At 39.4% G+C, this 72089-nt stretch overlaps 5 protein-coding genes and 1 pseudogene across 6 annotated transcripts; 1 reads left to right on the top strand and 5 right to left on the bottom strand.

Annotated features, from left to right (window-relative positions):
- LOC115515002 overlaps positions 1 to 6266 on the bottom strand; it is a 6342-nt pseudogene extending 76 nt beyond the window's left edge.
- A 2010-nt stretch (positions 6267 to 8276) lies between these two features.
- On the top strand, positions 8277 to 17177 carry LOC115513433 (trace amine-associated receptor 6-like). Of its 2 annotated transcripts, XM_030314617.1 has the most exons (2): positions 8277 to 9260; positions 17133 to 17177. In XM_030314617.1, the coding sequence occupies exons 1-2, from the start codon at positions 8277 to 8279 to the stop codon at positions 17175 to 17177; spliced, it is 1029 nt and encodes a 342-aa protein (XP_030170477.1). The 2 variants fall into 2 exon arrangements, with proteins under 2 accessions (XP_030170477.1, XP_030170478.1); XM_030314618.1 differs by lacking the exon at positions 17133 to 17177 and having other exon boundaries at positions 8277 to 9302.
- Positions 17178 to 32290: 15113 nt separating this feature from the next.
- Positions 32291 to 33328, bottom strand: LOC115513431 (trace amine-associated receptor 6). Its single transcript, XM_030314616.1, has one exon. The coding sequence runs from the start codon at positions 33326 to 33328 to the stop codon at positions 32291 to 32293; it is 1038 nt and encodes a 345-aa protein (XP_030170476.1).
- A 9664-nt stretch (positions 33329 to 42992) lies between these two features.
- LOC115513429 (trace amine-associated receptor 6-like) lies at positions 42993 to 44296 on the bottom strand. The gene has a single exon (XM_032593329.1). The coding sequence runs from the start codon at positions 44091 to 44093 to the stop codon at positions 43056 to 43058; it is 1038 nt and encodes a 345-aa protein (XP_032449220.1). The 5' UTR covers positions 44094 to 44296; the 3' UTR covers positions 42993 to 43055.
- Positions 44297 to 53345: 9049 nt separating this feature from the next.
- On the bottom strand, positions 53346 to 54602 carry TAAR8 (trace amine associated receptor 8). The gene has a single exon (XM_032593328.1). It carries the CDS (start codon positions 54377 to 54379, stop codon positions 53348 to 53350), a length of 1032 nt encoding a protein of 343 aa, XP_032449219.1. The 5' UTR covers positions 54380 to 54602; the 3' UTR covers positions 53346 to 53347.
- A 6965-nt stretch (positions 54603 to 61567) lies between these two features.
- Positions 61568 to 63052, bottom strand: TAAR9 (trace amine associated receptor 9). Its single transcript, XM_030314613.1, has one exon. The coding sequence runs from the start codon at positions 62766 to 62768 to the stop codon at positions 61722 to 61724; it is 1047 nt and encodes a 348-aa protein (XP_030170473.1). The 5' UTR covers positions 62769 to 63052; the 3' UTR covers positions 61568 to 61721.
- Positions 63053 to 72089: the final 9037 nt, after the last annotated feature.

Here is a 72089-nt window from a genome sequence, read left to right as displayed (position 1 = left end):
GCTTTCCAAAACCATGGGTAAAATAAAACATAAATCAAAGGGTTCATGTCTGAGTTATAACAAGTGCACCAATAGCAAATCTCATAAGTTTTGGGAGGGGTTATGAGGCCTATAAAAGAATCAATCAATGAGTCAATACTATACAGTGACCATGAAGTCATAAATGCTACCACAGTGATACCCAGGGTTTTCACTGCTTTTCACTCTCTCTTGGCCACTCTGGATATAAATCAACTAGCTGATGAAAATTCTATTTTGCCCCCAGTATCTTCAACCTTTTTATCCTGTTGTCTACCCATAAGAAAAATATTGCTATAAAGAGTTATTATAACAAGAATAGGTATGAAGCAAGATAGAAAACCTATCAACACCCAGTTTTGATTTACAACGGTCTGACAACCTCCTACACAGTTGAGGGCACTAGATAATTCCTCCAGCCCATCATCATAAGCACCTGTGAAGAACACGGCACCACTGTATACAAGGGGCAGGATCCAGGAGATGCCGATGCATGTCCCCGACACGGACACCGTGAACTTGGTAGGATAGACCAGAGGCTCAGTAACAGCGATGTACCTGTCGATGGAGATGAAGCACAGGTGGAAGAGGGAAGAGTAACAAAATGCCACATCACAGCACGTGTGGAAGGTACAGAAACTCGGCCCAAAGTACCAGCAGCCCTCCACAGACCTGACCGTGCTGAAGGGCATGACGGTCACCCCCACCAGAAAGTCAGCACAGGCCAGAGAGGCGATGAGAAAATTGGTTGGCGAGTGCAGCTGCTTGAAATGCAGGATGGAAATCACCACCAGAGGGTTTCCAAAAACAGCCAGCACAGCCCCCAAGCTGAACAGTGTGTGGAGAATGAGCCGGGGTCCGGGCGAGTAGGGGGCTTTCGCGCAGGATCTGGTCAGAGTCATGTTCTGGTAGCAGAGCTCTGGGCTGCAGGTAAGGACAGGTGCTGCTCCTGATGCTGCTGTTTACATGTGGAGAATTCTGTGTTTCTTCATTTTCACAGAGGAAGTGGGATTTTACTTCTCAACACATCTGGGAAAAAATCCACAAGGATGTCTAAAGGAATGATCAGATAGGATGTTTATTATATTTTTCAATCTACCATTTTTATGATAAATCTATTGATTTCTATAATAAAATTAAAATTATATAATAAAAGATTACTGAGGGGTTGATGTCAATTAAAAAACATTTGGTTGCCTTAATTTGATAAAATTTCCTTTTAGTCATAAATATCTTTATTTTCTACCTTTAGCATTTCTCTTTGCAACAGTCATTGATACGGTATGTAACTCTGGGACTGAAGGATCACCTCTTCTTATCCTTATCTCAGCATTGCTTTACTAGGACATGTAGTCCTTCCAGATAAATAAATGCCATCAACGGGAAAATCCCTGCATGGAATCCCTATAGCATAAGGTGTGTGAACTGGTAGGTTATTTTCGACAGTGATTTTTAGGAATGTTTTTCTTTTATTTTTTCATGTTTTCTTTATTAATTTGAGTGTGTGTGTGTGCATGAGAGGGAGAGGGGCAGCGAGAGAGGGAGAGGGAGAGAATCCCAAGCAGGCTCCACGCTGTCAGCACAGAGCCCAACGCTGGGCTCCGTCTCAGGAACCGAACCCTGAGATCATGACCTGAGCCTAAATCAAGAGTTGGACCCTTAACCGACTTACACACCCAGGTGCCCTGATCATTAAAGCCTTTATAACAAATAACTGACAACCTTGAATTCTGAAATTAGCATAAATACCTTTCAAAATTGAATGCAAAATAAAAATATTTTTAGATAAACAAAACCCAAGAATCTTCATTGCCAGCATACCCACACAAAAGGAAAAAACTAAAGGAGTTTTCAAGGCAGAAAAAAACTAATCCCAGAGGAAACACTGTAGTGTGGGAAGTAACAAAGTGTGCCACAGAGTGTCAATATCAGAAAAATAAAATGAATGCTAAAAGTAAAAATAAATATCTCTTTGACTTAAATTATACGCAGAATTAAAATAAATGACCACAGTATCAATAAAATGGACTAGACAAACGGAGTTAAAGTGTATATTGAAATTCCTGGCAATCTTTTGCATTGCTCTGAATTAGCAAAATTATGAACTTATTGGAGAATTTAATTAATCAGGGATACATATTAAAACTCCAGGACTCCAACAGAATAATATGTTAGTCCAATTTATAATTTCATAGGAGAAAGAGTGAATAATAAAAAAAGTAATTTATTTAAAAAAATTTTTTTTCAACGTTTATTTATTTATTTGGGACAGAGAGAGACAGAGCATGAACGGGGGAGGGGCAGAGAGAGAGGGAGACACAGAATCAGAAACAGGCTCCAGGCTCTGAGCCATCAGCCCAGAGCCTGATGCGGGGCTCGAACTCACGGACCGCGAGATCGTGACCTGGCTGAAGTCGGACGCTTAACCGACTGTGCCACCCAGGCGCCCCTAAAAAAAGTAATTTAAAATGAGTCCAAAATGATAAAAGAACAAAAACAAAATGTGAAGAATGAAGAAAAATACTAAGATAGTTGACTTAAACCCAAATGCATCAATGATTATAATAAAATAGGAGAAGACTCATTCAAATTGGTAACAAACTTTTAGGCCTGGATTTCAAACTTCAGGACCAAATCTTTGGTTTTATTTACCCTGAGATTTGGAGAGAAGTCAAACAACCTAACTGCTCAGGAACTACAGGGTAGCTTCTCCGCCACAAATGTGTTTTCAAGATCAGCCTAAACTTAAAATTGAGGTATTTGTGAGATGTTGGGAATTTTCCGTGTTTTATGACATGGGATACGGTGTGTGAATATGACATCAAATTTGAAAAAAGTCTTCCTCAGATTTAACCAAACATTGCTTAAAGTGAGCTTTTCCAAGAATCTGCCACAGACAGATTTACTGACGTGGTGAGCAGACTTACTTCCTACTGCTGATTCTGCCGACTTCTTGTCCTGTCACTTTTCCACTTCCCAGCCTTCTGGGGGTGTGATTTCTTGGTATTTTCACCTTTCACGGTTACTTCCCTGTTACTTTCAATGCTCATTTTCTTCTTCCTCTTCTCTATTAATGTCATGTGCTCTTGGCCTTCCCCTAGACTCTTGTGTTTTTCGACCAACTTTCATTCCAACATTTTGTTTTGCTGGAGTTCTTGTCTTAAATCTCCTCAGCTCCCTCTGTTTCATGCTCTAGCGAGGAGTTGAGTTCCTCTTGTTCACCAGTGCTCTTCCAACAGCAAGGGAATCAGACATCCAGTTCAGATCTGACTCAAGCTTGAGATTTGATGTTTAAGGGACATTCTCCTTAGGACATCTCTCCATTGTGAAATTGACAAAATGATGTATTTATAACAATAACTATCTTTCCAACATGTTTATTTCACTTCACTTCTTCAACATCATGTGGGAATAGTTGCCTTTCATAATGTATTATAAATATTGTCACTGTTGGTTATAATGCAAACTTACAATGTCATATATTTATAGAAGATGATATATTCAACAAATTATGTTTGGACATTTACCTTGGAGGAAAAAAGTTATATCCTTCCTCTACAAACACTTGAATATCTATATCTATATATCTATATCTATATCTATATCTATATCTATATTTATATCTGTATCTAAATAGATAGATGTTCCCCTGGGACAGATCTGAGTATAAAATACAAAACCATAGGGGTGCCTGGGTGGCTCAGTTGGTTAAGCATTCAACTTTAGCTCAGGTCATGATCTCACAGCTTGTGGGTTTGAGCCCCGTGTTGGGCTCTGTGCTGACAGCTCAGAGCCTGGAGCCTGCTTCAGATTCTGTGTCTCTTTCTCTCTCTGCCCCCCCCACCTCGTATTCTGTCTCTCTCTCTCTCTGTCTCAAAAATAAACATTAAAAAAATTTTTTTTTAATTCAAAACCATAAAAATTTAGAAAAAATACTGAATACTTTCATAGTTTCAAATGGTAAATTTTGGAAGATTTAACATAAACTTAAAATTTCCATATAATAAAGTTTAGAAAAGATAAACTTGGAAAAAACTCTTTGGAACATCTATTGTGCTCTAATTGATTTAGTTGAAATGAGCAAGACAGATTTTTTTTTTTTCCAAGCACTTTAACCTTAAAAGCCAAAGCCCTGTTCAGAAAAGAAAGAGCTGATAGTCACTGGATTTGAGGAAGTTATGCACACTATCAAAAATTTCCCTGTATTCCAGAATAAGAGTAGGAAAGATAATTGGATGGCCAAAATAAGGGAGAAAGTAGTGGGGATCTCTGAGACAGGAGTGCCCCATCTCTCCCTCTCTGGAACAGGGTTTAGAAAGGGCAAAAATTGACATGCCAGTGCAGTTCGTTTAATAATATCCCCTTGAAAGAGATCCATATCCTAATACTTGGAACCTACCACTGTTAATCCTGTTCGGAAAAAAATATTTTTGCAGATGTGACTAAATTAAAAATCTTGACGTGGAGGAATCATCCTGGGTTAACTGGGAGAGCCCTAAATGCTATCTCAAGTGTCCTTATAAGAAAGAAGCACAGGGAGCTGACACACAGCAAGAAGGCAGTGTGACCACACAGGTAGAGATTGGAGTGTTGGGGCCAGAAGCAACGGAGTGCCAGCAGCCAGCGGAAGCCGGAAGAGGCCAGGATGGATTCTCCCCCACATCCTCCAGAGGGCGTGAGGCTATGTAGGCACATTGATTTTGGTTCAATACAACTGATTCCATGTTTCTGCCCTCCAGAATTCTAAGAGAATAAATTTGTGCTGTGTTAAACCAACAGGGGCGGTGGTAATTTGTTACAGTAACCACAGGAAACTAACATAGTCAGGTAGGTTTAAGGGGAAAAGATCCAAGTGCAAGGGCAACTCATTCTCCTTCCTTGTGCAGAATTCACGGGGCAGAAATGGCTACATAGGCTGTCTGAGCATACAGCTTGAGACAGCACCACAGAGCACCCCACTGCTCTGCATGGTACAAGGACAGTAAAAATTCCTGAGCCCCTGAGGGTGCCATGGAGTCATGACAGGTCCTCGAAACCCCACCAAATGTTTGACTGCCTGTGATGCCACAAGCGTAGGGGAATTCTTCTGAGAAAGGCACTGGAATTGGCCGATAAAAGTAAGAATTAAAGGAGCCTTGCTGTCAGATATGAGGAATGACTACTCTGTGACAGAAGAGGACCAAAGTCCAGAGACCAGGAAGGACATCTTATTGGACATCATTGTAGGTAGATGGTCACCCAGATCAGATCTCTAATCCACAGAATCACTGTTGATGGGTGACTGACACAGTAGGGAAGGTAGAGAAAACCCAGATTGACAGAGAGGAAGTTTCTATCACCTGGAGGTTAGGGAGCTTGGCCCAGAAATGAGGTAAATTTATAATTGTAGAGCATAGAGAACACAAAATCTGGAGCTAAATTGCTTGGATGCAAATCCCCAGCTCACCATTTACTAGACGTTTACCCTGGGCAAGTGATTAACTTGTAATGTTTCAGTAAAATAGTCACGATGACTTCATGTGTTCTTCTTGCTGTGACGATTTAATGATTTAATACGTATAAAACACTTAGATATAGCAAGTGTTCAAAAGCTGTTTGCTACTGTTATAGTGATAGTTGCTTTAACAATACGGTAGCATGTTTTGTATACCTGAATCTGTGCCCTGTGATTCACGAAGACACTTGTGGGTTTTTCCGGCATTTCTGTAATGTTTTAGGAAGGATTTCTGTAAAACGGATTGTTAAAAGCCATAACAATCTGATAATGAGCTATTATCCAAATTGTAAGAATATTCATACAAAGATGTTAGGTAGGTGCTCTGCAGTTATAGTAGGCTGAGAAATACCTGATTGCTATGATGAGACAGAGTTGAAAGAGAACTTCAGCATGTTTTCAATATCCTGAAAGTAATTAGCAGAGGCTGAGGGGTGGGGAGAGATGATGGAAGGAGGGAAGGAAAACTAGAGAGAAAATGACAGACTACTCTGACGTAACTCAAATCTCCAAGTCTTAGCTGAGGACGCCGAGAAGGAAGGCCTTGAAGGCAGATAAGTAAGAATTAATATCTCAATTTCAACAAAAGTGGCATTTTTCTTGGAGCTAGAGGAAAGACTGATGAGGGTACAGTGGCTGTGAAACCTGAAAAAGCTAAGGCAGCATGCCCCTCACCGTGCCACACGTGGGTGGTCTGGAACACGCGTAAGAGACATCGGATTCGTAGTCTAGAGGCGGCTATTGTTAAGCACATTATGCAGAGTTTCGGGTTGTGTGTACATCCATTTTTCCATTTTGGAGATACATGGCCATTTCATCCTAGAAGACACCTACAGACACAATCCTAATCGATTCGTGTGGAAATGAGGCAGACTACATAGCTACTCTGGGAGAAGTGAGCGGGAAACCCAAATTGACTGAACTTAAGTCTATTGCATCCCATGACATGGGGGCTTATAAGAGAGGTAAAGATAAGTTACAGAAAAATCAAGAAAATTGCCTTCTGTGGTAGTTGAGATCTTCACCTGCTAATCAATATGTTTTCTCTACCTGCCTGTACTAGTCATAGGATAAAATCTAAAATGATCATTGGGGTGTTCAAAGCTGTGCAGAGTTTTGAAACTTTCCCTGTTCTTTACATTAATACCTTCCTGGAAGGTATTAAGAGCCTTCTAGACCTGGCTCTCAATTTATACCCTCAGTGAATTCTATGTATTCACCTAATTCTATTAGTTGCTGTTGTCATTTTTCACTTTACCCTTTTTACATGTGTCAACTTTAACTCAGAGCACAGTGAACTGTTATTGTTATACGTCTGTCTCTCATATTAACATGGATACCCCCCTGAAGTGCAGGACACATTCCTTGCTTATTCTTGTATCTTCAAGACTCTGATACAAATAGATGCTAAATAAATAAGCATGAACAATGCATGCATGAATGACTGGACTGCACATGAATTTATGGGTATTGTGGGAGGACTTACCCTCTGAATCTTGTGATTACTGAAGCATCTTTGCCTTGTCACTCAAAGAGAATGCTCTCAAATCGCACTTTGGAGTAAATTATATGTAATAGGCATTTTCAGTAGAGACCTTTAAACCTACAAAGATTTCTTGTATTTTTATTTTGCTAAAATTTTTTAAATGTTTATTTATTTATTTTTGACAGAGACAGAAGCACAAATAGGGGAGGGGCAGAAAGAGAGAGAGGGAGACACAGAATCTAAAGCAGGCTCCAGGCTCCAAGCTGTCAGCACAGAGCCTGACGCAGGGCTTGAACCCGTGAACCATGAAATCACGACCTGAGCCGAAGTCGGATGCTTAAGCAATTGAGCCACCCTGGCTCCCCGCTAAGAATTTTTTCAGTAATGAATCAGTGTTGAACTTTATATAATTTGCTTTCCTCCTTCAGATATGTTAAAATGGTGAATTGTATTATTTTACTTTCTAATGTTAAGGCAAACTTCCCTTCTTTGTATCGACTCCAATCATGATGCATTATCATTTCGTATATTTCTAGGTTTGGTTTGTTAAACTTCTGTTCAGGATTTTTGCATTTATTTATATGAGTGAGGTGTCCTTTCGTTTATGTTTTTCACATAGTCTCTGTTGGGTTTTAGTATGGAGGCTATTCTATGTCAAAATATGAGTTTTAAGTGGAGAATAGTAAGTTTCTGCTCTCTATTCACACCTTGCACTACAGGGACTCCAGTTGATTTGCGATGACTTGAGACATGGGATTTGGTGGTGCTTCTTGGGATCTTTTTTGTCATTAACGTCACAGACAGTTTTGTGGGGGGTGGCAGTAAAAGGTAACTAATAAAACACAAGTCACACAATTATCGCTAACTGGCAAAAAGGAATATCCCCTATATCAAGAGCAGGTAATAAAAGACGTTCGATAAGTTGCAAGATAAACAAATCTTTTGTGGCAAAAGCAAATTTGCCACAGTCTTACGTGAAGTAAAATTCTTATTGGATTAAAAAAAATGGCTCAACTACATGCCAAAGAGTAAAAATAAAAATGATACTAATAGCTAAGATTTACTGAGCATTTAAATTGAACATAGTACTATTTTATATGTTGTGAGCTTAAAATAAAATGCATATGACAGGGCACAGTGATGATATCTGATAACTACAACAGGGGTATCAGTTAAAAAGATCTTTTCTCCGCCTTAGGAAATAAGAAACCCCTCTGCTTGGTGCGACTGGCCAAGGGCAGAACTTCTCCACGTTTGCAAGCTGTTTGCAGCAGCACCATGAGCACCAACCCATCCCCTGCTGCATCCGAGTGGCTCTGCTACCAGAACGTGACCGGATCCTGCGTGAAAGCCCCCTACTCGCCCGGACCCCGGCTCATTCTCTACACACTGTTCAGCTTGGGGGCTGTGCTGGCCGTTTTTGGAAACCTTCTGGTGGTGATTTCAATCCTGCATTTCAAGCAGCTGCACTCGCCAACCAATTTTCTCATCGCCTCTCTGGCCTGTGCTGACTTTCTGGTGGGGGTGACCGTCATGCCCTTCAGCACGGTCAGGTCTGTGGAGGGCTGCTGGTACTTTGGGCCGAGTTTCTGTACCTTCCACACGTGCTGTGATGTGGCATTTTGTTACTGTTCTGTCTTCCACTTGTGCTTCATCTCCATCGACAGGTACATCGCTGTTACTGAGCCTCTGGTCTATCCTACCAAGTTCACGGTGTCCGTGTCGGGGACATGCATCGGCATCTCCTGGATCCTGCCCCTTGTATACAGTGGTGCCGTGTTCTTCACAGGTGTTCATGATGACGGGCTGGAGGAATTAGTAAGTGCCCTCAGCTGCGTAGGCGGTTGTCGGCCACTTATAAATCAATTTTGGATTTTGATAGATTTGCTATTATTTGTCACACCTACTTTTGTAATGATGATGCTGTACAGTAATATTTTTCTTGTGGCTAGAAAACAGGCTATAAAGATTGAAAACATCAGTAGCAAAACAGAAGCATCAGGGACATACGAAACCAGGGTGAGTAAGAGAGAGAGAAAAGCAGCTAAAACCCTGGGTATCACGGTGGTAGCATTTTTGATCTCCTGGTTACCGTACATGATTGATTCATTCATTGATTCTTTTGGGGGGTTTATAACACCTTCTTATGTCTATGAGATACTTTGCTGGTTCGCTTATTACAACTCTGCTGTAAACCCTTTGATCTATGCTTTATTTTACCCTTGGTTTAGGAGAGCAGTAAAACTCATTATAAGTGGTCAAGTATTAAAAGACAGTTCCTCAACCATAAGCCTGTTTTCTTAATGATCCTAAATTTCAAATCAAGGAATCTGTTGCTCGAGTGCGAATTTCCCCAGAACTGTGGCATGAATCACGCTATATGAAGATGACCCATCTAACTGCAGAGGAGAAATAATGCCACAGTTTCAGTAGCATAATTTTATGTTTTTACTTTCTCAGTGAACACCTTTAAGCATTTGAAAGAAATATGTTTACTAAAAAATGGATGACGTAAGTTCATATTTTCTAGTGTCTTCAAATCTGTGCATTCCCTGCTTTGCCAATTGTTAATTATTTTCCTTTTCAAGGCCTCTCGTTAGGCTTCCCCTTGTGTCACCTTCAAAGGTTGCCTGGTTCCATGTTCCCTGTGAAAGTCTCGCTGTCCCTGTCATCCCTGGACTCTGAGCACTTGACTTCCATTTTAAGCAGCTTGTTTCTTGGGTCTGGTCTTTTTCTGTAGCTCCTATAGTTCTCTGAGGCTTATTTCAGACTCCGAAATGGACTCGTGTTTTATATTTTGGGGCATATTTTATGGAATAATTCTGAACAGATGATGCAATTTCCACACTGGTGATTGTTCTTTCATGGGACTGTTTTCTCACCCTACGCGGTGAGCTATTTTACCTTTCTGCTGTTGTGGAGGGTATATTTCTGGCATTTTTTTTCTATAAAAAATATCCAAAGTAGTACATTGTTGATGACAAAAATAACAATGCATTGCAAGTTATGGAGAAAGAATGGGTTATTTAGGAAGTGATGGTGTGGCATACAGCTTTTTGGAAAAGAATGTTAAGCATCTTGCCTCATATCATGAACAAAATCAAAACTAGTATTTCCAGATGTTAAAAAAAAAAAAAAACTAGTGTTTTTAGAATTTTTTGTGGTAGAAATCATGACTGGACATCTGTATAGATTCAAGCACTCAATTTAATTTTTTTTTAATTCAAGGGAAACGAAGCCTAGTTCGGGAAAAATTAAAAAGTTACACTTGGAAAAGTCTGGGCAGCACACATGGTGAAGGTTAATAGATTTAAACATGTAAAGGCTTTAACAAACCAGTAAGACAAGGTTAACACCTGACTGGGCATATGACTGGTGATTCCACAGAGAAAAAATATACGAATGTTTAATAAACACATTAAAGTGCAAATCTAAAAATAACTTTTAAATGCTAATGAATGTGTGATATGGTATAATATACCAAATTGGCAAATATTTGAAGTTTCTATAATACCCGATATTAGAGTATGGGAAATTGGATACTTTCATGCAAGTAGATTATAATTACATACATCTTGGGAGACTATAACTTAGTATCTCCTTTGTGAGAGGAATTAAAAATTTAAGGGGCACCTGGGTGGCTCAGTCAGTTGAGCATCCAACTTCAGCTCAGGTCATGATCTCACGGCTCATGAGTTCCAGCCCCACGGCTGGGCTCTGTGCTGACCCCTCAGAGCCTGGAGCCTGCTTCAGATTCTGTGTCTCCCTCTCTCTCTGCCCCTCCCCTGCTTGCACTCCCTCTCTCTCTCTCTTTTTCTCTCTCTCTCTGTCTCAAAAGAAACATTAAAAAAATTTTAAAAAAAATTAAAACATACGTGTCACTTGACTCTATAGCTCCATTTCTAGAAAGTAATCTTAAGAAAAGAGCCAGCCAAGAAAGCAAACATGACAATAACATTCATTGTATAACTTTTAATTATTAACTGGGAAAAGCCAAGGTCAATATGGGATAAATTAAATAAATTATGCTCCACCTATGTAATGGAACATTATGAAACTGTTAAAAAGTGCTAATGAGTTCTGTATAAATTGACATGGAAAAACAACCACAATATATTTTTTGACTAAAATCAAAATAAAACAGGGGTGCCTGGGTGGCTCAGTTGGTTAAGAGGCCGACTTTGGCTCAGGTCATGATCTCGCTGTCCGTGAGTTCGAGCCCCGCGTCGGGCTCTGTGCTGACAGCTCAGAGCCTGGAGCCTGTTTCAGATTCTGTGTCTCCCTCTCTCTGACCCTCCCCCGTTCATGCTCTCTCTCTGTCTCAAAAATAAAAAAAAACAAAAAAACAAAAAAACAAACATTAAAAAAAAATAAAATAAAATAAAAATAAAAATAAAACAAAACCCAAACACCCTGATTGTAAAACCCCAGATTACATAACAGTATAAGTAATATGGCCCCTACATATGTATATTTCCATATGCTCTTTTAAAGTCTAACTTTATGTATAATGGACAATGTGTGTATATATGGAGGGGTTACTGTGTCATTTATCTTTATCATTGTGGTGTTTGTGATGAAAAATTAATGTATCAAAATTGACATTACTATTTCACAATATCTGTTTTACTTGAGTACTGTTTGCTTGTTTTAATCAAATGAGGATTTTCTTCGAGTATATATCCCTAGCATATTTTGTCTTACGTAAGGAAACTAAATTGTAGCTGCATTGGTATATTTTAGGAAGTACCTCTTAAAAGTGGTTAAAGTATCTTAAGAGTTACATCTTGGGGCGCCTGGGTGGCGCAGTCGGTTAAGCGTCCGACTTCAGCCAGGTCACGATCTCGCGGTCCGTGAGTTCGAGCCCCGCGTCAGGCTCTGGGCTGATGGCTCAGAGCCTGGAGCCTGTTTCCGATTCTGTGTCTCCCTCTCTCTCTGCTCCTCCCCCGTTCATGCTCTGTCTCTCTCTGTCCCAAAAATAAATAAACGTTGAAAAAAAAAAAATTAAAAAAAAAAAAAAAGAGTTACATCTTAATGTTATCAAAATATTTTTAATATTGTTTTGAGTTGCACATTTTCATGGATCACACTTTGTACTTCTCTCTTTGGGGCTGCTGGAATTGAGTGTAATTACAGTTCTGGAGGCAAGAAAAGGTGTTAGGGGAAGTCCTGAGGAGGGTCAGTGGTGCACCGTAAGGCAATTTCCCCAGGGAAGGCCATTATAGCTTTTTGAAACAAAGGAGGGTGACCTCCTCAGGCAGAAGTGGACCAGCTGCCTCTTCCAGCAGAGAAAGGCTTGTGAGAATTAGAGGGCAGGGGTAATCAGTTTTATCAGGACCTGCCATAGGTCAACATTCTAATATTTAGAATCTTTATTTCCTAACCAATGCCAGAATTTTAGCAAAAGATGCTCTGGGAGTTTGAGAATTCAGCTTGCATGGTAATTCAGCCAGCTATAGAATTGGGCCTGGGGCTTGGTTCTCAGAAACTCAGTCCTATGGCTATGGCAGAGAGGGGATTCTTTCAAAGTATTCAGGGAACAATCCTTCATATGGGCCTTGAGCAAAGAATTCAAAGACTCTCAAGCTCATCATTTTCTTTCCCCAGGTTCTCCAGAGCAGTTAAAAGAAACTAACCAATGTATTACACTTCTATTTTAACTAAAATGTGGTATGGCAGCAAATCCTTGGTCACCAGAGTCTCGTCTTCTGTAGGCACTTGATTACAGGTATCTACAATAATAATTTGAGTAAATGTTTTGCCACTGTAGGCTACGGGCTAAAAATTCTCTTTCTACCTTTGGAAATGGGGTCATGAATGCATCAAAGAACCAATTCCAGGAAACCCAGAACCTATTCAGAGAACTCATCTTAAGATTCAATTCCTCTGGAGTATAGTTCTTTTATCATTTTATGGAATCGGTCTTTATTTCTGAAGGTATGATCTGTCAGGATTTTTATATTGTCCAGTATTTATATAGCCATAACAGCATTCTTATGCTCATTATGTGAATAGCATATATTTTTTAATTCTTTTTTCCTTTAAACAGTGTGTCTCTTCTAGACAGCAATAGTGGAGATTTACTATTTTTATGCATCCTGACAATTTTTGTCTATTAATTGGAGAGTTTAATCCACTTACATCTGATATAAATTTTACATATTTAAGTTAATTCTATTATCTGATATTTGTTTCTCATTTGTTACTTTTGTATTTTGTTTCCCTGTTGCTCCTTTCTTGCCTTAGTTTTTGTTAAAAAAAAAAAAACACTTTTAGTTACCATTATTTTCTTCTTTGGGCTTCTTATACATGGAGAAATATAATATGGAGACTTAGTAGATTCAGTATTATTAGGACGTCCAATCCTTAAATGTTACCAGGAAAATATAACAATCTTAAGTATGTATACAGTTAGTGGTAGAATATCTACACTCGTAAACCATAAATGACAAAACTAGAAGGAGAAATGAGCAAATTCACTGTCCTGATCAAATATTTCAGTATGTCTTTCTGTAACTTTTATAGATGAAATTTTACACCAATAACAAAACCACAGGTTTTGTTTTTTTCCTAAAAATTGACAAGGTGATTCTAAAAGTTGTGCGAAACATAAAGACAACAGAATAGCCAAAACAATTTTGGAAAGAACAGCAGGGTGGAAAGCTTACATAACTTGACTTTAATACTTACTATCATGTTTCGGTTAAGACAATCAGGTATGAACCTAAACACAGAAACAAGATCAACAGACTAGAATAGAGAGTCCAGAAACAGGTTCACATGTACATGGTTGACTGGTTTTTGACAAAAGAACAAACATCATTCACTGGAAAAAGAATAGTCATTTCAAGAAATGCTGCTGAAAGTGCTAAATACCCATATCTTACTACTGCTAATGCTACTAAACCTCAAATAATAATAATAATAATAATAATAATAAAATTCCTCACAATATATTTAAAATTAATATGACATGAATCACAAAAGTAAACATTAGGAGTAGAATTACAAGAATTTCAGAAGGAACATAGAAGAAAATCGTTGTGACAATGAGGCAAAGGCTTCTCAGGTAAGAAACAAAGTCGCTAACCAAAAAAAAGTTGAACTTCATTAAAATTAAAACCTTTACTCATCAAAAAAACACTCTCAAGAAATCGAAAAGTCCAACATTCGTAACATATATTTAGAAAGGACTTGTACCCAGTCCACTCAGTAGTAATAAGAACTCTTAAAACCCAATTACAAGGGGCGCCTGGGTGGCGCAGTCGGTTAAGCGTCCGACTTCAGCCAGGTCACGATCTCGCGGTCCGTGAGTTCGAGCCCCGCGTCAGGCTCTGGGCTGATGGCTCAGAGCCTGGAGCCTGCTTCCGATTCTGTGTCTCCCTCTCTCTCTGCCCCTCCCCCGTTCATGCTCTGTCTCTCTCTGTCCCAAAAATAAATAAACGTTGAAAAAAAAAATTTAAAAAAAAAACCCAATTACAAGTGGGCAAAAATGTTAATGAATAGTTCACCAAAGTGGATACATCAATGGCCAATAATAACATGAACAGATTCTTAATATCACCATTCATTTCACTAAAAGCATCGCGAGATACTGCTAACATCACCTGGACTGTTTAAAACGAAAAGAAATGGGAATACTGATATTGAAGACAACTTGGAGCAGGTGGAATGCTCACAGATTGTTTTGGGGCACGTAAAATGGTGCAATTACTTTCCAAAACAGTTTGTAGTTTCTTGTACAGTTAAACATAAGGTTCCGATATGATCTAGCAATTCTACTCCTAGGTATTTCCCAGAAACACATGAAAACATTATGTCTACGCAAAGAATTGCACATGAATGTTGATAGCGAGTCTGTTACTAATAACCCCAAAGTAAACACAATAAATGTCTATCAACAGGTACAGGGATAAAGTAATTGTGATTTATTCATATAATTGATTGCTATTTAGCAATAACAACGAACCACTAAATATCGCCAATAAACGGATGAATCTCCCAGACATTAAGCTGAGAGAAAGAAGGTCACAGAAGAGTACATATTGTGTGATTCATTCCCCGAGTGATTTTTAGACCTCACAAACTAATCTGTAGTAGTAGAATGAAGATCACTGGTTGCCTAGGGCAGGAGAAGAGAAATGGGTGAGATCTACTACAAAAGGCTCAGGAAGTTGCTGCGGCATTGAAAATGTTCTATATTTTGATGGCAAAGATGGATCTATTTATTGTAAGTCATCAGCCTGAACACTGTGAAAGTGTAAATTTTCCACACACAAATTATCCCTCACAATGAAAAAGCTGGTTTTTAAAAATGACCAGAACTCATTTATTTAAAAACAAAAATCTTTTTCAAAGCCTAAAGCTGAGCTCTGTTCTAGAAAGCTAAGAGGAAAAAGAACTTTGTCAATGGTAAAATCTAAAGTATACTGTAGGAATATCCACATTCCAAAGATTTTTCTTCTTTAATATCTTCCCAGCAGTTCCCATTTAGAAACAAACTACCAAATAAACAAAAACAAAAAGCCTTAGCAGAAACCTGCTTTTTAGGTGGACATATACTTCCTTTACGTATTTCCATGAAGAAAACGCTATATTTCCATACCCCCATTTTTCCAAATCAGAATTATTAAAACTCAACCTTAGACATTCCAGATTTTAATAAATGATTATGCATTTAATTTCTTTAACACAAACCAACAATGAAAAGGAGAAAGAGTTTATTTGAAGGTTTTAGTGACAAACACGAATCATAAATAAATGGTTCTTACAAAAATGATAATGCGGTCTCCAGTAATTGGTAAGAATGAACAATATGGCTTTCAAGTTCTATACAAAGGTTTTGAAGGAGAGGCACTATTTCTATTTCTCTTTCATGAAAAAGTCAGATGTCATCTGGAAATTAGAAGAGTATAAACTTATTTTTAGCCTAAAGATAATCATTATTTAGATTTTTCTTTTCTTTCCACACCTTGCACTATGGGGATTCAATCTTCAGGGCTCTGGGTATTTGGAATTATTTGGCTACTTTCCTGAGGGAACAGAGTGATTTGGGCATTGATAAAGCTCTGATAAATTAGGGGGGAAATGCTAATAAAAAGTGGCATTATGCATGCATCACATAACAGCTCTTTGATGACCAATGCTTCTCAGATATGAACTAGTAGGCGATACGGGGAAAATATTTTTTAATTGAAATAAACAGCATCTTATGTAAAGATGAAAACTAACTGCTTATTCATTGCAAAGTGAAATATTTTATAAGGTGAGGATATGAACCAATCACTTTTTAAACATGAAAATAGGGAATTTTACTCACAAAAAAATAGGGAAAGAATGTACTGGCAATTACTGGTATGTTGCATATATCTCTTTTTTTTCCCTAAGGATTTTTGAAAACTGGAATGCCACCCTTAGCCATAGAAGACAGTTTCCCGGGTATCGAAACGAAGAATCATGAGCAGTGATTTGCTCCCCCCTGCAGCTGGGCAAAAGTGCTTTGAGAACCTGCATAGATCCTGTGTCAAAACTGCCTACTCACCAGGCCCCCGCATGATTCTCTATGCAGTGTTTGACTTTGGGGTCATGCTGACCATATTTGGAAACCTCTTGGTGATGATTTCGATTCTTCATTTCAAGCAGCTGCACACACCTACAAACTTTCTGATCGTGCCCCTGGGCTGCACGCACTGACTTCTTGGTGGGGGTGACTGTCATGCCCTTAAGCACAGTGAGGTCCATGGAGAGCTGCTGGTACTTTGGGGAGAGTTACTGTAAATTTCACTCTTGTTTCGAAGAGTCTTTCTGCTACGCTTCTATCTACCATTTGGGTTCTATTTCTCTCGATAGATACATGGCTGTCACTGACCCTCTGGTCTACCCTGGGAATCGCCTTCCTGTGATAGCTTTCACTATCACTGATAGGCTACCAGTGATAGCTTTCCTGATTTCATGAGTGCCATGCTTCATTGATCCAATAATCAATGCCTTCTTGGGTTTCATCACACCCACATATATTTATGAAATATTGGTTTGGATTGCTTACTATAACTCAGCAATGGACCCCTTAATTTATGCTTTCTTTTATCCTTGGTTTCAAAAAGCCATCAAACTGATGGTCACTTGGCAGAGAAGATCTTGAGAGAGAATTCCTCAACAATAAATATATTTTCTGAGTAAGTGTAAGTGATAGAGAATAGATTCACAATGAACATGGCATTGGGAAGAAGAAAAATGAATCATAACTGTGCAAGATCTTCTCATGTGACATAATCGCAGTATGCTTCAGTTTTGACCCAAACACTTAAATTCAAGCTCACAGTTCAAGTTCATAGTTCTTTGGTAAATGCAACATCAAAACCCATTTGTGGAAGGAAACGGCACGGCCTTGGAGCCAGAAATGCCTGGACTGCAATGCCAACTTTGCCATTTAGCACCATGACCTTGGGCTGCTTCATTTCCTCTGAGCTTAACTGTACTTCTCTGCTTACTAATCACTCCCTGGTAGGGTTTTTCAGAAAGATTAAGACAAGAATATAAAGGACCTAGTATATTTTTGTTATTCTAACCCTGCCTTTGATTACTTTACATTAGTTCTGCTCAAGCTATATCTTCTCTTTGTTTCCTTGTAATATTTTTTTAATAAACTGTAAATACAACTAAGAGACACTTAAGGAGGCAGTGGCTCTTTGCTCTGACAGGGTAAAGGAATGGGTCTGCACTGCCTGGTGTTCGGATTGATGGGTCCAAATGTGTGATTTCAGAGTCAGAAAAAAATCAGTCAAGAGACATATCTCTTAACAGTAATATCAATGCAGGCATTTACAATGGGAAAGATAAATGGCATCATAAAAAACATTTATTCAGTAAGCTTCCTCCTGGTAAGTCTCCGCATAGAATTACAGTAGGCTTCAGAAATTTTGCCAGTTAACATATGGTTAAAGAAAGGGTTTTAAGATTGTCATTCATCATGTTAAGATTAATATTCAAATTAATTTATGTTTTATTCATATAATTGAACTTTGTTCCGAAAACTACTTACAGAAGCCTTCAAGGATATAGGTGAAAATGTAAATTAAAAGTATGTTCAAAAGGAGAAAGAAAACTGAAATATAGGGCATAAAAAGAAGCCAAGAAAGAATCTGCAAAATACGTTTCATATGACCCACAAACTTGGTTCACGGGTGAAAAAACAAAGCTGACCTAGTCATGCAATTCACCATGGATAAACCAAGTCAGTTATTTCAGAGACTTTTCTTGGTACTAAGACTGAAGGGTGCTTTATGCCCCATGAACAATGTGATACGTCACTTGATGTTGTTACAGCTCTACTTTTATTGCCATCAGACACGGAGATTTTTTTTTTTAATATTTTTTTAACGTTTATTTATTTATTTTTGAGAGACAGAGAGAGACAGAGTATGAGCGGGGGAGGAGCAGAGAGAGAGGGAGAGACACTAAATCTGAAGCAAGCTCCAGGCTCTGAGCTGTCCGCACAGAGTAAGACGTGGGGCTCGAACTCACAGACTGAGTATCAGATCTTGGGAGCAGGAGTGAATATATATCAGAATATTCTTGCTGTATTTTTCAAATTTCTAGAATAATTTACATCAACAGTATCTACTACACAACATTTCTGTTCTTACACAAATGCTGTGAAGTGGGAAACCTTTCCTGAAATAGTGTATCATTTCCAATTCTACTGTGCTTATGAGAAACTCTCTTATCTCTCTCTTGTCTTTATTGGATTTTGTATATGATTAAAGGCACCCTAGAATGTTTAGTATCATTTTACCCACAACTCTTCAGTTCCAACACTGAATATCATCAATGTCTTACGATCCCAGTGGTTTTAGTGTAACGACGTTTTCTCATTCTGTTCTGCAGCTAGAGAATCCTCCTCTGGACTCATTTTAAAGATAAAGAAGCTAAAACAAAAGTGTTTAAGAACTCTGGTGAATATCATAAAGCTTCTGGATTCAAGCAAGCACTTTCAACATCTAGTTTAATACATTTACACTTGTCTTTTCTCTCTCTCTCTCTCTCTCTCTCTCTCTCTCTTTTTGGGGGGTAGCCTCTCAAATAGATTTGACAAACCATTCCATTTTTACCACTTTCTTCCTAGACCAACATACTATGGTACTTTTATAAGTGTTTGAAACTTTCGCTTGGAAGACACCAGCTACTTCCCTCATCGTTCTCTTCTGTGAACTTATTCTGGTTGTGTGCTGCCTTTGCTATTGACCTTTGCATCAGTGAACATTTATTAAGTGCTTCTGTCTGGTATGCAACACGTGGGCTCTGGAACTGGAAAGATATAACAATAAAGCCAATTTCAACCTAATAATGATTTATCCATGTCACAGAGCCCTCTCACTGGGTGCATGGGATCCCTTACCTGCACTCTCAGTCTTCTCAACAACCCTGCAAGAGGGCCAATGTTATTACTTCTGTTTCCTAAGTGAGGAGCCTGAGGCTTAAAGAAGTGAGTAGAAGGCCAAGGTAGCATATTTATTCAACAACAGAATCTTATTCATAGCCAGGCAGAGAGTAAGTGCAGCAAACACCAACTATTCTTCCTTACAGAGGAGACTGTGGCCCCACCTCTGTATTCAGGTCATTGGGAGCCATTTGGAACACGGGACTTTCCTTCTACCAAGGGCAAGTGTGAGCATCATAAAGAAAAGTGCAAAGTTCTTTGGGGAGATGGGGACGTCGGAAGGAGTAATTGATTTGCTATGGTGTAACACAATTTTTTTTAACATTTATTTATTATTGAGAGACAGAGACAAATGGAGCACGAGCATGGGATGGGCAGAGAGATGGGGACACACAGAATCTGAAGCAGGCTTCAGGCTGAGCTGTCAGCACAGAGCCCGACGCGGGGCTTGAACTCACAAACCGCGACATCATGACCTGAGCTGAAGTCGGACGCTTTACCGACTGAGCCAGGCACCCCTATGGTGTAACATTTTAATCCATAGTTTTCCACTCTATACTCCTTCATTCTGGAAATAGTATTTTTTTTAATGTTTATTCATTTTTCAAAGACAGAGAGAGACAGAGCAAAAGCAGGGGTGGGGCGGGGGGGGAGGGGGGTGGGTGGATACACAGAATCTGAAGCAGGCTCCAGGCTCTGAGCTGTCAGCCCAGAGCCGGATGCGGAGCTGGAACTCATGAACTTCGAGATCATGACTTGAGCCGAAGTCGGATGCTCAACCGACTGAGCCACCCAGGGGCCCCTTGGAAATAGTATTTGACTGTACAAAGCTTTTCCCCCTGAGACCGAAGGGAGGGCCATTCAGATAAACTGTATCTTAACTGCTAAGTCAGGGTTGGCCTGCACATGATGCACAACCATGATCTTGTTGTTTTATACTATTCATTCTTTGGCTCCTTTGCACCTTTTCTCCACACAAATCCCCCCATCTCATCTAATCATTGTTGAGATTAGAAGTTTCATTTTCTTTTTTCCACGGATCAATTGTTAGTACGTTATTATGAGTAACAGTATGATTATGTTTGCTCATGTATTTAACAGTCCCTTGCAAAGTCTCTCTTTGTTTTTCCATGTACAAAGATGAAAACAATAGAGCTTGTAGAAACATTTCTGTATGTCCTCCTTTCTCAGGAACTGATCATTGTGTCCATGACATTACTCTCTGCTTTCTAGTGATCTGTTGTTCATAATTGCTTATCCCAAAAAACTTCATGACTTAGGAGAATGTCCCTCTTGTTCTTCTTTATACTCCCAGCTGGACCTTACACTGTACTTGGAAATAATGGATAATCAATAAATGTTTACAGAATAAATAGATGTGTATTCATTTAAATATAGAACATTTTTAATAAGTTTATATAGAGTGTGCCTGGTCACATTGAGAAAATAATAGAATTTCCTTCAAGCTCTATTGATAGGAATGGCTCTTACCTCTTTAAAAACCTTATACTAAGCGTATTTTGGGTTGTCTTTCTCTCGACTCTGATTTTCCAGTCGATTGATCCTATCTGACCGTTCAGATTCTGTATGGATCATTCTTTATGCCTCAGTGCTTATCATTATCAATGCTGCAGAAACATACGCGTTTATTTGTAGTATACAAGTGTGACCATTCATGGTTATGAATTTTATTTGAATTACCCTCTGACAAGAGTCTCATTCCCTAACTATAGGGCATTGGTAGTTGAAATCAAGGGACAGAACAATTCCAAAACCAAACATGTATTTTTCTATACTCCCGTTACCACCTAGATACTAGACTGTGAAGGTAGACTCCTCATGGCTTGAAACTGAAAGTTATATTTAAAATAATCTAAATTAAACCATCCTCTGTTGGATGCAGGCTGCGGCTTATGTAACCCACACAAGGTCTGATTGCAGGCATCTCGTGAATTCGTGTAGAGTGTCGGCCACATTCCAGCAGCATCCAGGTGTGCACAGGGCCTGAGTCGATGCACCCTCTTGTCCTCCAACACGGGCTCACAGTACAACCTCCCCTTCCTGAAGGTTGCCTCAACTATCCTCCATTTGATCTGGCTCACCTGGTTCTATAGATTCATGGTCTGCTCAAATATATACACAGACACATGGGGTTCTCAGTTAGCTTTGAAGAATTTTACAGGACTTCAGTTACAATGACAATTTTAACCAGAATTAGAATCCTGGTTCAGAAACGAAAGTCCCTGAGAACTGGAAAAGAATTTCTCCATGGCCTTCGAGGACAAGTACTCTGAGGAGCAGCGTGATGCCGGCATGATGGCCATCCCTTAATTTTAAGCTGTTTCTTGGTGGTCCCTGTTTAGGAGCTTTTAAGATTTTCTTTTTGTATTTGTTGCATTGCTGCCTGTGTGATCTTTTTTGTTTGTCTGTCCTCTTCGCATTTTCAATCTGAAGCCTCGGACCTTTCTTTTACCCAGAAAAAGCTTCCCCTACAATTGCTTTCAATATTTTCTTCCGTTTACTCTTTGTGATTGCTCTTTCTGGAGCTTAGGATTTCTCCCAGGCTCTGTTGGAAAGAACAGCTCTTACCTCTCTGGTAATCTTATACTGTGTGTATCTTGGGTTGTGCTTTACTCTGGTTTTTCAATCAATTTGATCTCATCTGGTTTTTATCTTTCAGAAATACTTTTGGGGACATTTCATTGGGATTTCAGGAGTAAGGTACAGTGCTTAATTATCTTCGTAGGGCTGATTTTCTGACGGTAGGCACCAATTCAACTATTCCAGTTGTGAAAACACTGAAATGCTCACTACTGGTTGGTAAATATCTATTTCCCTGAGCCACCATGAACCACCTGTTTATTTTCCCTAGAAAGTCCTCCCCAGACTGCAAAGGCTCCTCCTGATCCAGCTCTTGAAAGATCAATGCAAGGCTGGGGCGCCTGGGTGGCTTGGTCGGTTAAGCGTCCGACTTCGGCTCAGGTCATGATCTCACGGTCCGTGAGTTCAAGCCCCGCGTCGGGCTCTGTGCTGACAGCTCAGAGCCTGGAGCCTGTTTCAGATTCTGTGTCTCCCTCTCTTTGACCCTCCCCGTTCATGCTCTGTCTCAAAAATAAATAAATGTTAAAAAAAAAAAAAAAGAAAGAAAGAAAGAAAGATCAATGCAAGGCTAAGGAAGACGTCTCCAGGGCTGGCTCTGCCTGTCAGCATAGCTTGCATTCTGACCGCCATTGCCTCCTCTGTCTGCTTTACAGTTTTTTTACTGTGTTGAAATATCAACCCTGACTATTGAGCTGGAAATCAAGTGGTCACATGCTGAAGAGCACTTCATCAATGATAAATTTATTTTAGGTCATGAATGTTTAAATAGGGGAAATTTAAGAATGAATTCAGAATTACCGAATGATCGTTTAATTAATTATCATTTGTTTCTAAGAAATGAATGCGATCTCTCAAAATGTGCGGTAGGGTGGTGGGACGTATTCTTCAAATTAGTCAGGAAAAGCACGAAGGAATGAGTTTCTGGTCATCAGATTCATCCTTCCTGCTTGCTAGTTTAATTGGAAGTCTGACTCATCGAATATGTTACTAGATTTGAGACAGTCTGAGCTTGGTTACATCACAAACATCAAATGGCTTCACCATTCTATCTACTAGAGCAGGCAAACACCCTTTGACTCTCCCTTACTCATTTTTAATAACACTCTAAGCAAATCTGATTGCTTTCCACTCAACTTCCACGACTTATAAGCCCATAATAAATTCTAGCTAATTCAGATTAAAATTTAAAAATCACACCCAGTTCCATATTCTTTCAGTGGTGTCGAGGCCCAGGCCCTTGGGCCCTAGAGTGCGGAGGAGTGTATATCTACTTTTCACTCTTTCTTCCTCTCTCCTTTTCTGCCTCTGCTTTCACCCGCCCTCCAGAGTGGGGCAGCAATGGAATAAGGAGAATATTACTAATGGGACAAAAGCTGTCCTCACGCCTGGTAGGGTCACTGTCTTGGTGGACAATGCCCTGAATGTGCCAGGTACCTAAGTGGAGGCTGTGTGATGAGGTGTATACACGACTTCTTTTGGGGGGCCGGGGAGCCTGCCCGCCATCCGGTCCCCTGATATCGGTGAGCCACTCCCGTTGAACTTCCAACTCCTCCTTAGAGTCTGTCCATGAAGGGAAACCTTATAGACCTTTCTTTCTAGGGTCTCTCCATCCAGGGAACCACTCCATTGAAGAAGGTACTGGCAAGATGATTCAAACTGATTCCCTGTTTAGATCTGCTTATTCAGTAGCCCTGCTGACCTGCCCTGTCTTCATGTCAAGTAGGGGAAAGTAGAGTTGGAGGAAGATGGCTGTGAGGCAGACAGGCCAGCAGGAAAAGAGGCCTGTCTTGTCACCTACTCAGGTGGCACTGGTGCATGCCAGGGAGCAGAAGGTTGGACTGTGTCCTGCAGGGCTGCCTGAAGAACCCGCATACGCACTGCACAAGAGGGATGTTACTGGAAGCCTCACAACACCAGGGTCGTGAGCATGAAGCAAATGTGATGAGGAAACCAAATTCAGTGTAAAATTATTGTTCTCCTTTTCTTCTACTCAACCTGTTCCCTATGGAGTGGAGCAGAAAAGGAGGATGCGGTAAGGAATGAAAAATCAGATGCGTCCCATCCCTAAAACCAGGCTTTTTAAGTTCAGACTTGGCTAGCATCGGAAATAGCGAGGACAGGGATATTCAATTAGATACAGAGGATAGTTTTAAACTTGAGTTTAAAATTGGAGTCATTTAATTTTTAGAAATTGAATTCAATAAAATTGAATTTTTAACACTCACGAGTGACTGTAGAGATATGCCTGAGATTTAATGAAAGAATAAACAGGGAAGATTTGCTAGAGCCCATTTTAGAGACTGTGATTTGGGGAAAAATTAATTTCATGCTGCTTCTCATCCCAAAGATTTCCATAAGCAATTAAGACACATCTCTAAGAAATACTTGTTAAACACAAATTAATTATGTGATGAATCAAAATGAGAACTGATTCAGTTATTCATTAACTTGAAGGATTGCTTGGACTGGCAATTGAACATATGGATTTTGTAATCAATGCCAACCACTGTTCATTTACAGTTTAACCCTCTGACTCTGATTAGTGTTTGGTTACCTCTAGCCTCTAGTCCAAAGAGACAAGAGTACAAAACATTTCTCTCCCCTTCCTCTCATTAACAAATGTATGAATGTGAGCACTGGAAAGAACACAGAGGTCATTAATGCATCTTTCTCCCTGATAATGAGAATTGTCTCACACTTTCAGTCACTGGGGAGATGTTTATTTAATGACTTTTTATTTTAGGAATGTCTGAGAAGTCCAAAACTTTCAAACTGATTGTCAAGTGCAGAAAAGAGACTGAAAACTTTGTATGATGCAAGATAATCAAAAGTTTGCCTCCAAGTCCTGCCCTTGATGTTAGAAAATATAATCCCTGAAAAGCATTGATTGCCACTTACCCTTGATCGTTATCTGATGCATTCCCTCAAGATGGTCTTATGAGCAAGACAGGAAGACTCATACATGTGCAAGAATTGTAGATTTAGGAAATGCCTCTAATTTACATGACATCTCAGCTCTGGGCTAGTTGCTATTTATAGACTAACCCCAGATATGAGTGTATAAAATAACCTAGATTCTGCTAATAACTTTCAATGATATAGAAGAAAGAAAGAAAGAAAGAAAGAAAGAAAGAAAGAAAGAAAGAAAGAAAGAAAGAAAAGGAAGAAGGGAGGGAGGAAGGGAGGGAGGAAGGAAGGAAGGAAGAGAGAAAAAGAAAAAGGAAACTTGCATAAGAATTCTTTTTCTTAGTAGAAACTTCATATTTCTTTCTCTAGAAGGTTGATTTCTTGGACATCAGCTTCCATTGGATCATGTCAGATTTACTAACAGTCCTTATTACTTCATTGTCTTTATTTAGCTTAGAGTTGACCAAATGCTGCCCAGGTTTATTTGAGGGAGTAATAAAAGGCTTACCTGCTGAAAATACTATGTTTGCTATTAAAAATATCAGTGGGGAGCCCCTGAGTGCCTAAGTCGGTCAAGCAACTCTCGATTTTGGTTCAGGTCGTGATCTTGTGGTTCGTGAGTTCAAGTCCTGCATCAGGCTCTGTGCCGACAGTGTGAAACCTGCTTGGGATTCTTTCTCTCCCACTCGGTCTACCCCTACCCCCTCACTCTCTCTCAAAAATAAATAAACTTAAATTTTTTTTAAATAGTAATGGGTCAAGATAGTGGTTTCTAGAAATTTGGATCAGAAATAATAAAACTGGTTAAAAAATTTGGAGAACTAAACAGATTAATTACCAAATTTTAACTTTGCCAACTTAAGGTCATGATAAATAAGCAGCAATAGCACCAGGGACAACTTCCAGGTACTTTGCCATAATTTCATGTGAATAATGTTTTAATATCAAAAGCTGAAGAAGAATATAACCTAAGAATAAAGGACAGTCCTGTAAATTGAATAAAATTTCCATCATGCAACACATGTTCCATTGTTATTTTTTCTCATCTTTCTCCCCCCAGTGAGAGGTTTGCCAAAGTCCAGTGCTGTTCCCAGACTGGCATCTCCGGATAAGACAACACCAAAATGCATAACTGTTGAGAAATAACATTAGAGACATGTTTCCTTCTGTGTGGGGTCCCTGCACCTTCCAGAAACCTAGCCCTCACCTGATGACTGTGCTTCCCAGCAGGCAGGTGATGAGGTGGGTATCCTCCTTTGTTCGTCCTCGTGGTCCTAGAGCATTCTTTCTTCACCCTCCCTGAATACCCATCTCCTATGCTCTCCTCAGTATTGTCCAGCATGGACCCCAGGGTGCTCTTTCCTTATTTCACGTGAATGTTTAATACCCTGCACTCTCTCAGTCTCTCCAGCACTGCTCTCAATACATACAACATATAAAACATAAATACCTTGCTGTATTAGTGCTTGAGAAATAGTAATTCATAAATAACATAAAAACAAAAAAAAATAGAACTGTCATATAATTTAGCAATTCCCCTGGATATATACCCAAAAGAATTAAAAGCAGGATCTCAAAGAAAAAAAAAAGAAATATTAATTCCTATAATCATCAAAATTATCATATATATATCATATATATCATATATATGATATATATTATATTATATATTATATTATATATTATATATTATTATATATTATATTATTATACATTATATATTATTATAATATATTATTATATATATTATATATATCATATATATATTATATATATTATATGATTATATCATATATAATCATCCATGTGCTAAGCTGCCTCCGGGGTCCTGGAAATCCTCTCCATCCCACCTCAGTCTCCATCCCATCCAACTCACACCCTCATAGACGTTTCCAAATTAGGGCATCATGAAAAGGGGTGATTTTTTTTTTCTCTTTAAGCCGCAGGATACCGTCTGGCTCTCAGACTAGAAAACGCTTTCACAGAAACACTAACTTTGCCATTCAAATTTCCCCACAGGGCCTGAAGGGAGCCAAACCATGCCATAAGAGTCCCCTCCCATTCCAAAGCCTTTCTTGCCAGTGAGGCAGGGTACACACTAATAAGCAACCAGTGTAGACTCACTCCGCTTTGCCTGAGTACCAAACTTAATGACGGGGCTGGCTTAAGTGTCTGACTCTTGATTTAGGCTCAGGTCATGATCTCATGGTTTGTGGGATCGAGCTCCATGCGGGGCTCTGCACTGAGAGCACAGAGCCTGCTTGGGATTCTCTCTCTCCCTCTCTCCCTCTGCCCGTCCTCTGCTCACGCTCTCATGCTCTCTCTCTCTCTCTCTCTCTCTCTCTCTCTCTCAGAATAAAGAAACATTTTAAAACGTATAAAAAAACAAAACAAAACCCAAATGACATTCTTGGTTACAGAGGCATAGGTTCAGGCCATCTTAAAACAAGCAGTTCTTTTCTGTGTAGAGTCTGATCTGCCCACATCACCCACTGTTCAGAGGCCAGGAGAAGCACGTGCTCATATGCTCCCTAACTTCGTGGGCGTAAAGTACCGTGGCCGTGGCAGTAGCTTCTCCTTCTGATGCAGCCCCTAAGGGTGCATGCATGAATGGACACGTATGCACACAAGTGCACGCACATGCGTATGCACATATGTGTGCGGAAATGGCCCAGCCTTTGGGATCTCCCTGCGTGTCTTCAAGCAGAAATGCCACACATTCAGCCCCCGAGGCCCCTCTGTGCTCTCCCAGACCAGCAGATCCTTGCGGAGTAATTCTCTCTACTCCGTAGCCCAACAAGGAAAAGGAGACCTAACCCATCGGTTGGGTGGCCCGTGCTCCTCAAGACTGTGGAGGCCGTGAGAAACGAGGCCCAGACCAGAGGTGGCTGGGGAGATGCGACAACGAAGTTCGATCCTGGATGGGATCCTGGAAGAGGAAGTCATTAATGGAGACGCTGGTGGCATCCAGATAAAGGCTGGGGTTCGGTTAACTGTATTCTGCCAATGGCAGTTTCGAAACCGTGACAAAGGTCCTATGGCAATATGTTAACAATGGGGGAGACTGAGTGCATGGTATTCAGAAATTCTGTACTAGTTTTGTAACTTTCTGTAAACCTAAAATTACTCCAAAATAAATTTACTAAAAACAAAAACAAAACCAGGCATTATGGGTGGGAAGGCCCCCTCTACTGAGGGCAGGACTTCCGTGCTGGGAGGAAGTAGAATTACCCAGGAGAGACCCCACAGCAGCCGCTTGCCTGGGGACTGCTACTGATGCCTCCTAGGGCCTCTTCCACCACATTAGTTACAGTTTGAAGGGAAATACGTCGCTTAACTATGAAGGTTTAGGAGTTGCTTATTTAAACAACATCTTTTTTGGATCAGTGTCACCAGCTGGGACTTTGAAGGGAGAAGGAAAAACCTTTTCAATGTCCAAAGGATGCCATGCCATTTGAATTCCCAGAACTTTCTTCCTTCCCACTTTTAGGTGCAAAGATTGAGGTGTGTGCCCAAGCCAGAACAGCTGGCATTTCTGGCGTCTATCCATGGATCCCCTCAACTCCCGAGTTCTCCCAAACCTTTATTTTCCCCTCTGCAAAAAATAGGCTAATCTGATTTACAAACATTCTTTCCCCCTGGTTAAAACCCTAAAAAACTTCAACAGCATGGCAATGTTATGGTTAACAGATAATTAGGGATCCAATGATCTAGTATCTTCACTGTTATAAAATTCATCAGGAATCAACTACAATAGCCACACTTGCTCAGCATGGAAATCATCCAAGAAGAAAATTTAAATGTCTACTGGCATGTTTATAGAAGTTAAAAAAAATTTTTTTTGTAATGTGGCCCAAACATAACTGCTAATACATTATTGTATATGAAATAGATGTTTAAAGAACCTGCAGCAATAAAAAAAAAGTAGTCCCTAAAAGATACCAAGGCAGCTGCAAATTCGTTTCATTAGGTTAAGAAAAAATATAGCAAATATATATTTTCAAAAGATATTCTCCTAAAATAAAGCAAGGAAGCAAACAGACAAATCTAATTTCAATGTTCAGATAAGAATAGAGATATGTGTTAGAATATCAATTTTAGTATGTTTATTTCATCACAAACACTAAAATGATAAAGATAAATGCAAAGAAACCCCCCTCACAAACTGCCCATTAGATATAAAGTTGGACTTTGTAAAAGCATATAGAAATATGTGCTTTATATGTAAGTATATATAGAAATATACATATATGGGTGCCGTGTTACATCTACTGTTCTATAATCTGGGTCAGAGTGTTTTGCTTTTGTTTTGATTTTAATAAAAAAATATATTGTGCTTGTCTTTCCCTGTCAAGAGTTATACAAACAATGCCCTGGTCGTCCTTATTTCCTTGCCTGGCTCTTTTCTTAGGATTACTTTCTAGAAATGGAACTACAGAGTTAAGTGACATGTATGATTTAAATTTAATATAAATATTTTAGTTCACTTCAGAAAGGAGGAATTAAATTATATTTTTCCCAGATGTGTAGGAGCATGTTCAACTCTTATGAGGGTGCATAATTTCCCACACTCTAATTAACATTGGGTTTTATGGATCCTTCTAATATTTGCCAATTTGATATATGAAACTCTAATACATGTTTATTAGTATTTTAATTATATGTATATTTGGTATTTTAATGTATTCGTTAGTAATTTGTATTTTCCCTCTATAAAACTGTCTATTGACATGTTTAGTGTAGTATTTGTCTATGTCTTACTGTTTTGTAAAAGGTTTTTATGTTTTGAAAGTTATTAACCCTTCTTCATCATGTAAACTGCCAATAGTTTTTTCAGCATTGTCTTTTTTTCCTTAACGTGACTTTGTTTTCTTTTAAAGTTTAAAAAATCTTAAAGTAGTGCATGAATCCCTGTGGGTTTTCTGTTATTATTTCACCAATGAAAAATTATAAAAGCTTTGTTTTCTTTAATTTTTATAAATCTGATAGAAATCCATTTTGATTTTATGAAATACATGAAGCAGGATGCTGAACAATATTTTTATCAGAAAGTTAAATACCACGTCAACATTTCTTTTTTTTAATATAATTTTTAGTGTTTATTTATTTTTGAGAGAGAGAGAGAGACAGAGTGTAAGCAGAGGAAGGGCAGAAAGAGAGGGAGACAGAATACGAAGCAGGCTCCATGCTCTGAGCTGTCAGCATAGAGCCCAATGCAGGGCTCGAACCCACGAATCATGAAGATTATGACCTGAGCTGAAGTCGGTCACTTAACCGACTGAGCCACCCAGGCACATCAACATTTCTTGAATCCTTTTCCCATAAACACAGTGTTACTTCTTTTTATCATGGAAAACATATAAACTTTGGATACTGTTTAACAGAAAAAAAAATGACATAAATTTTCCTCCATGGTGATTGAAGGTAAAAAAATAAACCTCGTGATAAGAAAACTATCATATCAATAGATAATCACTATTGAAGAAATTGTGCCATCTGCTCATGATTATTCCCACATTTACATTATATGCCCCCAACATGTAAAATATGAGTCTTGTCCTGAGTTTGAAATAGCTCACGTATATTGTTGGGAGACATCTTAGAAGCTTCAGAAAACTGCCCTCCCACCCCCACCGCTCCAAGAAACAAGCTGTTCAAATGAAAACAAGTTAACCCAGTTCAATAAAAGACAGGAAATACAAGACACTAACAGGGAACATGGGACCAGGAAATCTTTCACAGTGAAAGAAAGGTAAGAAAGGAACGTGAGTCCTAGAAGACAAAAACAGCAACTGACAAAGCAGGGAACTGCACAGATTTAAGGACCCTTGTGCCAACCATTATTGAGTAAATACATTTCTATCAAATGCTTAAAGATGTTCATTTCACCAAGGAAGTAAAAGCCTATAGGGTATGCTACTAAAATTGAGGTACCATTTCTCCGCCATCATTTAAAATGTCATTTTAATGTGCTATAATCCACATTTATAATTATTAGGAAATTTGCAACACGTCACCAGATTGATGTCTTTTTTTCTCAAATTAACAATTTAGGTTAATTTAGAAATTAAATTTGTGGTCGATGAATGCTCTTTTGCTTATAATAAGTTTTTCCTGCTCTCCCAAACCAAGGGTAAAGTAAAGCATATATCAAAGAATTTAGAGCAGAGTTACAATAACCAACCCAATAAAATATCTCCTAACACATGAAGGTGTCATAAACCCCTAAAAAGAATCAGTGAATGAGTCAATTGCATGTGGTAATCATGAGACCAAAAATGCTATACTGTGCCAGGGTATCAGCTGTTTTTCTCCCTTTTAGCCGTCTTAGCCTCGCAAGTTCCTGATAATGATTTTGTTTTGTACTAATATTTTCAATTTCTTTAGTATGTTTTCTAGCCACAAGAAAAATATTACTAGATGTAATATTAAGAAAGCTAAATGTGAAAAATAACAGAAATTCTATCACTATCCAGAATTGATTTATAACAAGCTGGCAACCATGTATGGAACAGAGGGCACTTACTAATTCCTTCATCCCATCCTCAGAGGCACCCACTGTATACACTGTATACAAGAGGCAGGATCCAGGAGCTGCTGAAGCAAATTCCTGACACAGACACCATGCAGACATCCAGCATAATAGATTTCACTGCTGCACCAAGTTTTCCTTTGGGAAAAGCAGCAAAACAAAGCCAAAAACAAACAAAACAAAAGCAAAAACAAAAACAAACACAAGACAACAACCATGTGAAAGCTAACCACAGAGAAATTTTTGACAAGTTGGGAGTGAGCAGAAAACTTTCTTTTTTTTTTTTTTTTTTATATATGAAATTTATTGACAAATTGGTTTCCATACAACACCCAGTGGTCATCCCAAAAGGTGCCCTCCTCAATACCCATCACCCACCCTCCCCTCCCTCCCACCCCCCATCAACCCTCAGTTTGTTCTCAGTTTTTAAGAGTCTCTTATGCTTTGGCTCTCTCCCACTCTAAAAACTTTCTAAGGAAAAGAGGAAAGAATTTTTTTTTTAAAAGGTGTTTTCAGGCTACGAAGGGAAGAATCAATGAAATAAAAGAGCAAAAGGGAGGGAGGGAAGTGTGTGCAGAAAAGGAGGTATGGTGAGCTCTGTAGCCGTTAACAAATGGGATTTGACATTTACCAGTCATGCAAATTGTTTTTTGGGAAATGATAAGGAAGTGCACCATTAATACTGGAAAGCGTTGGTTTATCCTGTTAAATTTGAAGAGTAAATGGTTTTCTCTTCATTAATAGTCTTACCTGCTTTTTACCAACTCATGTCATATGGAAATAGTAAAGATTGAACTTCGTCAGTCCAAATGCTTACATTTGTTCAGAGAACAAATTCATGGTTGCTGAACTCTCCTCGAAAACCCAACCACTCATGATAATTTTTAAGGCCTTCCTGAACCATGGGTAAAATAAAGCATAAATCAAAGGGTTCATGGCTGAATTATAATAAGCACACCAACAGCAAATCTCATAGATGTAGGCAGGGGTTATGAAGCCCATATAAGCATCAATTAATGAGTCAATACTGTACGGTAACCATGAAATCATAAATGCTACCACAGTGATACCCAGGGTTTTTGCTGCTTTTCGCTCTCTCTTGGCCACTCTGGATTTGTAACTAGCTGAGGACAATTCTATTTTGCCCCCAGTATCTTCAATCTTTTTAGCCTGTTGTCTAGCCACAAGAAAAATATTGCTATAGAGAATTATCATAACGAGGGTAGGTATAAAGAAGGATAGAAAATCTATCAACACCCAGTTTTGATTTACAACGGTCTGACAACCTCCTACGCAGTTGACGGCACGAGATAATTCCTCCAGCCCATCATCATAGGCACCTGTGTAGAACACGGCACCACTGTATACAAGGGGCAGGATCCAAGAGATGCCGATGCATGTCCCCGACACGGACACCGTGAACTTGGTAGGATAGACCAGAGGCTCAGTAACAGCGATGTACCTGTCGATGGAGATGAAGCACAGGTGGAAGAGGGAAGAGTAACAAAATGCCACATCACAGCACGTGTGGAAGGTACAGAAACTCGGCCCAAAGTACCAGCAGCTCTCCACAGACCTGACCATGCTGAAGGGCATGACAGTCACCCCCACCAGAAAGTCAGCACAGGCCAGAGAGGCGATGAGAAAATTGGTTGGCGAGTGCAGCTGCTTGAAATGCAGGATTGAAATCACCACCAGGAGGTTTCCAAAAACGGCCAGCACAGCCCCCAAGCTGAACAGTGTGTAGAGAATGAGCCGGGGTCCGGGCGAGTAGGGGGCTTTCACGCAGGATCCGGTCACGTTCTGGTAGCAGAGCTGCTCGGATGCAGAGGGGGACGAGTTGGTGCTCATGGTGCATGTGGAGATGTAAATACGCCAGGTTGTCTAAAGAAATTATCAGATACTATTACTAATGTTTTTCCTCTTTCCACTTATTATAAATCTTAAATGCTTTCTATATGACAAACTAAAATTGAACAAAATTATATTGTAGGGGCACGTGGGTGACTCAGTCGGTTGAGCGTCCACCTCTTGATTTTGTCCAGTCGTTGTCTGGCATTTCCTAAGTTTGAGCCCTGCGTCCCCTGCTTGGGGTTCTCTCTCGATCCCCCTCTCTCTGCTATTTCCCCACTCAGGCTTGCTCATGCTCTTTGTCTCAAAATAAATAGACATTTAAAAATTATATTGTATAAGGTTAGTGGTGTTAATTTCAACTAAATAATGCCTGGTTTCTTTAACTTGATAAAATTCCCTTTTATTCATAAAAAATATGGTTTTCTTTTTACCTCTAGTGTTCTTCTTTGCAACAGCTGCTGATATGGGATGTAACTGTGGAGTTGAAGGATCACCTCCTCTTTATCTCTGTGTTATCTGACCTGTGTTACTAAGACATGCAGTCCTTCCACATAAATAGATGCTATCAATGGGGAAATCCCTGCATGGAATCCCTATAGTATAAGGTGTGAACTTGGAAGATTATTTTCAACAGTGATGATTAGGAAAGGTATTCTTTAAAACAACTCTTAACATTAAATTAGCTTAGTCATCACGCTTCTTGGGTCAAAGATATCTTTTTTCTTAGACTTGAATCTTTCCCCTATTGTCAGTCCTGATGAGGTACCTCTTTGGATTTTTGTACAGAGACACAATATGGTGTAAATAGTGAGAGTTAATACTTGGCTTTTTCTCTCTTGGCAGGAGCCATTCTTGTATCTGCACTGGCTACCAAGAAACAAAAAAGGTAACATGCATTAAGGACGGCTTGAGATTGGTGAAATACATCACACACAAGCATTAAAGAACAGCATGGTATTTAGACACACCAGCACTTCTGAGGTACTATGACTATCAGTGCTGGTAGAAAGGAGATCGGTTCTCTGCTCAGACATTGTCACTGGAAGCATATCTGTGATGTCTCTGTCCACGTGATAAATGGGCAGTGAGCCCTCTGACTACACACATTTGTGGTTCTAACTGATAGAACTTCGGTTCCTATGCTGAATGAATTCAAATAAGGAATAATGACCAGAAAGTTGGAAAATGGGAACACAATTCCTTGGTAATTTCCTAGCCCTGCAATGTTGAACTCCACAGAGCACTACTCAGACTTCTCGAAGAAATGTTCAAGACTCTTGCCGCTGCAGGGCTGTGACCTACACGTGTGAACTTGCTTTTCAAATTATAAAGTGCCACAGGTATTATTATTAATCCATCTGTCCATCTGCTTCCTAATCTAGAAAATTAGATTCTTTCTAATATTATTTCTAATATTTCCTGAGAATCTGGTTTTGTAAAATAATAATTGTTTCCATAGGCAAAGGTCTAGGCCAGGCTTTCTCAATTTCAGCACTGTTGACATTTGAGATCAGATAACTCTGATGTAAGGATCTGTCCTGTACATTGAACAGGATTTAGCAGCGTCCCTGCTACTAGATGCTGGTAGATTTCAGTAAAATTTCCCCAAGAGCATAAATCAAAAATGTCTTCAGACATTGACAAGTGTCCTCTGGAAGATAAATATCTCAATGACCTGTCTATTGAGAAACATTATTCTAGGCAAAAAATAATGATACATGATGCACACATTTAGGACAGAGAAATAACTTTATATCTCCCTTCATATTCTGAGATATATTCATTCATTCATTAATCAACTCAATATATATTTGTTGAGTGCCAGGAGTTGGGTGAAAAGCAATGAACAAAGGAATAAACAAAAAATCTGGGTACACATGATCCCTGTCTCATGAAGTTTGCAATCTTGAGCCGGAAACAAACCTTAAGCAAGTAAACAAATAAATGGATATATGAATACAAATTGTGAAAAGTAGTAAAAAGGTAAAAGACAGTAGCTCATGATGCAGGAAGCCCTTAGGCAGGTGTGGATAAAGAGGTCTCTTCAAAGAGGGTAAGGCAAACAAGCTACTTCAATATTTACAGAATTTTAATATAATATATATGGGGGAAAAGGAAATGAGAACAGAGTAGAACAATAGCTGGGGGTTTCTGATGTTTTCTAGCAGAGGGTAGCTTAATAAGAAAGGAATATTATGTCCAAAAAAGAAAAAGGCAGAGAGACGAGAGACAGAGACAGAGGCAGAGAGACAGGGATGAAAGTCTTGCTGTGGTCTGGAAGCAGGAATGAGGGGAAGACCTGATGCTTGTTCCAGGAAGAATCTGGACAGAAGCCCAGATCTCCGTACCTTAGTTTATAAAACAAAGAGCTAGACATCTTCCAGTTTTCTACCGCGTCTAATTTCTAATTATTCCCTCTTAGCTAATTCTTAGGATATTCTTCCCCTTTCCATCTGTCCCCCACAACTTTCAGGGCCCAATTTAGGACAGGTTTATAAAATGCTACCACAATCAACAGGATCAAAACAAATTCAGAGTGTTACATTTTTTGAGCCAAGGCATAACAGAGGAAGATCTTAAAGTAGGTGCCCAGCCCCACCCCTTCAGCTCCCTTGAATGGACCCAACAATTTCTAAAATATAATCGAGAGACCAGAGAGAGGGGGAAATACCTCGTAAGGTAAAATACTATTTCCAGAATGAAGTATGGATGAGTGAAAAACTGTATATTAAAATGTTACACCAGAGCAAATCAATTACTCCTTCTGATGTCCCCGTCTCCCCAAAGAACTTTGCACTTTTCTTTATGATGCTCATACTGCCCTTGGTAGAAGGAAAGTCCCATGTTCCAAATGGCTCCTAATGACCTGAATACAGAGGTGGGGCCACAGTCTCCTCTGTAAGGAAGAATAGTTGGTGTTTGCTGCACTTACTCTCTGTCTGCCTGGCTATTAATAAGATTCTGTTGTTGAATAAATATGCTACCTTGGCCTTCTACTCACTTCTTTAAGCCTCAGGCTCCTCACTTAGGAAATAGAAGTAATAATATTTGCCCTCTTACAGGGTTGTTGAGAAGACTGAGAGTGCAGGTAAGGGATCCCATGCACCCAGTGAGAGGGCTCCGTGACATGGATAAATCATTATTAGGTTGAAATTGGCTTTATTGTTATATCTTTCCAGTTCCAGAGCCCACGTGTTGCATACCAGACAGAAGCACTTAATAAATGTTCACTGATGCAAAGGTCAATAGCAAAGGCAGCACACAACCAGAATAAGTTCACAGAAGAGAATAATGAGGGAAGTAGCTGGTTTGTTTATAATGAAAGTTTTTAGAAACTTACAAAAATAGAACAATATGTTGATCTAGGAAAGGAAGTGGTAAAATTAGATGACTTGTCTAATTTTGAAAGGCACTAAAAAAAAGACAAGTGTAAATGTATTAAACTAGATGTTGAAAGTGTTTATTTGAATCCAGAAGCTTTATGATATTCTCCAGACTTTGGTTTTAGCTTCCTTGTTCTTAAAATGAGGCAGCAGGATGATTTTCTAGCTTGCAGAACAGGATGAGAAAAAGTTACTCACTGAAACCACTAGAATCAAGAGAAATTGATGATATTCAGTGTTGGAACTGAAGATTGTGGGTAAAATGATACTAAACATTCTAGGGTGCCTTTAATCATCTGTAAAATCCAATAAAGATAAGAGTTTCTTACAAACACAGTATAGTCAGAAATAATACACTATTTCAGGAAATTTTGCCACTTCATAGCATTTGTATAATAATAGAAATTATGTGCTGGTAGATAATGTTGATTTACATTATTCTAGAAATTAGAGAAAAATAGCAAGTATTATTTTTATGTATTCATTCCTACCCCAAAGATATGATGTCCCGGTTTTGAAATCTTGGTGTCTGATTGCCCCAAAACTAAAGCTAGAACAGAATCAAGTAGTTTAATTGCATTGTGCATGAGATGTAGAGCACCTTCCAGTCTTACTACCAAGAATAAGACTTCATCTCCGAAATAACTATTCCATCCACTGTTAATTGCATAGCTAATCAGTTTCCCTTTTCTACCAAAACCAAATCTATGGGTCATAATGAAATACACTTACTAGGTTCTGTCTTATTATTGTGTTATGCCCTTCATTTCAGTCTTATTTAACACATTTTTTGAATTAAATTTTATTTTATTTCATTTTACTTTATTTTATTCGATTTTATTCCAATATAGTTGACATATGGTGTTATATTAGTTTCATGTGTACAATATAGTGATTGAACAATTCCATACATCATGGAGGAACTCATCACAAGGGTACTCCTTAATCCCCATCACCTATTTCACCCTTCATCCCTCACCCACCTCCCTTCGGTTATTTATAGAGAACATCAGTTTGTTCTCTACAATTAAGAGTCTGTTTCATGACTTTCTTTCTCTCCTTTTTTTTTCTTTGCTAATTTTTTTTTTTGTGCTTTAAATTTCACAGATGAGTGACATCATATGGCATTTGTCTTTCTCTGATTGGCTTATTTTGCTTAATATTACACTCTCTAGTTCTATCCATGGTGTTGCAAATGGCAAGATTTCTATCTTATTATAGCTGAGTGATATTACATTGTATTTGCATGTGGTGTGTGTGTGTATACCATACCTGCTTTATTCATTCATTTGTTGATGGACACTTGGGCTGCTTCCATAACTTGGCTATTGTAAATAATGTTGCAATAAACATAGGGGTGCATGTATCCCTGTTAATTAGTGTTTTTGTATTTGGGGGATAAGTACCCAGAAGTGCGATTACTGGATTGTAGGGTTGTTCTGTTCGTAACTTTTTGAGGAAACTCCATACCGTGTTCTGCAGTGGCTGCACCAGTTTGCATTTCCACCAACAGTGCAAGTTCCTTTATGTACACATCCTTGCTAACACTTGTTGTTTCTTGTATTTTTTTATTTTAGTCATTCTGATAGGTGTGAGGTGATATCTCATGTAGTTTTGATTTGTATTTTCCTACTGACGAGTGATGTTAAGTATCTTTTCATGTGTCTGTTGGCCATCTGGGTGTCTGCTTTGGAGAAATGTCTGTTCATGTCTTCTGGTCATCTTTTAATTGGATTAAAATCTGAATGTGTATTGTCATATATTTAATATAATTGTTGATGTATTTGGGTTTAAACCAACTAAATATATTTTTCTTCACATTTTTTCTTTGTTCTTTTATTACTCTGGACTCATTTTAAATTATTATTTTTTAGTATTCACCCTTTTTTCTCCCATGAAATTATAAATTGGACTTACTTACACTTGTTCTGTTGGAATCCTAGAGTTTTAATATGTATCCCTGATTAATTAAATTCTCCAGTAAGTTAATAATTTTGCCAATTCAGGGCAATGCAAAAGCTTGCCAGGCATTTCAATACATACTTTAACTCCGTTTATCTTGGCCATTTTATTGCTACCACGGTCATTTATTTTAATTCTGCATATAATTTAAGTCAAAAAGACATTTATTTTTACTTTTAGCATTCATTTTATTTTTCTGGTATTGACACGCTGTGGCACACTTCGTTACTTCCCACACTACAGTGTTTCCTCTGGGATTATTTTCCTTCTAGGTTGAAAACTCCATTTAGAGACGCCTGGGTGGGTCAGTCGGTTAAGCGTTGGACTTCGGCTTAGGTCATGATCTCACGGTTGGTGAGTTCTAGCCCCACATCAGGCTCTGTGCTGACAGCTCAGAGCCTGGAGCCTGCTTCGGGTTCTGTGTCTCCCTCTCTTTCTGCCCCTCCCCTGCTCATGCTCTGTCTCTCTCTGTCTCAAAAATAAATAAAAACTTTTTAAAAATTAAAAAAAAAAACTCCCTTTAGTTTTTCTCTTTGCGTGGGTATGCTGGCAATGAAGATTCTCGGGGTTTATTCGTCTAAAAATATTTTTACTTTGCATTCAATTTTGAAAGGTATTTATGCTACCTTCAAAATTAAGGTTGTCAGTTATTTGTTATAAAGGCGTTAATGATCAGGGCACCTGGGTGCGTAAGTCGGTTAAGTGCCCAACTCCTGATTTCGGTTCAGGTCATGAGCTATCTCACAGTGGTGAGATCCAGCCCACTTCCAGCTCTGTGCTGAAAGCGCAGAGCCTGCTTGGGATTCTCTCTGTCCCTCTCTCTGCCCCTTACCCGCTTGTCCTTGCTCACATGCACACACTCTCTCTCTCTCAAAATAAAGTTTAAAAGTAAAATTAAAGAAACAAACAAATAAATAAAGGCTTTAATAATAATACTGAGTTTTATCCAAGTGTGTTGGGAGCAAATTTACCAAGGAGATGAACTTAAAATGTGTCTAGTAGGTTAAGAAGAGAGATTTATGGTAAAAACAGAATATCCAGAGGCTCCTGGGTGGCTCAGTTGGGTAAGTGACCAACTTCCGCTCAGGTCATGATCTCGTGGTTCATGGGATTGAGCCCCGCATGGGGCTCTGTGCTGACAACTCAGAGCCTGGAGCCTGCTTCTGCTTCTGTGTCTCCACCTCTCTCTGCCTCTCCCCCACTCACATGCGTGCTCTCTCTCACACACAAAAATAAATAAACACACACACAAAAAAACAGGAGGATATCGTCAGAGAGGACAATGTGCACTAAGGTGTGGAGAGGGGAGAGGACATACGATATACACGGTGACAGGTACATTTCTTGGCTACCATTTACTCAGCTGTGCTACAGTGCAATTTATTTTTCTGTAATGCTCTGTTTTAAAAAGTGTATTTATTTATTTTGAGAGAGACAGAGACAGTGTGAGTGGGGGAGGGGCAGAACTCATGAAACTGTGAGATCATGATCTGAGCCGAAAACTAAGAGTCAGAGGCTTAACCAGTCGAGCCACCCAGCTGCCCCTTGTTTTACAATATTCTTAAATCTTGCTTAGAGGCTCATAGCCCACCAGGAACAAGAAACAGATCCCAGTAAATTTAGGGATTCTGCTCCTTCCTCCCCCCCCCACCCCCCCCCCGTCCCCCGCCCCAGGGTGACATCCAAGCTCCAGGGGCCTTGGCCTCCACAGTAGCATCTATGGGTGTTCTGTGAGGTCTATTAAGGAATCCCTCTCCCTGCCTCTAAGGAGCAGACCCAGGGGCATCCCCTTCAGGAAGAGAAGTGCTCCTTCCAGCCTGCTGGGAAGCTGAGTCTCTCAAAGCAGGTGATGGACTGAACATCTGCACTGTTGCTGTTTTCGCTTTTCAAGAGGGGACCTAAAGCATAGAAATAAAATACAAATGACAGATTGAGAAGTGACTGTTGCTAGCTCCCATAGCTCCTGAATATAGCACATTATTAATATTAGAGGGGAAGAGTTCGAGAAACTTAGAGATCTGCTGCAAAACAAACAAACAAACAAAAAAACCAAATGCTTAACATTAAGATGTAATTCCTAAGATAATTGAATCACTTTAAGATATAGTCCCTGAAATATACCAACGCAGCTACAATTTCATTTCTTTAGGAAGAAAAATGTAGCAGAGATATATACTCAAAAGATCTTCCCCTGAAATAAAACAAGCAAATACATCGATAAACCTAATTTCAATGCTCAGGTAAAAGTAGAGACATGTGGGTAACATCTCTTTTGTTTGTTTATTTATTTATTCATTTACTGTAATATCTATTTTAATATTTTCATCTCATTTTCATACATTAAAATGATAAAGATAAATTACAAAGCAAATTCTCCACCCCACCCCACCCCCCACCAGATACATACTGTCTATTACACATAAAGTTACACTTTGTAAAAGCATGTAGGAAGTGTATCCATATATGGGAGCATATATCAATTTATACAGAACTCATTAGTGCTTTTTTTTTTCTTGACAGAGAGCTTGAGCAGGGGAGAGGCAAAGGGAGAGGGAGAGAGAGAATCTTAAGCAGGTTCCATGTCCATGATCTCTTGATCATGATTTGAGCTGAAATCAAGAGTTGGATGCTTAATCAACTGAGCCACCCAGGCGCCCCTTGTTAGTGCTTTTTAATGGCATTAAAACATCCCATTATGTGGTTAGAGCATAGTTTATTGAATTCAGTCCATACTGCTCCTAGATTATTCCAAGTAAAAATTAAGAATTATACAGTAAATGTCCTTGTGATGTTTGCTTCCTTGACTGACTCTTTTTTTTTTTTTTTTTTGGATTCCTTACTAGAAATGACAGGTGTATTTTAAAATTTATAAAAAAAATTTTAATTCCCCTCCGAAAACTGATACTAAGTTGTATTCTTGTGAGATGTATGTGAGCAAGTTCTACTTTCTCGAGAGTGCTCAATTTTCCACACCCTAATTGTTATCAGGTATTTCTTATTCTTCTAATATTTGCCAACTTGATATATGAACCACTGCTACATTTTAACATTTTAAAATTATGGCTACATTTGGCATTTTAATGTATTTATTAATCATATTTTTTTCCTCCGTAAAATTGCCTATTTATTTGTATGGGAGGTGTTAAGCTATGCCTGTTTTGGAAAAGGCCTCTATGTTTTTAAATCTATTAACCTTCCCTTCACCATGTTTGCTGCCAGTAATTTCCCCCAAGTTTGCCTCCCTCCCCCCAAATTTGTCTTTGTTTTCTTTTGAAGTTTTAACATTAAATTTTTTTTATTTATTTTTGAGAGAGAGAGAGAGAGAGACATACAAGAGCACAAGCAAGGGAGGGGCAGAGAAAGGGGAGACACAGGATCGGAAGCAGGTTCCAGGCTCTGAGCTGTCAGTACAGAGTCTGACCCGGGACCCCAACACACAAACCGTGAGATCATGACCTGAGCCAAAGTCGGACGCTCAACTGAGTCACCCAGGCACCCTTGAAGTTTTAAAATTTAAATTATGTGCAGAAAGCTACAGGCAGTTTCAGTCAGGGTTCCTCCAGTGAAAAATTATAAAATATTTTCTTTGACTCTTCTAACATCTGAAAGAAATTTGTTTTGCTTTTGTGAATGGCATGACATAAGGTGTTTAACAATATTCTCCAAAGAGCTTTATACCATATCATCGCTTCTTGAACAGTTCATCCTTCTACCATAACTTATAATATATTGTTATTTAGTTCACCAACAATGTACCACTCTGGATAGTGTAATAAAGAAAAAAGAAATGACAGAAAACGGCCCTCCACAATGGCTGGAAGGAAAAACAACATACCTCATGGGATAAGAAACAGTCACATAAAGGACAATCACTGGTATGCATTTTACAAGGTCTGCTCATAATTATTCCACAAAATGTCTCCAACGATATAAAATATGAGTCTGGCTCTGAGTCTGGAGTGACCGATGTGTATGGCTCAGAGATCTCCAAGAGCTACAGAAAGATGGGCCCCCAAGAAACAAGCAGCTTAAAATGGACGTCAAGTACACAGAGTCCAGAGAAGACAGGGATGGGCGAGATTTCACTGGAAACCTTTGAAAATGGCTTAAAGACAAGGTTGAAAGGGAGGCCTGGACATGAAACATAAGTAAGAACTGACAAAGCAGGCAAGTGCACAGATTTGGGGAAACTGGGAAATATAAACTCTGTGTCAACCATTGTTTAGTAAGCACATTTCTGTCAAATACTTGAAGATGTTTAGTTCACCACGAAAACGAAGCAGAAAAGTTATGCCCCTGAAATTGAGGTACCATTTTTCCTCCTCAATTTACTGGGTCATTAAATTCCCAATATATCAATAAATTCCTCAATTTGAAATTTAGGGTTTTTTAGAAAACAAATTCATAGTTGATGAACTGTCTACTCTTAATGCTTGACCACTTATAATGAGTTTTATTGCTCTCCTAAACCAAGGGTAAAATAAAGCATAGACCAAAGGGTTTACAGCAGAGTTGTAATAACCAAGCCAGCAAAATATCTCATAAACATAAGAAGGTGTTATAAACCCCCCAAAAGAATCAATGAATGAATCAATCATGTACGGTAACCAGGAGATCAAAAATGCTACCACCGTGATACCCAGGGTTTTAGCTGCTTTTCTCTCTCTCTTACTCACCCTGGTTTCGTATGTCCCTGATGCTTCTGTTTTGCTACTGATGTTTTCAATCTTTATAGCCTGTTTTCTAGCCACAAGAAAAATATTACTGTACAGCATCATCATTACAAAAGTAGGTGTGACAAATAATAGCAAATCTATCAAAATCCAAAATTGATTTATAAGTGGCCGACAACCGCCTACGCAGCTGAGGGCACTTACTAATTCCTCCAGCCCGTCATCATGAACACCTGTGAAGAACACGGCACCACTGTATACAAGGGGCAGGATCCAGGAGATGCCGATGCATGTCCCCGACACGGACACCGTGAACTTGGTAGGATAGACCAGAGGCTCAGTAACAGCGATGTACCTGTCGATGGAGATGAAGCACAGGTGGAAGAGGGAAGAGTAACAAAATGCCACATCACAGCACGTGTGGAAGGTACAGAAACTCGGCCCAAAGTACCAGCAGCCCTCCACAGACCTGACCGTGCTGAAGGGCATGACGGTCACCCCCACCAGAAAGTCAGCACAGGCCAGAGAGGCGATGAGAAAATTGGTTGGCGAGTGCAGCTGCTTGAAATGCAGGATGGAAATCACCACCAGGAGGTTTCCAAAAACGGTCAGCACAGCCCCCAAGCTGAACAGTTTGTAGAGAATGAGCCGGGGTCCGGGCGAGTAGGGGGCTTTCACGCAGGATCCGGTCACGTTCTGGTAGCAGAGCTGCTCGGATGCAGCGGGGGACGGGTTGGTGCTCATGGTGCTGCTGCAAACAGCTTGTAAACGTGGAGAAGTTCTGCCCTTGGCCAGTCGCACCAAGCAGAGGGGTTTCTTATTTCCTAAGGCGGAGAAAAGGTCCTTTGCAACTGCCTACCTTTGTGATAGTTATCAGACAATATCTCCATGGCCTGTCACATACTCCTATTAATTTTACTGTCTGAACACTTGAAGTAATATATTCAATTCAAATGTTCAACAAATCTTAGCTTAATTCATTGTTACCATTATTTTGCTTACCTTAGAATATACTTGGAATCCATTTTCTAAGTGCAATTGCTTAATTTCAAGTACATCTTTTACCAATTTGCTAATCCCAAAGATTTCTTCTTGCCTTACAATTTGTCAATAATCTTTTATTTACCTGGTCGTGATACAGGGATATTTCTCTTTGTCAACGTTAGTGAGATATGTGTGATTTGTTATCTATCGGTTACCTTTTATTACACGCACCCCAAGACTGTCTGAAGAGTAATGACAAAATCCCCAGAAGCACTGCTGAATCCCACACCCCAAATCCACACCCAAAAGCTAAGGTGGAATCCCTGTAGCGTAAGGTGTGAACAGGGACAAGAAACTTGTATTTAATTATCTCCACTAAAGTTTATGTTTTGCTGTAGCCTCAATGCTAAAACTCCCAGAGACAATCTGAAAAAGGAAAATGAGAGAAAACTCTCACTCATAAGCAACGATGCAAAAAATCCTACACAAACTGTTACAAACTCAATCCAGAAATATATAAAAAAGATCATACATCATGATTCGAGTTGATGCCAAGAATGAAAGTTTGCTTTGAAATTAAACAATCTATTAATACAAATCAGCATTGTAACAGATTAAAATCTAACAATCATCTGATGAAGTGAAAAAATGTATTTGATAAATTTCAAACTGTATTCATTACTAAAAGAAAAATTCTTAGCTTACTCTAAAAAACCAGAGGTCTTTTGTACCTATAGAGGTCTGTACAAAAAGGACCTATCTCATATGATACACTCAATACTGAAATGTGACAATATTCTCTTCAAGATGAGTAAAAAGGTTTAGATGCTTTAGTAAAAGATTCAGGGAACATAAGTTCTCCCAAGACGCCCATAAATCTGCCTGTAATCATTTGTGTAATGCAATATTTATATTTGGTTATTTATGAAGCATCTATTTGTGCAAGGTCTTCAACATACAGGAATAAACACAAAATATCTTCTTCCCTTAGCGGCAGTTTCCATGTTAACGTGAGAGACAGACATAACATAACAATTCACTGTGCTTCCAGCTAAAATTAACACGTGTAAAATCACAATGAGATACTGCTTCACACCTGCCAGAATGGCTAACATTAACAACTCAGGAGGCAACAACAGATGTTGGGGAGGAAGCAGAGAAAGAGGAACTTTTTTTTGCACTGCTGGTGGGAATGCCAACTGGTGCGGTAACTCTGGAAAAACAGTATGGAGGCTCCTCAAAAAATTAAAAACAGAACTACCCTACGACCCAGCAATTGTACTACTAGGTACCTATCCAAAGGATACAAAAATGCTGATTCGAAGGGGCACATGCGCCCCAATGTTTATAGCAGCCCTATTGACAATAGCCAAATTACATTACGGAAAGAGCCCAAATGTCCATCAACTGATGAACGGATAAAGATGTGGTATATATATACAATGGAATATTACTCAGCAATCAGAAAGAATGAAATCTTGACATTTGCATCAACGTGGATGGAACGAGAGTGTATTATGCTAAGCGAAATAAGTCAGTCAGAGAAAGATAATGTCGTATGATTTCACCCGTATGCGTCATTCAAGAAACAAAAGGGGAAGGGAAGCAAAAACAATATAAAAACAGGGAGGGAGACAAACCATAAGAGACTCTTAAATACAGAGAACAAACTGAGGGTCGCTGGAGGGCTAAATGGGAGATGGGCATTAAGGAGGGCACTTGCTGGGATGAGCCCTGGGTGTTACATGTAAGTGATGAATCACTGAATTCTATCCTGAAATCATTATTACACTATATGTTAACTAACTTGGATTTCAATAAAAAATAAAATAAAATAAACACATTTAAAAAGTGTAAAGTGAGAAATGACGTCAACAACTAATGGAAGTGGGGTGAATAAATAGAACTCACTGAGGGTATAAATTTAGGGCCCGGATAGAAGGATGAGGAGAAAAGGAAGGTACTAATGTAAAGAACAGGGAAAGATGCAGATGTTGTGCACAGCTTTGTACATCCCAATGATCATTTCAGATTTTATCCTATGACTAGTGCGTGGAGGTAGAGAAAACATACATATTAGCAGGTGAAGATCTCACCTACCACAGAAGGCAGTCTTCTTGGTTTTTTGATAGCATGTCTTTAACTCTCTTGTAAGCCCCAATGTCATGGGATCCCACTGTCTTCTTCCAAGCTTTCCTCTAAATTCCAGGGTCCTGTGCAGTCTGCCTCGATGCTGCATGCATAGGCTGGGATTGTCTTTGTAGGTGTCCTCTAGGATGAGATGGCCGTCTATCTCATAATGAAAAAAAACAGATGTTCACAGGACCCTAAGCTCTGAATAATGTGCTTATCAATAGCCCCCCTCTAGACTATGAATCTGGCAACCTCTTACACTGCTCCAGTCCATCCAGGTGTGGCTCAGTGAATGGCATGCTGTTTTGGCTTTTTCAGAATTCACAGCCTCATCAGTCTTTCCTCTATCCCCAGGAAAGAGTTCCACTTTCATTGAGAGTAAGTGATTAATTGAGGGTCTTAAACCTGAGTCTCAAGCCCCTTCCTTTTCGGGGTCCTTGACTCAGAGATTTGAGTTACATCAGAGTAGTCTGTCATTTTCTCTCTAGTTTTCCTTCCCTCCTTCCCTCCCTCGCCTCCGCTCAGCCTCTGCTAATACCTCGTGTCCGTCCATGAAGTTGAAAACATTCTGAAGTTCTCTTTCAACTCTGTCTTATCATAGTAACCGGGTATTTCTCAGCATGTAACTGCGGAGCACCTACCTAACATCTTTATACAAGTTTTCTCAGAAAGGCGCCTGGGTGGCTCAGTCAGTTGAGTGTCTGACTCTAGATTTCCGCTCAGGTCATGAACTCACGGATCGTGGGTTCGAGGCCCGGGTCAGACTCTGCACTGATGGTGAGGAGCCTGTTGGAGACTCTCTCTACCCCCGCCCCTCTCTCTGCCCCCCCTCCCCGCTCAAGCTCTCTCTCTCTCTCTCTCTCCCTCTCTCTCTCAAAATAAATAAATAAATAAAGGGTTTTTTCTTAGAATTTGGGTCATAGCTCTCATGGCTTTTAATTGTCTGTTTTACAGAAATGCTTCCTAAAACATGGTAGTAAATCTAGAAAGACCCACAAGTATTTTCTGTGAACACAGGGCACAGGTGTGCAAAACGTGTTACTTTATTGTTTAGGCAACTATCATTTTCACAGTAGCAGACAACTTTTGAACACCTGCTATATCTTGGGAGTTTACATGTATTCAGTTATTAAACTGACACACACACAAAACCCAATGAGGTCAGCATAGCTACTAACCCTATTCTGCAGATGAAGGACTGAAACCCTGCAAGTTGATCACTTACCCAGCGTGAACTTCTAGTAAATGGTAACTGGGGATTTGTATCCAAGCAGTTTAGCTCCAGGTTTTGTGTTCTGCTCCTCTATGTTGTACAGCTATAAATGAACCTAAGGTCTGTGCCATGCCCCTAACTTCCAAGTGATAAAAACTTCCTCTCCGTCTATCTGGCCTTTCCCTACCTTCTTCTCTGAGTCAACCACACATCACCAATGACTCTGTAGATTAGAGATCCGGTCTGCGTGACCATCCACTCTCCCTGATATTCAGTGAGATGTCCTGCCTGGTTTCTGGACGTTGGCCCAGTCCTGTCACAGAGCGGTCATCGTTCCTACCTGTCAGTAAGGCTTCTTTAGCTCTTACATTTAGCAGCCAATTCCTTTCCCTTTTCAGAAAAATTCAGCTATACTTGTGGCATCACGGGCGGTGGAACATTTGGAGGGGTTTCTAGGACCCGTCATGACTCCAAGGCACAATCAGAGGCTCAGGAATCTTTTATTGTCCCTGTACCACGCAGAGCAATGAGGTGCTCTGTGGTGCTGTCTCAGGCTACGCGCTCAGCCAATGCAGCCATTTCTGCCCGGTGGTCTTTAAACACACTGAGTTCTGTCCAGGGAAAGGAGAACGAGTTTCCGCTTGCATTTGGAGCTTGTCCCTGCAAACAGACTTGATATATTAGTTTCCTGTCACTGCTGTAACAACTCATCACACACTTGGGGGCTTATAACGACAGAAATTTTATTCCTGTAGAGTCTTGGAGGCTGAAAGCATGAAATCCAACATCAAAGCAAGGCGGCGCACCCTCTGCAGGGGCTTGGGGACAATCCATCCTTCTCCCTGCTTCTGCTGGCTGCTGACATGCTGTGGTCTCGTCGCTCCAGTCTCTACCTGTGTGATCACACTGCCTTCTCTTCCGTGTGTGTCATATCTCTCAGCCTCTTTCCTGTAAAGACTCTCGTGATGGCCTTTTGGACCCACCTGGACAAGCCAGGCTAACTTCCCCCTCTCAAGATGCTTAACTCAATCACACCTTCAGCGACCTTTATTTTTTTCTCCAAATAATCTTTAATAGGTATAGGTTCCAGGGTCTAGATATGGATCTCTTTGTGGGGTTCTTATTCAACCCACCACAATTGCATATCAGTTATCACCCCTTTTCTCAAACCAGACCGTATCCAGGAGAAATCGGGTGCTCCTCCCTCAGAGACCTTCACTATTTTCTCACTTATTTTTGTACTCCAATTATCTTTCTACTCTTGTTCTGGGATGTAGGCAAGCTTTTCTATAGCCCTTACTTCCCCAAATCTGTTCAAGGTAGGCTCTTTTTCCTTTCTCCCAGGGCCTAGACTTTTGAGACTCAAGGGCCAGGAAAACATCTTTTTCTTTTTTCTTTAAAAAAATTTTTTTTGATGTTTATTTATTTTTGAGAGAGACAGAGACAGAATGAAAGTGGGTTAAGGGCAGAGAGGGAGGGAGACACAGAATCCGAAGCAGGCTCCAGGCCCTGAGCTATCAGCACAGAGCTCGACGTGGAGCTTGAACTCACGAGCTGTGAGATCGTTTCCTGAGCCGAAGTCGGATGCTCAACTGACTGAGCCACCCAGGCTCCCCAAACATCTTTTTTTTCTCCATTTTCAACGAAAACCATTAGAATAAAATACATATTCTAAGGAGTTTTTTTTCAAGTTTATCTTTTTGACATTTTGATTTATCATGTGGAAATATTAAATCTATAGTTAACCTGGCAATCTTTTCCATGAGAAACTATGAAAATATTCTCCAGCATTATCTTCTAAATTTTCCTGGCTTTATATTTTACACTAATATCTGTCCTGAACAATATGTATGTAAGGGCACATGTGTAAGTAAGGGAAGAGTAAGAATCAGAACTTTTTTTTTTTCCCAAATAGATATCAAAATATTCAAACACAACTTCTTGACTGGCTCATCTTTCCTCATGACTATGTGACATCATAAGTTTGCATTATGATCAACTATGACAGTGATAGATGATGTTTATAATATGCCATGATAGGGCAATTATTCCCATGTCATGAGGAAGAAATGAAGTGACATACCACATGAAAGTAATTATGTTGAAGAACTAATTATTGTGGTGAGTGTATCATTTTGTCATGGTCAATTGTCCAATATCCTCGAAACATTAAATGTCAGGCTTGAGCCAGATCTGAATGTGACATCCGATTCCCTTACTGTTGGAAGAGGAGGAGTAAGAGGAACTCAACTCCTCGCTAGAGCATGAAGCAGAGGGAGCTGAGGACATTTAAGAAAAGAACTCCAGCAAAAGAAAATGTTGGAACGAAAGTTGGCTGAAAAAAACAAGAGTCTAGGGGAAGGCCAAGAGCACATGACATTAATAGAGAAGAGGAAGAAGAAAATGAGCCTTGAAGCTAACAGGGAGGTAAGCATAAAAAGTGAAAATACCAACAAATTCACCACCCTCCCAACCCCCCACCCACACCCCACCAAAGACAGGGAAGTAGAAAAGTGACAGAGCAGAGAAATGGGCAGAATCAGCAGTAGGAAATAGGACCTCGTTCACCACGTCAGTAAATCTGTTTGTAGATGCTTGGAGAAGCTCACTCTAAACAATATTTAATTGAACTTGAGGAATGCCTTTTTTCAAATTTGATATCATAATCAACACTGTATTCTACATCATAATACATCTGAAATTCCCAACACCCCACAATTAACTTAGTTTTATCCTGAAAACATATTTATGTTGATTTCTTTACATTTCTTTACTTCTTGACCAGTTATATTAAGTTTTAATTCTCTCCTAAACTAAGGATAAAATACAGCAAAGAATTTAATCCTGAATTTTTGAATCCATATCTCAGGTAGTCATTCCTAGGAAAGACTATCATGAAATCTATGGAAGAATCTAATTTCTTTCTTTTCTCTCCTTTGTGACGTTTCACATACCCAGCAGATTTCAGATTTAGAATTGTATTGGAAGTCTTGGTAGCATTTGCCACAATGTATTTTGCTTGCCCATAAGATAAATTTCAAAAATCCTTAATTTGCCTTTGAACTTCTGTCGTATCCGTTGTAACTTAGCAACAATGTAATGCTATGAGACATTTATAAAATGGGACCCTTCTACTCTCTCAGTTACTTTTTTCTATGTTTGTCCTCTATACTCTAAAAATAAGGAACATGAAGTCCTTTTTAAAAGCTGTGACAGCCAATCTGATCTATTGAGTATATAGTAAGTGGAAGCATGAATTGGTCATTGTGCTGTAATGTATTCATTGTCATACGGTTGGCCAAGCCAATCCTCTATTTGTGGAAATTAACCCTCCTGTCAAAAAATGTCCACACTCCTGTCTGCCTATGAAAGTCCAATGCTTGAAGACTTATCGAAAGGCCCTCCTACTAAGGAAGTAGAGTCTTTGACAATTTTTAAGCCCTCAGTTCATGAGACCACATGTGAGTGAGAAGACAATGTCCTAGAAATGCCCAACACCAAACACCACCCTTACGACAAATAGTGACAATGAGTCCTCTGTTCACAAGACTTAGCATCTCTGACACTTTTTTCATTCTCAAGAACGTAATTTAAAATGTGTAGCCCCTATTACCTACAAAATCATGTTCCTTGAGGAAAATACTATATAAAACATACTTTTTATTGTTAGCTGTTCCTAACTCAGGTACTTGCCTGTAATTTATGCTCAATATTTGCTTGAAAAAAATGAAAAATCTCAGTGAACGCCAATGGGAAAAAAAAAGATTTCAATCATTTTAATTGAGTGACCCAAAGATAAACCAAAAAGAGAAAAAAAAAAAAAAAAGGTTTTGAAACCAGTACTCTATTACAATTTAGCTTCACTCTACAAAATACTGTACATATGCATTCCAGAATACTTTTGTTACATCAAAAATGTAAAATATTCCAGAGAGCAAAATGTAAAATTAGAGCATCGTTTTTTTATATCCTTTTTATTAGAAGTTTCTGCAGCACCAGCAAAGACTTTTTCACCCCCACAACATTCTGGGAAAGGGAAGCATGCAGTATATTCAGGTGAGAAAAGTTTGTGTCACTGATAGCAATAATTGATCATTCTTTCCCTTGCGGAATTTCCAATTGCTAATGATCGCTGGGCCAGCTTTCTTGTGGCAAATTTTTCCATTTGCAGTTTTTCACTTCTGTGCAATGTCCGTAGTTAATACCTGATTCCAAGGCCGAATTACTGACCCCAGGATATTACAGGTGAATATTCCAAGATTCTGCCCAGCCATTAAGCAAGAAAGGCTTACCTCCTGCCCCAAAAGCTCCTGGAAGGTACAGACAGTATCACAAATCATTTGCTGAACAGACCCTTGGGTAGTGTCACCAACTCTGGTCTTGTGCCTGTTATGGGCTGAATGGTATCCTTCCAAAATTCATATATCAAAGTCCTGACCTCTAGTACTTTAGAATGGAACCATGTGCTGAGATAAGACCTTGTAAAAGGTAATCAAAGAGAGTTTTAAGGGGTGATCCCCAGCCCAATATTTCTGGCCTTCTTACAAGAAGAGGAGATAAAGGGATCCTGGGTGGCTCAGTCGGTTAAGCCTCTGACTCTTGATTTCGGCTCAGCTCATGATCTCACACTTTGTGTCATTGAGCCCTGTGTCAGGCTCTGCACGGACAGCATGAGCCTGCTTAGGATTCTCTCCCTCTCTCTCTCTTTCCCCTTCTCTTGCTCGTGCTTGTATGTGTGGGTGCAATGCTCTCTCTCTCTCTCAAAGTAAATAAACATTTAACATGTGTATTAATGGGGCGCCTGGGTGGCGCAGTCGGTTAAGCGTCCGACTTCAGCCAGGTCACGATCTCGCGGTCCGTGAGTTCGAGCCCCGCGTCAGGCTCTGGGCTGATGGCTCGGAGCCTGGAGCCTGTTTCCGATTCTGTGTCTCCCTCTCTCTCTGCCCCTCCCCCGTTCATGCTCTGTCTCTCTCTGTCCCAAAAATAAATAAACGTTGAAAAAAAAATTTTTTTAAATAAAAATAAAATAATAAAATAAAATGTGTATTAATAAAGGAGATTAGGACACAGACACACAGATGGCATAAACCATATGAGGACGCAGAGAGAAGCTAGCCACCTATAAGGCAAAGAAGGGGGCCCTCAGATGAAACCAGACCTGTTGACACCTTGACTTCGGAATTTTAGCTTTGAAATCATTAGGAACAGAATAAATTGCTCTGGTTTAAGCCACCTAGTCTGTGGTACTTTGTTATGACAGCCCTAGAAATTAATACAGAGTTGCAAAACACACGGAAAGAAAGACCATTTGAAGATAAATGAGAGGTGAGAGGTGACCATAAAAGAGAAAATGATTAGAGAGATCACAACCGAAATGAGATTCAGAATTCAATGAAATTGGAAGAGACAAATGCGTATAACAAGGATGCGTACAGAGCACCCAGGCAGATTACGTATGTAAACCACTTCATTATTTACTGTTTAGTTCAGTAATATTTCTGCAATGATTTAATGGAGTTATCTTCTTGTGATTTTGTTCCTAGCTAATTTGAGAAATATATAGCTATTTCCCCAATTTTGAAAGGCTTTATTCATTTCTTATATCTAATTTCATCATAAATGTATCATTTTTAAAATATTTTTAAATTTCTCGACTTACTGTTCATACTTACTCAACAAATAAACTGATGGTTGATGAGCACTCCTTTAAAAAGTCTCCACTTAAAATAACTTTGATGGCTTTCCTAAACCAAGGATAAAATAAAGCATAAATCAAAGGGTTAATGGCTGAGTTATAATAAGCACCCCAACAGCAAATCTCATAAATATAGGCAGGGGTTATGAAGCCCATATAGGCATCAATTACTGTATCAATTGTATATGGTAGCCAAGAGATCATAAATGCTACCACTGTGATACCCAGGGTTTTAGCCGCTTTTCTCTCTCTCTTGGCCACTCGGGATCTGTAACTGTCTGAGGATGATTCTGCTTTGCTACCAGTATTTTCAATTTTTATAGCTTGTTGTTTAGCTACTAGAAAAATCTTACTGTAAAGAATTATCATAACAAGGGTGGGTATGAAGAATAACAGAAAATTTATCAAGATCCAGTCTTGATTTACAACAATTTGACAACCACCTATACAGTTGAGGGCACTTACTAAGTCCTTCATGCCATCGTCATTGACGCCTGTATAGAACACGGCACCACTGTATACAAGGGGCAGGATCCAGGAGATGCCTATGCATGTCCCCGACACAGACACCGTGAACTTGGTAGGATAGACCAGAGGCTCAGTAACAGCGATGTACCTGTCGATGGAGATGAAACACAGATGGAAGAGAGAAGAGTAACAAAACGCCACATCGAAGCAACTGTGCAGGCTACAAAATCTGGCCCCAAAGTACCAGCAGCTCTCCACAGACCTGACCATGCTGAAGGGCATGACGGTCACCCCCACCAGAAAGTCAGCAAAAGCCAGAGACGCAATCAAGAAATTGGCAGGAGAGTGCAGCTGCTTGAAATGCAGAACGGAAGTCATCACCAGCAGGTTTCCAAACACAGCCAGAAAAGACGCGAAACCAAACACTGCGTACAGAATCACCCTGGATCCAAGTGAGTAGGGAGTTTTAACACACGATCCGTTCACATTCTCATAGCAAAGCTGCCCAACAGGAGGTGGGGAAAGATGGCCGGGCATGGATTCTGTAGGTTGATGCCTGCTGTCTTTCTGCCCTTCCTTGCAGTAGGAAATAAAGTTTTTCAGTTCTGAGAATCAAAAACAAAAAAATCAAATCGCATATTTGAGCAATTGCTTTTAAGTATTGCCTCCTATTCTATCCTTTCCCCATTTTAAGTATAAAGAGAAGTTAAAAGAATTTCAAAACTCAGAAATGCATCCTTTCTGACTTTAATGCATGCAATTATTTCTGTAATTACATCTAAAGCTCACAGATACTTAATTCCAAGCTAATCTATTATGAATTTTCATCAAGCCCGAATCCATAGTATCTGAAAAATTAAAGAAATGCAATTTAAATACCTGATTCTTTATACCTGTGAGGTCCTTCCTTGCAACGAATAATCACATATAATATAATTACATATTTGAAAAGTCACCTTTTAATAGACTTCCACCTTCACATTGTCTGAGAAGTTAACACCTAGAATGTTTTAGGAAGCCAGCCAATAAACTTCACCCATTATAAATCCTCACTAGGAATCCCTACAGTGTAAGGTGTGAATCCAGAAAGGAAACTTTTGCTAATTATAATTAGTTAAGTTTTTCTGCAGAATGTATTACTCGGTGTTCTATTATGTCGCAGAAAGACGTGATTTTCGTAACCAAGAGATTTCTTTACGTTCAACTGTCCCAAAATAGCCTCATCCAGTACTTGGCAGTATATTACCTGTTTACAAGACTGGCTGCATAATTTGTAGAGACCGGGACAAAATAAAAACATGGAGATCTTTTTTCAACAATATGGACAAAAGTGCCCTTGAGTATAAAGCTTTTTCCTTTTTTCTGCAGTCTTTCTTGAGCTGCTATGATGTTTGATTTTTATTTATCATGTCCCACTTCCTCAGATATGGAGGTGTTTGCAGGGCAAGTGCAGACCCCCACAGATGCCTGGAGACCCTGCCCTAGGACTCAGTACACCTGGCCCACCCATTGCCAGTTTTCCCCTCCCACCAACTGCTGAAACAATATGCGTGCCCAGACTGGGGGGTCTAGGAAGCCGAGGAAGGCATCTGCCCTTCCCCTGGGCCTGCCACCTCAACCAAAGCAGATTGCTAACACCCTCGGGATTGTAACCTTCACATTGGGCCCCACTCAAAACGTGGGCTGAGGGTGGGTAAAAGGATTGCACTTGCTGTAGCACCCTTCTAATGCGCTGTGGACCTACCAGCCTGGATGGGATAACAACCGCCATGACTTACCCTAAGACCATGGAGCGCCATCTTGCTTCAGCCCTCCCTGCCCTGTATCCGGTCCTCCAAGAGGGCAGTCTTAGTAGGTCAGGGTGAGGAAGGGGAGGCTGGACCAAGTTGAAGGTGCCGGTGGTGGAGGGGCTGGGGGACAGGTGGCCGAGAACTAGTCCAAGGGAGCAGGGGAAGTTGTATAATGCAGGATAATCGCATGTAATGTGTTTTGAGGGTTCCAAGCCCCCCATGCATGCTCTGTTGTGTCTTAGGACTTTACATACAAACTCCAAGTCAAAGATAAAATTTTTAAACATTTCAAGATGACAAAAACAGGCATCAAACCCCAATAGCAGAGTTCTGTGCCACTGGGCTGTTCATGAGCCCAAAGAAGGGCCCTGCCTATTTCATTTCAGAGATTAAATGAGCTCTGCAATAGCAATTAAATGATGAAGCAAAGAAAATCCAACGGGGGTGACAGTGAAACTGCCAGATGGGAAGGTGCAGGAGCTGAGAGCCAGGGAATTCCAATAGTAGCAGCCTTTCCTGACACAGACGTTGCCCTTGCAATATTAACAGGAATTTAGGGAGCTCAAGTAGGAAATTGAAGATACTGAAAGCTACATAAAAAGATTTCGGGTCTGAGGAAATAAGCTACCTTTGGTCTTATAAGGCAAATAAGAAGTGCTAAACACTTCTGTCCTCCACGACAATATATTTAAGACTTGAAAAACACAAATATGATCTGTCACTTAGGATATAGTATATTGGGGGACTCCTGCGTGGCTCAGTTTGTTGAGAGTTCGACTCATGGTTTTGGTCTAGGTCACGATCTCACACTTGGTTGGGATGGAGCTCAGGTTCCACACCGACAGCACAGAGCCTCTGTGGGATTCTCTCTCTCCTTCTCTCTCTGTCCCTCCCCCACTTGCTCTCTCTGTCTCAAAAGTAAATAAATAGATAAATAGATAAATAAATAAATAAAATATATTGGAATAAGAACAGAACAGATATTAAAGGTGTGACATGAAAACAATTATTCAACTGATCATCCACCAAATTCCTCTCGGTGATACTATCTTATCTTCTCTTTATATTCTCAAACCTGACTCGATTCCATCCCACTCTAATTCGGTAACTTTGCCTCCCTGCTTTCCAAAAATGTGAAACACACAATTGAAAGGCTGAAAGAATGTAGGGCCCCAGGGATGTATGATGGAGGCAGGAAACACGGATGACTCCCAGATTTTTAACTTGCCAACAGGAAAGATACAGTGTGTAGAAGAAAGACGACATTTGGTGAGGAAAGATGATGGGTTAGGTTCGGATTGGACAACGCACAATCTTGTGTTTTCTATGGCAAAGAAGGAAGCACATTACCTGGTAGACCACTTCGGGATCCAAAACAACTTATTCCACCCTTAGGAATACTGTTCGGCTCCATATACTGAGTAACAAAAAAGTCTGCCGGATTTGTATAGGGATTGGAGTCTGGGTCTGGGCTACAGTTAATTGTCATGCAATTTAGTGGCCTAGTGGTGCTAGAGGTGTTCATAATGGTAAAAAAAAAAAAATGCAGTTTAGATTTTATGGAAGTTTTCAGTGGGAGAAATATAATGCATTCCTCTGGGGTTCTGCGCAAGGCTATGCTATTTACAGCGAAGGATAAAACACCTTTTGAAAGATGGCTCTTTGGGTGCTATAGAGGCCAAATAGTGATGGGACACTTGACATTGTGATACCAAGTGATCATCTGTGTCTTACTAGCCATGATTATGTAGGTCTTCTTGAATCTTCAAAGTCATAAAGTTGGGTGGGTCTGGCAAATTCTTGGTGAAATGGAAACTATACACCTGGAACCAAGACTGAGCAAAGCCGGACAGCATGAGACTGGAGCCCATGTCACCCACCACAGTTGCACCAGTGTCCCTTCCGTCTCACATTTCAGCAAACTGAAGAAGATGAAAAGAGCTAGCATGGTTTATGGATAAGCTGTCTCAGTCTGTGGGTGCAAACCAAAAATAGACAGCAGTGGCCTTACAGACTTGCGTTGGCCCAGGGATGAAAATCTTCTCAATAGGAAGACTTTTGTTTTGACTAATTATATTAATTGAAGGACACCAAAAAGTTATTCTACCTGAACTTCACTCTTCATTAGCATTTTATTCTTTTTAAAGTACTTCTCTCTGAATGTCCCCTAAAGTGTCTCTTGGGCCTTCATCCACTCAAAAGGGAAACTCTGAGAATAGTATGTTTTATTGTGAATGCTCGAATATGAACAATTAAATTAACTTAGCCAATGGTTATTGCTTAGGAGCTCAAATTACTGGTGGGAAAGGACACAGCACAAATAGTTGTTCCCAGCCAGCAGTGAAAGGGAGCTCCTAGGAGATGGTAGAAAGTAGAGGCAGGGCAGGCTGGGGACTCAAGTGGAATTTGCCTGTCCCATAAATGCAACCAGGATGAGTTATAACAAGGATCTTATCCATTCTTACCTTTGAAATGGTCTATACTCCTTAGCTTAGTACAGACCTCAGAAGCTAATGAAATTTGTCCTTTGGCATGAGACATAGTTGAGGGCTTATCTTTACATTTGGGGTGTGTGTGTGTGTGTGTGTGTGTGCGTGTTTGAACGCAATAAATATGTCAGCACCCAAGCAATGCTTGGGAAGATAGTTCATGCGTTTTCATTTCTGAGAAATATTGTTGGTTTTTCTGGCTGGGTCACAATGGTAGGAAAGCAATGGCTTTGAAGGCTGACAGACAGAGGTCTAAATACGTAGCTCCAGCATTTAGTGCATATAATTTCTGCAGAGCTGGTTTCCTCATTAATTATTCCTATGACTAATAGTAGCAAGAAAAACAAAATACTCCTCATAATCCACATAATAGGAAAGCAAGGTAAGCAGTTTATACACATGTCCTTTTATTTATGTAGATGTATGTAGTTTTTGATTCAGATTTTTAAATTTCTGCCTTCCTTGACTCTTATGAATACACCTAGAGAAGTTATTCTCCATGAAGGGTTTATTTTGACCTTACGTCATTTTCTGAACCAGCTAAGTGGTTCATTCCACAGAACCCTGCAGTTATTCCTGCATGAATTCTGATTTCTAATCAGAAAATATTATGTTGGGTGGGTTTAGGGCAACTTTATCAGTAAGTGGCAGGGCTGTGAATAATCCATCAATAACACATTACAAAGACAGCATAGACCAGGACTAGGTGCTTTCAGAGAGCCAGCAGTGCAACTGGGCACTGTTGTCACGGCATTTCCTCATTTATTCCTGATGTCCTAATTGATGATCACCTGAACCACAGCTATTGTTCTGTGACTTTCAATGTCTGAGCTCTCCATTTCAACTTTTTCTTTTTTTAATTATACAAAACTTTATACAATGTAGCAGCTGTACTTTCAGGATTTACTAAATTGAGAAAAATACATGTGGACAAAAGCTATAATGAATTCAGTAAGGCTTTTATGTGAATTTTTAGTTTATGAATTAAAAATAAACACGTATTTTAAATAGTAGTACATACATTGTATTTATGTGCGCTACAGCATGGGGCATAAGTGGTCTAATTAGTTCTTTGCAAGAGTTCTGCTGCCTCCCATTGGCTGAAGCAGACAACTTGGGAACCAGAGCTCATTAGGATTAAGAGACACAGCTCAGGAACAAGTGTCAAGGTCAGGTTTTACTCTGAGGACAGTCTTGCAGAATGAAGCCTGTTTCCCATCTCCAATGTGTCTTGTTTCAAATGGATCTATGGCCCTGATGCCGTTTGGTATGCAGCTAGCCAAGAAATTAATAGCTTACTTGTATAAATAATTGAGGTGTAGAGGAGGGGACTGATGCTATAGCAATGGTCTAGTTCATTTGGGGGAAAATAAGCCAGTACTATTTTTTTATAAAAAGCTTCCTACAAGAAGAATAGAAAAATAAACAAGAGAGCACATTTCAAGTATTATTCTCCATTTACCGATATGTACAACAGCTTCAAAACATCACTGGACAGAATTTCTGCAATTTTATCTAAAGATTACACTCTACATAGTGCGAGTGACCAGAAGTCTAGTATATATTTTTAAGCCTCCCTGATTGATCTTTCTTATTGCTTATGAGTGTCAGTGTAAGTTTACACTTGTACTTGAGAGAAGGACACGTTTCTATGAAGACAACATTCCTGACTCACCATCAAAGGGAAGGAATGAGGGCGGGGCACCTGAGCTGTGAGCCTTTGAAAGGTGGTCAATACACCTGTTCCTTGACTTTACCGTCTCAATCACAAACAGGTACTATGCTACAAAGGCATTCATTCATATTCCTTTCATCCTCTTTAAGTTATCTTTAACTTCCCTCCAAATTCTCTGAGCTCTGTCTGAAAGATATTAACATGCCAATACGAAACAGCTTAATTTCATATAAAATATTTCCAAACAAATTTATTTACAAAATCTGTAACATGTAAAGTTTATGTACCTCTATTTACTTAGCTATCTCTTCTTTTCATTTCATAAAACAGATTTGTACAGAACAGTCTGTGAAAATAAGCAAAGATTTAAGGCTGTGAATCAAAGATTTGAGAAGACGAATCACCCTATTATTAATTTCTTTCAAATTTTAACTCTACCTTAAAATAGTCAACGTATATTCTTTTAGTTAAAATGAATTAAAATTCATGTGGCTAAGGGGCATCTGGGTGGCTCAGTCAGTTAAGCGTCCGACCTCAGCTCAGGTCATGATCTCACTGTTCGTGGGTCCGAGTCCCCCGTCAGCCTCTGGGCTGACAGCTCGGAGCCTGGAGCCTGCTTCAGATTCTGTGTCTCCCTCTCTCTCTGCCCCTCCCCCACTCGCACTCTGTCTCTGTCTCTGTCTCTCTCTGTCTCCCTCTCTTTCTCAAAAATAAATAAACATATATTTTTAAAAATTCATGTGGCTAAGACAAGCTATCATATGAGAAAACTGGAGCTCTTCCTAAAGTGTATAATGCCAGTTTGGGTGTTAGCTATTCCAAAATAATACTTGGTTATATTTGGGTCACTCAGCTTTATATTTCCAATGTCAAATACAGTGTCTGGTGCAAAGAAAGGACTCAAAAGTCACACATTTGTGAATGTGAAAATTATACATATTTTACTCCAAATTTCTAAACAAGAAGTCCAGAAACCATCTTTTTGTTCACCTGCTTTTTGATTGTAATAAATTATGTTACCCAAAAGTAAGATGTAGTGTGTAATCACATAATCATCACACACGCTTTTTGTGAAGGCAGCCTCTGTGAAATGGAGACAAAGCACTGTCAGGGTTCAGAAAACACAGGAGTTCCAGGGTTTTTTGCACAATGTTCAGTGACTAGGAAGTTCCATATTTCAACTCTCTACAAAGTCCTTTTAGACTAAAAAAAGTTCCAAGAATTTTAATCTTGTATTTACTTTTCAAACAAAGTATATTTTAAAGAGGATTTTGGCCCCAGGGTGCCTGGGTGGCTCAGTGGGTTAAGCATCCGACTCGGTTTCAGCTCAGGTCATCAGTCCTGCATGGGGCTCCCCTCTCACAGCGTGGAGCCTGATTGAGATTCTCTCTCCTTTTTATCTCTGCCCCTTCCCAGCTCTCTCTCTCTCTCTCTCTCTCTCTCTCTCTCTCTCTCTAAGTAAATAATAAATAAACTTTAAAAGAAAAAAAAAAGATTTTTGTCCCTAAAGCATCTAACTTACAAGTTAGGCAGAAACTCTTCTCTTGCTTCTCTGTTTTTTGGACAACTGAACATTGGTAATGAATGTGGGAGAAACTACAAAGCTTCAAATTGTTTGAAGAAACAAGTAGGAAATTCAGAGAAGATGTTAGAAATTACCATAGAAATTAGAAACCCATAGAGGAAAACTAAGAATACGAAATAGGAAGTAATCAGGATTTTTTTTTTTTTTGGTCTATAACTAAATTCAAAAAAAAAAAAATGCTGAAGTACATAAGGACAACAAATGCTTTAGAACAACTAAATGTTGAATATAATATCCTCCCACTTGGCAGATGATTACACTTGCCTCTCTTGATTGAAGTGCTTAATTTCACACTTGACCTTAATTCCATGTGAGTTTCCAAATCCCTGCAGCCATCTTGTCACTCTATATCTGCTTCTTCAGAAAACAAATTGATTGTTGACGAATCTCTCCTTAAGACTTTACCACTTATGATAAGTTTTATTGCCTTCCGAAACCATGGGTAAAAGAAAGCATATATCAAGGGATTCATAGCTGAGTTGTAATAAACACACCACACTAAAATCTCATAAACATAAGGAGGAGTTATAAAATTCATGTAAGCATCAATCACGGCATCAATAATGTATGGCAGCCAAGAGACAAGAAATGCTGTCATAGCAATACCCAATGTTTTAGCAGCTTTTCTCTCTCTCTTTGCTACCCGTTCTTTGTAACTCTCTGAGGAAGACTGAGCATGGCTGGCTGAACTTTCTATCTTCCTAGCCTGATGTTTGGCCACCAAAAAGATCTTACCATATATAAACACCATGGCGACAGTGGGTATAAAGAATAGAAGGAAACAAAGTAGAACCCAATTTTGATTCAGTGGCGCCTGACACCCTCCTACACAGGTGAGAGCAACAACCAAGTCCTCGATTCCTTCCTCATTGGCCCCAGTGTAGAAGATGGAAAAACTATAGGTGATGGAAAAGAACCAAGAGAGAACAATGCATATGCCTGATACCAAGACAGTAAACTTGGTTGGATAAGTCAGAGGATCAGTTACAGCAATATATCTATCAACGGAGATACAGCATAAATGAAATAAAGAGGCAAAACAGAAGGAAGTATCAAAACATGTATGAAATTTACAGTAACTCTCCCCGAAGTACCAGCAGCTCTCCACAGACCTCACTGTGCTGAAGGGCATGACAGTCACCCCCACCAAGAAGTCAGCGCAGGCCAGGGACACGATCAGAAAGTTTGTAGGTGTGTGCAGCTGTTTGAAGTGAAGGATAGCAATAATAACCAGTAAGTTTCCAAACATGGCCAGCACAGCCCCCAAACCAAGGACTGTGTACAGAATTGCTCGAGGACCTGGTGAGTACGAGGTTTTAATGCAGGATCCATTCACATTCTCATAGCAAAGTTCCACAGCTGCAGCTTGGGCGGAATTGTTCACCATTGCCCTGTGGTTCGAATTACTTTAAAGTTGTCAAATTCCCTATTTAAACGATTTAAAACAAGAAGAGGTTAATTTCAAGAGTGTCTAGGAGGGGGAAAATATCCGGTTAAAATGGAGGCTAGTAATTTTCTACCTTTTTTTTTTTTGGCATGTTAACTACCACCCCTTGATCTTTCTAAAAAGTATCCCCATGTTTTTAATATATTTAGAGTGGGAACTTGTTTCAGAAAGCCATTAAATTATAGTCAAGTATAGTATAAAATAAATAATTGGCAATACATTTAGTCCAACGATATATATGTACATCTTAGGTATTAGATTGAGATCAGATAATAATAGATTAATATATATTAAAATGTAATTGGCTCATCATTAGAAAAATCCCCTTTTTTGTGTGACTTTACCTTTGGAAATTTCACCTGTAACCACCTGAGTTGAGAAATAATTAGGCTACCAAAGGTTGAGTTATATTCACTGTTATCTCCCCTGAGTAGCTACTTCAGCAGTAATGACAAGCTATACTCCATTTTTTCAAGAAGGGAAAAATAAATTACGTCTTCAAATTATGACCTCAAAATCCCTATAGTATAGCATGTGAAGACCGAGGAAACATTTGTTCATAATAGCTTGGTAACTTGCTTAGGTAACACGCTTCTTCTATTGCTTATATTTTCAGAGTTTGGGTGTGTTTTTTTTTTTTTTTCTTTTTTATTTACTCATGGTTTGGACAGCTTGAGATGATTTGCAGAACTATTCTTAGAAAGTGATACTAATATAATTTGTGTGTAAGTATTTTCCAGGCTAATAGCTAGTGTCAGATGTCTAAATTCGATAAGATTGTTTGAAATAAACAATAATTCCCCTAGATGATAAGATTGATTAAAGTAAACAATAATTCCTCTAGACCTTCACCTCTCCATTCTTAAAAAAAAAAAAAAATAGTATAGTTGTAAAACTAACACAGAGAAGTAGGCACTCCCTGGAGTACACTGGATCTAATTTGTAGATTAGTCACATCTCTGGCAGGAATGGATTCAAGCAAAGTTACCCAAAGTTCAAATAGAGAATAAGTTTCTTTCTTTAGGTATCTGAGAGTTTTTCTTTTAATCCTGAGACACATAGTCTTAAAACAGTTTGCAGATCTCACCAAATAACAGTGAATAATTAATTTTTACTTTATTTCATCATGAAAAGGTATAATCTTGCATCTAAATCTTAATGTTTGAACTAGAGAGTGGAGTATTTGTATTGGCATGTATCCCATATCATAGGTCTGACCTCTGTTGAAAGTGAAGGATCCTAGAAAAAGCTATATGCATGGGGCGCCTGGGTGGCTCAGTCGGTTGAGCGTCCGACTTCGGCTCAGGTCATGATCTCACAGTCCGTGAGTTTGAGCCCCACATCGGGCTCTGTGCTGACAGCTCAGAGCCTGGAGCCTGGAGCCTGTTTCAGATTCTGTGTCTCCATCTCTCTCTGAACCTCCCCCATTCATGCTCTCTTTCTCTGTCTCAAAAATCAATAAAGGTTAAAAAAATTAAAAAAAAAAAAAAGAAAAAGCTATATGCATACATATAGGTGTGTATACCTTTTATCTACTTATCTATACTCTCCAGGTAGTAGAATTCACTAGTCTGTAAATTTTAAGTGTTTGTATACAGGGGTATGTCGGTGTGGGGGGTGTGGGAGGTGGGGGTATACACCCATGGTGTTTTCAGGCTTTGCCATTCTGGGTGTTTTAAGTCAATTCATTTTTCCTTTTATTTCTCAGTTTAATGCTTTATTTAGGCCCTCACTGGTTTGATGGCATAAATCTATGTCCCATCTTTACTCCTGGGATTCCCCACTTGAGTGCATCCATGTACTCACAAGTTAGTCTACCCAATAAAATCTCCATTTGACATGCTCTGTATTTTCTTCTTCCTCCTCAGCTATCCTGATAAAGTCTACCAGATCTCTTATTTTATTCTCAGTCTGACTAAAGGAATTTTACCATTGCCACCATAGATGATGCCCTACCTGAAAGTCTGAGTGTCTATGTAAAAGATAATATCCTCCCCAACCTTTAACCAACCCCCCCCACCATTTCATTGGTGTCCAAGTAATGCTTCTACTGTGCAAAACAAAAAACAAAACAACAACAAAAAAAAACATGGCACAAAAACAGACACACAGACCAATGGAATAGAATAGAAACCCCAGAACTAGACCCACAAACGTATGGCCAACTCATCTTTGACAAAGCAGGAAAGAACATCCAATGGAAAAAAGACAGCCTCTTTAACAAATGGTGCTGGGAGAACTGGACAGCAACATGCAGAAGGTTGAAACTAGACCACTTTCTCACACCATTTACAAAAATAAACTCAAAATGGATAAAGGACCTAAATGTGAGACAGGAAACCATCAAAACCTTAGAGGAGAAAGCAGGAAAAGACCTCTCTGACCTTAGCCGTAGCAATCTCTTACTCGACACATCCCCAAAGGCAAGGGAATTAAAAGCAAAAGTGAATTACTGGGACCTTATGAAGATAAAAAGCTTCTGCACAGCAAAGGAAACAACCAACAAAACTAAAAGGCAACCAACGGAATGGGAAAAGATATTTGCAAATGACATATCGGACAAAGGGCTAGTATCTAAAATCTATAAAGAGCTCACCAAACTCCACACCCGAAAAACAAATAACCCAGTGAAGAAATGGGCAGAAAACATGAATAGACACTTCTCTAAAGAAGACATCCAGATGGCCAACAGGCACATGAAAAGATGTTCAGCGTCGCTCCTTATCAGGGAAATACAAATCAAAACCACACTCAGGTATCACCTCACGCCAGTCAGAGTGGCCAAAATGAACAAATCAGGAGACTATAGATGCTGGAGAGGATGTGGAGAAACGGGAACCCTCTTGCACTGTTGGTGGGAATGCAAATTGGTGCAGCCACTCTGGAAAGCAGTGTGGAGGTTCCTCAGAAAATTAAAAATAGACCTACCCTATGACCCAGCAATAGCACTGCTAGGAATTTACCCAAGGGATACAGGAGTACTGATGCATAGGGGCACCTGTACCCCAATGTTCATAGCAGCACTCTCAACAATAGCCAAATTATGGAAAGAGCCTAAATGTCCATTAACTGATGAATGGATAAAGAAATTGTGGTTTATATACACAATGGAATACTACGTGGCAATGAGAAAAAATGAAATATGGCCTTTTGTAGCAACGTGGATGGAACTGGAGAGTGTAATGCTAAGTGAAATAAGCCATACAGAGAAAGACAGATACCATATGGTTTCACTCTTATGTGGATCCTGAGAAACTTAACAGGAACCCATGGGGGAGGGGAAGGAAAAAAAAAAAAAAAAGGACGTTAGAGTGGGAGAGAGCCAAAGCATAAGAGACTGTTAAAAACTGAGAACAAACTGAGGGTTGATGGGGGGTGGGAGGGAGGAGAGAGTGGGTGATGCGTATTGAGGAGGGCACCTTTTGGGATGAGCACTGGCTGTTGTATGGAAACCAATTTGTCAATAAATTTCATATATATAAAAAAAAACAAAAAACAAAAAAACAAAAAAACCCTGAGCCCTTCTTCAGGTCTTCATACTCGGACCTTAGAATAACAGATTTCAGTCCTATAGAAGGTCTTAAAATGTGTCCTTCCATAGAAGCAAAGACCCTTGAGAAGTAACGAGTACTCCTAAGACCCACATCTTTGTGCTTAATACTTGTCACCAGTAAAATGAAATAGAGCTTCAAAAAAACATGGTTCATCCAAGTGATGGGACAGGGAAGGTATAGGAATAAACTGGAATATATTTTTATATCAGAAACTAAGACAGAGATTTTTTTTTAATGTTGGTATTTTATAAAGACACTGTTGCTAACTTGAATAGACTCCCACTAGTCAAATTTGGATAATTTGTGTGCCAAAATAATGAGGGAGAATAAAAGGTTGTAAATGGGTGTGTTGTGTGGGGAAAGGGAATCTATAAAACCATGCTAATGATAGATAGATTAGATAGATAGATAGATAGATAGATAGATAGATAGATGATAGATAGATAGATAGATAGATAGATAGATAGATTAAGAAGGGCTCTTCCTTACAGTAGAATACCAAGCACAGCTGACATAGAGAAAGTGCTAGAGCTGGAACATCATAATTTTGGAAGCATCACATTAATATTGACTAAAGCAAGAATCATCTATTGATGCTAAATCTTAGAATTGGGGAGAAGAATTTTGATGAGAATCTGGTATTTATATGGTATAAAATGTCATCTCCTACTGACTCCTTTATTAGTTGCAAGAGAAATAAAAATAGTAGCTATCCAGTGAAGCAATCAAATAAAACCTTGACTGGGTAATCAAATCAACATCACTAATGATTTTGATTGAGGAGGACACGGCCACATATACCTCTGGAGAGATATTCTGAGAGGCACACGATAAGATGTATATGGTATTCCAGTCAGGAATGCATAACCAGAATCTAATCATGAAGAAATTTCAGATAATACCAAGTTGAGAAACATTCTATTTTTGAAAGGCAGGAGGAGGGAAGGTTATAGTCTTCAAAAATGTTTGTGTCATAAAAGACTGAAGAACCTTTCCAGAATAAAGAAGACTGAAGGGCAAGACAACTAAAGGAAATGTGTGGTTTTAGAATGGAACGTATTACTGGGCCAATCGACAAAATGGAAATATGAGTGGTAGACGGTAAAAGTATTGTGTCAGTATTAAATTACTGAGATGTTTAGGGCTAATGGGCCATGATGTATACAACTTACTCTGAGATGGTTCAGGAAGAAAATTATATTCTCATATCGACAAAGATGGAGAGAGAGCAAATGTCAAAGCAAACAGGGCAAAATTTTCCTAGGTGAACCCAGATAAAGAGTACGTAAGTGTGCTTTGTCCAACTTTGCACAACTTCTCTGCGGGTTTAAAATTATTTCCAAATAAAAACTTTCTTTTGCAAAACACAATTTTGAAAACTTGGACCTTTAGTAGCTTCCTTTTTATTCATCATCATGTGCAAGCCACTCTCAACCCCCCACCACCTTGCCCATAGAAAACCTCTATACCAGCAGTGGTTCTGGTGTCCTGCCTGAGTGAACCAACCTCTCCTGTTCACACCGCCACTGTAAGTGCAGAAAGCCTTGAGATGCATCTCATTTTAACATAATGCTACCTTTTACACCCCCGAAGCACAACGCTTCACATCTTCACTCGTATTTCTGTAACTTCATGATTTCTCTGTGAACAACAGAGAACATAAAATGAGTCTATCTGAGTGGCTACGGTTGTAGAATAGGGAGGAATAGTTTGCCCCATCTGAGAGGCAGGGCTGTGAATCATGGAGGAACTTAGGAAACCAGAGAAAGGGAAATAGTAATTGTGCTTCTACCCAAAATTGACTTTGAAGTGGTTTTTCGGGTGCCCAGAATATAATCCTACACCAACAGAACCAGAATTTCATGTAAGGAACCTAGGCATTGTAGGTATATTCAGTGACCATATAGTGAAAGCCATTAGCAATTGCCAGAATTCAACCAAATGTCATTTTAATATCTAAAAATTGAGACAATATTAGGAAAGAATGCATGAATAAAGCAGAAATGAGGTGCAAAGATGTTAAGAGGTAGATGGAACATTCATAGACAGGATCTTCCTTTAGAAAAAGAATACAAAATTACAAAAGCAAAGTTAGTTATGTAACTGTGAAGTAGAGAAAAGAAATCACCAGGGTTTCTTAGTTTTTACCTAAGAAACTAGGTAAACTTGAGCCTAAGTGTCCATCTTGTTATCAAGCACCTGATGTGAGAGGTACTTCCATGACCACCCACTTGAAAATTGCTTCTTCCCATAATAATCACTGTGGCCCTTGAGAGCTTGGAGATGTATCATTCAATAGAAGAATCCTTCCATATTAATTTCAACAAATGTGAGTAATCATTTAATTCAAAGCTGAGATTGTTATCTGGTCATTTTGGGCTCTGAAAGCTACCAGGCATAAAAGGGGATTAGGGGGGTGCCTGGGTGGCTCAGCTGGTTAAGCATCTGACTCTTGATTTTGGCTCAGGTCATGATCTCACGGTCATGAGATCAAGCCCCACGTCAGACACCATGCTGACAGTGTGGATGGAGTCGGCTTGGGATTCTCTCTCTACCTCTCTCTCTGCCCCTCCCCTGCTTGCACTCTCTCTCTCTCTCTCTCTCTCTCTCTCTCTCAAAAATAAGTAAATAAACCTAAAAAAAAAAAAGGAGGTTAGGATATTTGCTCCTGCGACAGTAACCCTGGGCTGTCCTGTGTAGTGAGCACAGTAAATGATATGGCTGGAACTCTTGACTAGTGGCAAAGGTTAAAGAAATAACTTAGTCAAATAAAGGTAGGATTTCTAAAGGCTCGATTTTCTCAGAAATGAAGCACCCCCACTGAGTAAATAAACCTAACAGCTAAGGTACTGGCTGAAGGCAAAGGAAGACGAAATCAGTGGTGGGAAAAAAAATACATATGTCAACTACAGCCCCATGATCAATTGTAGAAAAGGGGATTATTTCACTTAACATAATGTTCCCAGTATCTTAATTTTAAAACATGTATAGTATAATTCCCTTTTTCATTTCTTTTATCTCCTTCTATCTCACTACTTTACATAGGGTGTATTAGTGGTGTTTAACTTTATAATTTACTCTGTAAGCTATTGGACATTGAGAGAGGATTGTATACCATCCAGAAATCATAAACTTGGAGCTGGAAGTAATAATTAAGAGGACCGAGTTTCCACTTGGGTAAGAGGTGAATGTGTGTGGGGTTATATAAGGAATACTATGTGAAGAGAAAATGAAGCACTTGAAAATGTAAGTATGGGGAAAAGAGATGTTGACTGTAGGCGACATGTATTAATTTGAATGCCCAGTATTCAAATATTCTTCCTATTGTGACAATACCAAGCTAGGGGAAATCAACACCTGTGTTATGACCCTCTCCCTACACCAATGCCCAAAGGGTGAATGCACATATCCATTCAGAACTCAGATAAGAGGTTCTTCACAGCAGCTGCAGTAGAGTCCAAAGAGCAGGCGATAATGTTGTTCCATTAATAGGGTGGCAGAGGCCAGCTGAGAAAGAAAATTCCTGCAGAGGAATCTTCCTCTGGTTCATCTCTGAATCTGGTTCTCCAGCCTTCCTAGAGATTTGGGGGCTTGATCTCATGACCGTGAGATCATGACCTCAGCTGAAATCAAGAGTCAGATGCATAACCAGCTGAGCCACCCAGGCGCCCCTCCTCCCCCAATCTCCTTTTATGCCTGGTAGTTTTTGGAGCTCAAGAATCTTCCTAGAGATCTCCTGCCTACCCTAAACCTTTCTAATTAGTTGAATTTCTCCATAAAACCACTTAAAATGAGAAATGAGAATGAGAAAAAATGAGAATTCCAGGGTGATTGCTTGCTTTGGGGCTTAGATTACCCACAGAGGAGAAAGTTGGGGTAGGAATTGGGGAGGGGAGGGGATTTTCAAGCGGGGTTTGCTTAAGCTGAGATGCCTATGGACAAACAACCTGGGACTTGTCCACTGGACAAATGGACAGATTTGTGTAGAAGCAAAAGGCTAGCAAGTGTTATTGGGGACCATCATATGTCATCATCAATCACTGAGGAAATTGACGGTGCTAAGGGAATGATTACTTTTTATGAATATACTATGTGTCAGACATCTACTGAGAGTCACTATAACACCATAAAATTACAAGTCAGTGAATGACTTTACAATTCCACATTATGGCCTGAATAAAATTTTCCAAGATGCTAGATTTATTTTGTAGAGCATGGAACAAATTAGGTATAATGATGAAATTTCCATTATTAGATTCTCTCTGGACCAAAATCTTATTGATGCAATATTTTCCATCACATAGTTCAAATGATATTACAGGGTTTTTTTTCAGCCATTAAAAAAATTTCCGTTTCTTGACTTATCGGTGTCAAACATATCTTCAGTTGAGACAGTTTCTTTGATTTTAAGAAAAAACTGTGTTTCTTTTTTTTTTTTTTTTTAATTTTTTTTTTCAACGTTTATTTATTTTTGGGACAGAGAGAGACAGAGCATGAATGGGGGAGGGGCAGAGAGAGAGAGGGAGACACAGAACCGGAAACAGGCTCCAGGCTCCGAGCCATCAGCCCAGAGCCCGACGCGGGGCTCGAACTCACGGACCGCGAGATCGTGACCTGGCTGAAGTCGGACACTCAACCGACTGCGCCACCCAGGCGCCCCAAGAAGAAACTGTGTTTCTAAACACTATATTTTTGGTTTGAGAGGATTTAATTTATAATCTAGAAATCATATACTTAATAGTAATATAAATTATTATGCTTGAAAATTGGATCCCCAAAATAATAGGTAAAAATGTGAAGGGGAATGGGGCATATTAACTCATTACCTCTTGGCATGTTTTTTTTTTCAAATTTTTATTTAAATTCTAGTTATTTAACATATAGTGTAATATTGGTATCAGGACTAGAATTTAGCAATTCATCACTTACATATAATATCCAGGCTCATCATAACAAGTGCCCTTCTTAGCACCTATCACCTATTTAGCCCACCCCCCACCTACCTCTTCTATCAACTCTAAATCCAATCTCTATCATTAAGAGTCTCTTGTGGTTTGTTCCCCTCTCTTTCTTTTTTTTTCTTCCCATGTGTTCATCTGTTTTGTTTCTTAAATTCAACATATGAGTGAAATCATACGGTATTTGTCTTTCTCTGACTGATTTATTTTGCTTAGCATCATACACCCTAGCTCCATCCATGTTGTTGCAAATGGCAAGATTTCATTCTTTCTGATGGCTAAATGCCATGTCCTTCTTACGGAACTATTTCAAAAGTAAGGTCTCCATTCTCTTTTAGGGCGCTCTCATTTTTTTCCCCCATACTCTGCTGCCCCTTAGCGGTCACTCTGAACAGTACTGGGCAGCCCAAACAAAAGCTAAGTCGGTAAATGCCCAGAAAGAAGTGTCTCTTTAAAAATGAGCCCCTTTGCCAACAAAATTAGCCCCTTCCCCCCATCCCTGCACAATAAGCCCCACACCAAACACTTTGAAAGCTTGTCAGGTAGGTGGCTATCTCCACTCTCTCTTCCAAGCCAGCCCTCCAAAGAAACAGACAATTTTTCAAACTTTGGTCCTCATTAGAATCATGTGAGGTTCTTAAGCTCTCCAGGTGCTACACCCCAAAGTTCCAACCTCTCTCTAGCACTGAAGTAAAACCCGAAATATGCTTCTTTAACCAAGCATCCCACACAATTCTGTCATTCTTCTA

Source organism: Lynx canadensis, chromosome B2, assembly GCF_007474595.2.
Source record: "Lynx canadensis isolate LIC74 chromosome B2, mLynCan4.pri.v2, whole genome shotgun sequence".
Classification (NCBI taxonomy): Eukaryota; Metazoa; Chordata; class Mammalia; order Carnivora; family Felidae; genus Lynx; species Lynx canadensis.
This window is presented reverse-complemented; position numbering and strand designations above follow the sequence as displayed.

Coding starts and splice junctions, on each gene's coding strand:
- LOC115513433 (XM_030314617.1), top strand. CDS start 8,277: ATGAGCACCAACCCATCCCCTGCTGCATCCGAGTGGCTCTGCTACCAG. Junction 9,261..17,132: donor AACTCATTATAAGTGGTCAA/GTATTAAAAGAC, acceptor TTGGCAGAGAAG/ATCTTGAGAGAGAATTCCTC.
- LOC115513431 (XM_030314616.1), bottom strand. CDS start 33,328: ATGAGCACCAACTCGTCCCCCTCTGCATCCGAGCAGCTCTGCTACCAG.
- LOC115513429 (XM_032593329.1), bottom strand. CDS start 44,093: ATGAGCACCAACCCGTCCCCCGCTGCATCCGAGCAGCTCTGCTACCAG.
- TAAR8 (XM_032593328.1), bottom strand. CDS start 54,379: ATGCCCGGCCATCTTTCCCCACCTCCTGTTGGGCAGCTTTGCTATGAG.
- TAAR9 (XM_030314613.1), bottom strand. CDS start 62,768: ATGGTGAACAATTCCGCCCAAGCTGCAGCTGTGGAACTTTGCTATGAG.